A 63,138-nucleotide genomic window follows, 5' to 3' on the forward strand; every position below is an offset into this window, starting at 1 on the left:
TTATCTTGAGAATATATTTAGAGAATTTCAAATAGTTATTTCAATATCTCATTTATTAGATTTATTTGAGAAATTCTAATAGTTTTTTTAATTTTATTAAAAAGAACTTATTTTAGATATTAGTAGCTTAGTACCTCTAATTTTAATTAAATAATACTAGTTAATATAAGCGAAAATTCCCTACTAAACCTAGATAACTAAGTTAACTTTAATATAAAGATTGCCCTAAAATAAAGTAAAAAGATTTATATTTATATAAGCTTTAGTAAGCCTCTTACCGCAAGGTATTAGAAAGCGAGAGATTTAAGGCTGGATTCTAGAAATAAAATAAATAAAGTATATTATTATAATTCTCGGCTAGCTAGAGAATAATAAAAAGTAATAATTAAATATAGTTTTCCTCAATTAAGTAATTCTCTTTTATTCTAGCTTAGTACTTAATTCTTACAAGTTATATAATATTAATAATTAATTATATTATAATTCTATTATAATAATACCCTATATCTTACTAAGATATAAAGTATTCTACTTATATTAAGGCTTCTTCTTCCCTATAGAACCTAAATTAAGAGGTTTGCATTTAATATATTTTATTTTACTTTATTATTTTATTTAATTTAAAATAATATAAATATAGTTTATATTATATTTTTTTTATTACTATTATCTTTCCTTTATTACTACCTCTTTACTCTCTATTAATTTTATTAGTAAATATCTAAAATCTCTTTATTATTTTATTTCTATTTCTATTTACTTTCTAAATTAAGTATAATAAGAGCCGGAACTTCTATTTAGGTATTTAGCCCTTTTAATATTAAGAATATCTCTATTAAGGCTATATCTGAAATAAATAATAGTACTATAATATCTAGTTAATTAATTCGGGATCTTATAAGACTTTATAAGATATACTAAATTATAAATATCTGGGAATTTCTTATAGAAATTATAAATTATTTTAAATAGAATATTAAATTCTATATAATTTAAATAATAAAGCACTTTAATATCTTTAAATATAATACTACTTCTTTTAGACTAGGGTTTAGTAAAGTAGTTTCTAGAATCTGAAGTAATAAAGACCAGGTTTTAGAGGCTATAAAAATCCTCTAATTTAATAAGAGCCTTATAAATACTATTTACTAGATAAAATATATTTATAGCCAAAAATCGAATATTCCGGTAATAGAAGTAGAAAAAGGCTACTATAATACGAAAGCAGAGATCTAAGAGATATTTATATATTTAAGCTAAATATAAAATATTACAAGAAAAATTAATATAAATAGCAGCTATATTATTATTATTTCCTAGCTTTATATATCTTTATAAGACCTTGGCCCGAGCTATATAGTAAACTTGCAAGATAGTTATTAGAGTCGCTCTTATTTATACTTCCTAGTTCGTCTATATATTTGAAGTATTTAGTAATATATAACTAAAATATTTTAGCTTAACTATAATTATTTTTAATATAAGGGCACTCGACTAGATTTTTGATTATATCTCAAGCGAAAGCTTTAAGAAGCTTGGGAAGAAGTCAGAGGAATTAGTATTTCCTATATTTTCGAAAGATATTTTAATATCTAGTTATTAGAGAACTAATATTTTTAAGTTAAATTTAAGACTAATAAATTTGTTTATATATTTTCTTTTCTAAAAGAAAAAGTTGCGAACTATAAAACTAGAGCTTAAAATAAATATAGTATTATAATTAGAATATTACTAATTATCTAGTTCTAAGTTTGGGCTTTAAAGCCAGAACCGGTTCCTTTAAGCCTTTATAGTAATTAACTAATTTCTAATAAAGTAAGCTAATAAAAAAACACGTAATAAATCCGCAAATAGACGCCTAAAGTTAGTAGACTATAAGAGCCGTTTATATTTATAGGCGGTCTTTAAATAATTAATACTAAAAATATTTCTAGAGTATTCCCCTAGTACTAAGTTATATACTAAAGTACTAGAAGGCCGGCAAATTTTTATAGTAATAATATCTAAAGGTAAACTTTAATTATATTATTACTAGAAATACTTTATAGTTTTATTTATTTTCCTAAATTATTTTTCGAGCTCTAGAATATAATATAAAATATTACTTTATTAGAGCTATACTCGATTAGTAAAAAGAATTATTTTTATAAGTAGTAGTATAATAAGATTATTCGGTTCTTATTATCTGTTATTCTCTATATATATTACTATTCCCGGTTTCTAGAGAAAAGCATTTTGAAGTATACTATTATATAAATTCCTGGCATTTCTAGATAAAAGATCTTTTACCTTAATTAGGCCTATAATTACTTTATAGTTATAAATAGAGATATATAAATAAACCGAAATATTTCAAGTATTATTAATAATCCGATTCTAATTAATAGAGTAGTAATCTCTAGTATATTAAATAAAGCCTTACTAAAGAATATAGGTTATTATTTTAATTATTTATCTGAGCTTAAGGAAGTAGTTTTAACTAATTAAGTATAATTTTATTTGATTTACTAGTAAATCTTTCTGAAAAGTAGTAGTTATAAAATATCTATAGATTAATTAGAACTAGTCCGTAATATTAGCTAGTTTTTTAGTAATAAAAACCGGTATATTTATATATCTAGTTACTAGTTTAATAGAAAATAAATAAGGGAGGTTAATAAAAAGAGAGTATATTAGATAAGAAGCTATAATTAGAAATAATGAGAAGATATAGAATAAGGATATAGAATAAGAGTATAAAATAAGGTATAAAATAAGGGTATAGAATAAGATATAAAATAAGATATAGAATAAGAGTATAGAGACTAATATAAAAAGAAGTTAACTATCTGGAAACAAATATATTTAATTTGCTAATTACTATATACTTAGTTCTTAATAGTTATATAAGCGAAAATTAGAGGTTAAATTAACTATTAAGTATAACTATTAATTAGGTAAATGTATTTAATTTACTAATATTAATAATATTAATCTAGTACTAGTAATATTAAAGTATAAATAAAGTAATTAATTAAATTAACTTTTCTTTAGATACTAATATTAAATTCTAGATAATACTTAGTTAAAAGATAATATATAGTTCAAGATAAAAATATAGGCTCTTACTTATATAGAGAGAAGTATATATTTTCTAATCTCTTTAGATATTTTAAATTATTTTCTAATATTAAATATAATAGTAATCTATAATTTTTATAAAGAACAAGTTATTTTCTTAACCGGAATAACTAGTAACCTAGAAAGTTGTCTCTTATATAAGCTTAGTATTATACTTAATATATAGCAGCTATATATTCTAATTTATAGATCCGAAAGTATAATAATAGAATAGTAGAAATATATTATACTTTAGTAATACTAAATTATTAAAAGTCGAATAAAAGCCGGAAATATTATTCTTATTCCGGGAAATATAATAAAGAAGTACTTTAGTATTACTATTAAAACTCTTTCTAAAATTAAGAAAGAAGTTATAATAATTATTTATATAGCTATAAATATTAGTTTTTGAATACCTCTATAAAAAGTTATTTTAAATAATTATTTATTTATACTTTAATTAGTAGCTTTAGCTATAAAGATAACTAGACTTTAATATTTTATCTAAGTTTCTAGTATATATATAAACTTCTTTTTTTCTAATAGCTTTATAAAAGAAAAGATATACTATTTATCTAACTTTAATAATATAGAGAGAGAGCTTAAGGAGATTTTATAAACCGGTATAATAAGGCATCTGTAATACTTTCTTTAGGCCTATATATACTTAAAATAGCTAATAAAGCGGCTAATAATAGTACGGTTTCCTAATTTACTAATTCTATTCTTATAACCTACTAGTATTAGACCTGCTATTACTTAGTTCTATAAAATATATAGCCCGCAAAAATTATATTTTATCTCTATACTTTATTCCCGCTTAATATAGCTAATAAGAGAAAAGAGTATCTAATATATATCAGATTATAGTAGTAATATTATTAATAAGATTCTAGTAAATCTAGTTATAAACGTTTTATTTTAATATATTTATTTAAATATATATAAAGTAGTTTATATATCTTTATTATATTATATCCCCAAAGTATTAGAGTAAATACTAGAATAGCTAACTAAGTATCTTTTAGCTTACTAGGCTATAAAAATAATAATACCGGTCTTTATTTAGGATAAGAGAGTAAAGTAATATAAAGAAGCAGAATTTTATTAGATTTATTCTCGGGCTTAGGAATTTTATACTCCCTTATTATACCGCCTAGAAAGCCTTAATAAACTCTTAAGATTTGGCTTAAATAATTATAATATTAATTATTTTACTAAACTTAGAATAAAGTCTATTTTCAAAAATATATTTAGTAGAGAAAAGTATTCTATATTAAAGGCAGAGAAAATTAGTTAGTAGGTACTAATATTCGTAAGACTATAATAATCTATTAATAGTATTTAATAAAGAATAAATATTTTAATATATTTATATAAAGTTTTTCTTAAAACTCTAAAAGTATAATTTCAAAAGAGCTAAATATAAAATATATCTAATAAGCTATTTATAATTTTTTATAAAGATTATTTACCTGGCTTTCCTTTATTAATATTATATATTTAGCTTTATAATTACTTTATAATTATCTTATTACTCCGGATACCTGTATTTTATTAGGCCTTAAAGTTAGATATAGAAGTAACTAGATATTTATTCTCTTTCTTATTATTAAAACTTTATAGAATAATTATATAAATAGTAGCTTGCTATTTATTTATAGCCCCGAACTAATTACTAGTATTATTACTAAATGTAATTAGCTTTCCCTTAATATTACCTAGTTTAAGAGTATTATTTAGTATATTAATAAACAGATTATAATTAGGTAAATAGATATAAAAAATTAAGATAAATTACTTATTAAATCTAGTATAATTACTTATTTAAAGAATATTATAATTAGTTTCTCTAATAACCCCGAACTTTAGAACAAGTATCTTATTAATCTCTTTATAATATAGATAGATATTTATAGAGATTAGAAAAGTAAAAACTATAATAAGATTTATAGTTATAACTCGAGTTCTAAGTTATATATAGAAGTAGCTTAAATTGAAATAAATATAAATAAGATATTAGGTAAGGTATTACTAAAGATAAACCCGGATATTTTATATTATTAATATATTTATTTTTATCTAGTATAATTCTATTTTTAATAATATTATATTTTATAAATAGTAGTAACCTTAAATAGCTCTAGAAGAGCCGTTTTCTCTTTTCGATATCCCTATATCTAAATATAATATAAATAGATTATATTTATATTATCTAATTAAGTTATTATAATATTAGATATTTTCCTCTAAGTAACTTTTCTTTAGTTTATTAACTTATAATAAAATAGTAAGTACTTTATAAGCTTAAGTTAATACTACTATTTATACTATATAAGATACTATAAATAATTTACTAGAATAGAAGAAATATCTAGATTTATTTGAAAACAGAACTAATAAACTATTTATAACTTCTTATAATACTTATAATAGAGCTAGTAAAGTATATAAGTATATATAGTAGAAGAATATTAAGGAATATATATATTTAATTAGTAGTATTATTATCTTATTACTTATAATTATTATTTTATCTATTATAAGTTTAATATTATAATATTATAATTATTAGTAATAGAAAAATAGGTTATACTAGAAGAAATAAAGAAGTAGTATTTATTAATTAAGTAAAGAAGCCAAAGAGAAATTTTATAGTAATTTCTTATATAATAGTAGTTATACTAATTTATTAAAAATATTCTTAAAAAATAATAATAGATAAATTAGATAAAAAAGCTTAAAAGTAGTAATATATAAAAAAACAATTTAGAATAAACCTCAGATTTCCTTTACTAAAATTAATTCCTTATATAGTTTCTCTATTATACTCTAAAAACTAACCTTAGCTATAGTAATTTTCAAGTCGGTCTACTTTAACTTCTCGTTATAGCCGGCTTCCTCTAGTATTAATTTGCTATTTATTAGATTCTTGAACCTATTAGTATATATATTACTAGTAGTACTAGAATATACTAGACTAATATCCTAAATACTCTTATTATTAGATTTATAGTTTCAAATTATAATATTATTATAGCGAAAAATAAATTATATAAAAACCTAAAGCTTTTTTTCTGGATAGGCAACTAGTATAGGGAGAAAAGAAGCTATATTCTCGACCTTATTTATATTAAATATATTATAATAGACGATTTAAAATATAATAAAAAACATTTTAATTCCTATATATTAGACTTTAATCTAGAATTTTAAAGAGAGCTTATATATTAAGTTAATTATTATTATACTAAATTATATCTGGTTTCTTTAAACTAGAGAAGAACTAAACTTCTCCTAAAAATCGCATACTAAACTTATATTAATACTTATATATTTCTATTATTCGAATTTATAAACTTCTAATATAATATAAAACAAAAGTATATTATATTTCTGTACTTTTATTTCTATACTCTTATTTATATTCTAATATAAGATCTGTATTATATCTGCTTTAATTATTACTTCCGATTTACTATTAATCTATTACCGAGTATTTATTTTGCTTATAGATAGTAGTAGCGGTTTATATTATTATAGGCGCCTTTAAGCGAGGCCTATAGGCTAAGGCAAATCTAGTAATAGCCTAATAAATAATATAAAAGATATAATAGAATAATACTAGATATTTCTAGCTTAAAGCTATTAATATAGCTCGGATAGATATATATATAGGAATTAATTTAATAGAAAACTTTTCTTTAGATGATTTTTTTAATTAGAAAGTAGTAATACTAAATAGAAATATAAAATAAAGAAAATTTCTAGGCCCTTATAATAATATATAAAAATTCACTTCTTTTTTTTATTTAAAGTTATTTTAAAGCTAGTATTTCTCTCAATATCTTCTAAACTAATAATCTATATTACTTTATATAAAGCTAGTACTAGCTTCTGCCTAAAGAATTTCTAGACTATTTGTTATATCTATTCTCAGCTATTTCATTATAAAATCTAGTATAGCCTCTTGAAATATTTTACTTCTTAATATAAAATAAATATCTAGATAGTATATTATTAAACTATTCTTATATCTTTCTATAAACTTTAATATATAATTCTCGGATATAACCGGATTAAGATTCCTAATAAAATATAAAACAGATATTTGAATTTGCGGATAGTAAAGAGATTTATACTAAGAATAAGATAATTTAAAGCTATTATAGTAAATAGTAAAACGAAATAATAGTAGAAGTAGCTATTATATTATATTAGTCTTTATTTATTATATTTATACTTTTGGATCTATACTAGAATTAAAATATAGAAAGAATATATATTTGAATTAATCTGGAAGTTCTATATAAGTTCGAGAAATACTTAATACTTTATAAGAGATACTAGTATATAGGCTATAGTTATACTAGTAAAGAATTTAATAATTCCTATAAAGGAACCTATAGTCTGAATTACTTCGAGTATATAATGAATTATTTATCTATAGCCTTATATTACTTCTATTATATAATCTCTAAATCCCTAAGTTCAGGTATTAAGATCTTCTTTCTTTATTATAACTCTCTTACTAGTTCTAGTAATTGAACTTATAGGCTAGATATAATATAGTATAATAAGATAAAATAACTTTACTTTACTAGAAAAAGATAAATAAGTATTCTCGAGAAAGTTTCTAATAAATCGAGTTTTATATTCGAATAATACTTCTAATTTTATATTTCCTATAAATATAAAGTAGTAAGTATACTATTATAAAGTTCCTTAATAGTATCTTAATAGAGGTATATATTATAGAGTATTAGTATTCTTGGTTTTTAAAAAGCTCTAGCTATATCTCTTCTTATATTTTTTAATCTAATAATAAAATTATTAGTACTTCTTATTTGAATTCTATTTGGAAGTTATAAGGTTATAGCTATACTTAGCTTAGAAGAAAGGCTTTAAAGGTTTATAATTATCTATTCTCCGGATTTTATTACTTATATATATAATAAGAATTATTTAGTCTAATTATTTATTTTATAATCTTAAAAGTAGTAAATTAAATATTTAAATAAAGTATTTATAAGATATAGTCTTTTATTAATTTTATCTATATAGTTTAGAATAGTCTAAGAAGTAATTCTTGCCCTATATATAGTTATATTAGAGAGTTTAAATTTTATAGCTTAAATTTATTTATAGTTTTTAGAAATAATAAAATCTTATATATATTTTAAGTATACTAAGTTATATTCTAGCTTTATATCTTATTTCTATATTCTGGCTTTATATTCTAATTCTATATTCTGGCTCTATACTTTATTTCTATATAATTTTTTTATCTTTTATAATTACTATTCTAATCTTATATATTATATTTATATTAACTAGTTAGATTATAATATATAGTAAAGTCTATAATTATACTAAGTTAGTTAAGCTATTTTAGGAAGTTAATATATAAGTATATAAAGTAAACTAATATATTGCCTCTATCTGCTCTCCGGTCTAATCTCTAATTAATAGTTATTATTAAAAAGCTTTATTATTTATTAATTAGCTAGAATATAATATAAAAAATTTTAAATATAAAAATTAATTTCTTCTAATTCTCTATATTATTTCTATTACTTCTTTTTCGAATTTATAACTTTATTAATTTCCTCTTTACCTATTTTAGTACCTTAAAAAATATCTGAGCTCAGAAAAACTTTAAAACTATATATTTTTAATATAATTAATAGTAATAGTTTATAAGAGCATTCGAAAAACTCTATAGAATATATTAAAAACATTAATAAAGATATTATATTTCTACTAGTTAATAGTAGTTAATAAGTATAGGCTTTTATATTAGAAGCCTTTATAATTAAAGGCTTAATATAGAATAAATATTACTTTCTATATTTTAATTACTTAACTAATATTAATAGATTTCCCGTTAGCCTTTAGAGTCTTCTAATTATATTATTAAAATAATAATATCTTTACTAATAGTTAATATTTTTTATTAATTAGAACTTTAATTACTATATATTACTATTCTTTCTTCTTTATAATATATAGATCTTTTTATAAAGTAGCTAATATTTTGCTTTATAAGTAATATTATATCTTAATATACTATTAATTATATTCTTTACTATTAGGTATCCTATATACTAATAATATATAATATAGAAGAGATAATTAGTTTATATTCTTATATTAGTTAATAGTAGCTTTATTATAGAGATATAGTATTTAATAGTTATATAAGAATTTCTCTATAGCCTCGGCTTTTTAACTATATACTATTTACTTTTAAATATATTAAATAAATAGTTTATTAAATAGCGGGAACTAGCTTATAGTATTTTATAAGTTTTATTTTAGTCTTTCTAATTTTATCTAATTTATATATAGATTTGGTTTTACTAGAATTTATAGCCTTGGGATACTATTTTTAATAAAGAAAATACTAAAATAATATAGGTATACTATAATATTAAAAGTATATATAATTATTATTATATATATTTTAACTCGTTAATTAGAGAGAAATATTAATAGTATTCTTTATTTAGTTTATACTTATTAGACTAATACTTCCTCTCTTTTATAATTGTCTTTTATATTAAGCTAGAACTAATCCTAAAAATAAACTTAATTTTATTATCTTTAAAGAACTTATTTTCTTTATAATTATATAATTAAATATATTTTAAAAGCTAGTATTCTTTTTACTAGATATTTACCTTCTATATAAGTTATATTAGAATAATCTTATATTAGAAATACTAATATAGTATAGCCTATATATTTGTAATTAGTTTCTTGTCTAGCTAAGGAACTCTAATACTTTTTCTTCTTAATATTTCCCAAATAATTAGCCAAATTAGTATAGGTTACCTCTCGAACTATTTTAAGCCAATTACTTTTATAATTGGCTTAATACTCTATTCCTATACTATTATTCTCTATATCTAGTACTCTAGCTAAAGTTTTACTTCTTTACTTATATTTTACTTATTATATAGACTTTTTACTAGTAATTATAGTATATTATATTACCGTTTTATTATAGTATTAACTAATAAGCCTACTATAGGGCTATAGCTATATAGTATATTTGAATTTTAGCGGGAAATAGGGAACCTTATTAGAGGGCCTATAAGTAGTATTTTAGTAAAGAATATTTATATAGTAATAAAATACGAAAACCTTATTCTTTTTATTAGTATTATATTTTTAGTTAACTCTTTTAGTAAATTAAGTTACTAGGGTTTTAGATATTATTACTCTAATTTTTAGGGCTAATATATAGACTCTCTTTAATAGAAATCTAGTAAAGCTTTATAATAAATATTCTATATATAGCTCTCTCTATTTTTATTTTACTTATCTAGTTTAGTATATTACTATAATAACCCTCTTCTTTCTTAAATACCGTATTATTTATAAGATTATATAATACTTACTAACTGAAATATAATATTAATTAAAGCTATATAATACTTAAATAGTACTAGTTCTTTTAGAGGAAAGATTAAATATAGTTTATTAAGAGAAAAAAATACTTTTCTGAAACTAATTCTGGCTCCGGAAAAGAAAGCCCGTTCTAATATTATTATAGAAGTTCTATTTCGAGATAAGATTATTTATAATTATTATAAATTTTATAAAACAGGATCTAATAGTTAGATATTAAATCTATTATATTTGCTATTATTCTTATAGCTATTTTAGACTAACTTCTATTAAAATAATATAAATAAATAATTAGCTAGATCTATAACCTATAACTAGAAAAGACAGATATCTTATTAACTAACTATAAAATATACTTTTGAAATATTATTAATATTATTATTATTCTTACTACTATTATACTAGTATAACTATAAATACTAGATTAAGTTTATTAATTCCTTATTCTAGAAAGTTAATAAGATATTTAGGGGCCTTTATTATATAATAACTTTAGTAATAACTAGAATTGTCTAGAATAGCTATCTCTATATTATATAGTTAGTAGTCTTTACTTACTAGATATTAACTTATAAGGCCAAGCCAAATTCCGGTATTTCTAGATAAAAGCCTTTAATATTTAAGAATTTATAAGTATTTATATAGAGGTATTAAAACTAATAATAGAGTATACTAGTTATAGAAATAAGAAGAAGTAAGTAGAGCTATAGGAAATTGAAATATATTATATTCTATTAGCTTATTTATAATAAACTATTAATTATATATAAAATAAACCAAATATAAATACTTTATCTTATTTCCGGTTTAGAAAATAGATCTTATCTAAGTCTTCTAATATAGTTTATTTATAATTTTTATAAAGATAGCTATATAATAGAAAGATTAGTATTATATATATTAGCTAATAGATATACTAAACGTTCTAGCTCTATAGTATAGGATATAGAATATAGTATAATAGGGCTCTACCTATCTTACTTCTATATTCTATTTCTATATTTTTATTTTTATATCTTATTTCTTTATTCTATTTCTATATCTCGTTTCTATATCCTGTTTTTATATTCTATTTATATATACTAGAATAAAGAAATTAATTCCTAAGATCTATATCTAATATATATTTTAGGCCTATAATTATTTAGGAAGAATTATTAAGAAAAATAAATTAAGAAGCTTAGTAACTTTTAATTCTTATAATACTATTTAATTTATAAAGCTAGAAAAATTATAGATCTAGTATTATTTTTAAATTCTTTATTAGGTTATTTATTAATAATTTGCTGTCTTTTTGCCTTTATTAAGTTTCTTCTATTTCTATATTTCATTATACTAATAGTATATATAATGAATTAAATATAAAACTTAGAGAAAGTAGTAAAAGCATTATTTTTTTACTATAATAAGAATATAAAAGATATTAAGATTAAAAACTATATTAGCTTTATATAAATCTCTTTTAGTCTAGCTAGTTCGCTAACTATTTATAGAAAGTTTAAAAGAATAATATATAGTTCTTTAGTAATAGTAAAGCTAATATTTATTATAAGCTATTCTCGAGAATATAAAGTATTTCAAGCTATAAGTAATATTAAAATTAAAGCCTTAAGTAAAGGCTTATTATAGGCTCTTATCTTTATCTTTTATATAATTAATAATACTTTCCGGTTTTATTACTATATACTAATATTCTAGTTTTTATTTAATATTAGTACTAAAAAAACTAGTTAATATACTTAACTTATTAAGATTACTTTATATATTATTAGCAGAACTATTTATATTAAGTTTTACTATATTTATAGTATTATAGCCGGGCAGAATATAGTAATTATTACTATATATTATATTTATTAGAACTTCCTTACTTTTATTACTAGTAATAACTTAAGAATTATTAACTTTTAGATTAAGAATTAATTTTTATCTAATAAGAAATTATTATAGGGAAATATTAAAGACCTATATAGTATTGAAGTTATAGCCTAGAATAGTCTCTCTAATTCTGTCTGCCGGGTAATTCTCGGATATAGTATAATTAGATTATACTCTATTATTTCCAAATTTAAAGATAGTAGTACTCGAAATAGTTAGATAAAACAGAATATTAATACTACTAATATTATAGCTACTATATTTATCTCCTATAGTCAAGATATAGCTAATATAATTGAGTCGGGCTGGCTTTATTTAGCTATTAACTTAAATAAAGAAATAAAGATACTAACTTTAAGCCTATATATCTTATTTCTACTAGTTGGAATAATAGGTAGAGGCATATATTACTTAAGTTAACGAGAGTCTCTAGAGCTTATTAGATATTATAGAGACAGAAAGAAATAGGCTTTAGTAGAAATAATTATAGTATTTGCCTTAGTACTAGATACTAGTACTATTAGTACTATTATAAATAACATATTTATATTAAGCTATTAGAACCTGATATAAGATCCGAAATAAAGCAAAATATAATATAAACTTTTTAGTTATAACTCTTTTATATTAATAACTTAATTTGCCTAAAGATTTGGCCTATTTATTTATTTAAGTCTTTAATTTAAATATATATTTAATAACTTGAGTTTAGAATACTTATAATTATTTAGTTTTATAATATAAACCTAGCTAATTTGAGAACTAAAATAGGCTTGCAAGATATATTTAATCTATTCTAGATAAGTATAAGTAACTAGAGCCTATTCTAGCAGATTTTATTACCCGTATTATCTTAGTCTCTAATTTATTTAGATATAGATATATAAAGTTTACTAGAATTCTTCTATTCTAGCCTTATTTATTTTATCTTTATATAAGAAAATTTGCTTCCTTTATTATTATATTTGCCTTCTCTATTTCTTAGTATATATAGATTTATATTAGAAGTAGTAATTAATATATTAAGAGCTATTAATATAATCTCTACCTCTTTTAATAATAAGTAAGAGAATATTACTAATAGTAGATATTACTTTCTCTGAAATCCAAGTTAGGCTAATTTCTAGATTTATAATTAATATATATCCTAAGCTAAATACCTTTTCTATTACTTATTCCGAACTTTCTACTAATTATAGTTTCCGGGTTATTATACCATATCTATACTAAGTAATAGTATAGTTCTTAACTCCTATATTATTTTCCAAGTAAGTCTCCTAGTTCCTTACTATAGCTAGATACTTATATACTAATTAAGCTTACTAAGATAAACTTTATAGAACTACTTACTATACTAGAATTTATTTCAGGAAATATAACTTAATATTTAATATTTAAAATTATTTAAAATTACTTAATTCCTAGACTTTTAAACTTTAATCTAATATTTTATTTAGTAAAGTATTCTATAGTTAAATTTGAATATATAATTAAGCCCTTATTAATTATATTTTAGTATTTCAGATATAGAGCGGATTACTATAATAGGCTTATATCTCGAACTTAATTTCCCAGAGATAGTTAACTAATATTCGGACCTATATTTATATTAACTATTACTATAATTAGAATATATAAATATTAGTAATGAAATCTTAGAAGAGAGTAGAATAGTTATTTTTAGCCTTAGGAAATAGGGGGCAAACTTACTCTTTTAATAGAAGCCGTATCTAGTACCTTACTTTTAGTAATACTCATATCCTAACTTTTATTTACTTTATATAATACTCTTAATTTACTACTAAATAATCTTAAAGAATTTTCTCTTTGAATTTAATAACTCAAAATACTGCAATTATAAAACTGGATAAAGATAGAAGTTTTATTAGCCTTCTTCTTTATTACTTTCTATTATATAATATTAGAAATCTATATACTAGCTTAGGATAATATTATAAAAGCGGGAATTGTAACTTTAATAATATAATTCAATTTAACTAATATCTATTTACTAAATTCCTTAGTTAGGCTATATACTATTTTATTAAAAGGTTATCTCTAACTATTTCAAAGCAAAGCTTAAAGTATGGCAAACCTCCTTAATATAGCTATTTCCGCTACTTCTAGTAAGGTTCAGGAAGCTATAGGCGCTATTATTATAGCTATTTCTAATATTATAAATATTACTACTATTAATATAATAATTCTAAGAAATTATTTACTCGATACCAAGCAATTTTATATAGGGTTTAATACTAATATAATATACTATAACTTGCTACTAAATATCTCTAATATAGTACTAGAAGCTGTTATAAAATTCGTTAGTAATAAAGTCAAGTCTCTTTAGCCTCTTAAAGGAATTTTGGCAAAAGTTATACTTGCGAGTATTTAAGGCTAGGTAATTCTAGATCTAATATTTATTCTTTTTATAATACCTATACTTGCCTGTTTATATTTCTTTTCTTTTATTATATATTTACTAAAACTGGAAGTCTATTTAGTATCTGTATTTTGTTTTATTTTTTTTATTTTTTCTTATCTTACTATATACTATATCTAATTAAGGATCCCGGATTTTAAGTCTATTATTAGAGTAGAGAAAGGACTTCTAGATTATCTGAGTATAGGGGCTCTTATTTATACCGGGGCCATAATATTATTAATAATTATTATATCTATCTTTATATAAAAGAGTATAGCAAATAGATTTGCTATTATATAATTAGCTATAAATAAACCCTATTATAGAACTAATTCTAATCCTTTAGTATTCTGGAGTTTGGATATATAATTTGGAGCCGTTTTCGGACCCCTAATTTAGAGAATATATTTTTAGAGGATCCCCTTCCGGCTTCTTTGCTTAGCAGAAATTTAAGGCGGTATAACAAATATTAGGGTCTGTCTGCACCTGTATATAGTCGCTTGCAAAACTGGCTTCCCCTCTACACTCACTTGGAATTTTTTATTTCTCCCTATTAAGCAAGGGTTCTTGAATCTCGCTAGCTAAAAACAGTTAGCGTGGTATAGGGATTCTGGAAATAGATCTTCTGCAAACTTCTAGAGTATAATCCTTAGCAGACGTTTTTTTATTATATTTGTTTCTATTTATTCTGACTACAAGCAATAAACTTAACCGTATTATTATAGCCCGGATCTTTATTAGTTGAGCCACTAATCTCCAATTTCTATCTGCCATCTCTGCAATATTATAAGGGAAGGCAAGATATAGAGATAATTAGTACCTGAAATCTGATCGTTCCGCCTTGAAATATCTCAAGTCTGTATATGTAAAAACAATACTATATTTATAAAGTTAAAGACTGTTCCACTTTTTTTATTAGATATCACGTGGCATTACTTCACGTAACTGTATATTACGTAATGGGACACAATCTTATATAATTAAACGAGTGCCCGGCCTCGAGCTCCGCATCTGGTTATATAGTTCCTGGCTTTAAAGTTATATTCGAGCTCAACTCTTGGCCCTTATATATTAAAGGATCAAATGGATTTTGCCTAATTAAAATTCTGGAGATATCCCAGACTATTGCATTATTTGTCGCAGATTACTTGTACTCGAACTGCCCAGAGAACCTTAAATCGACTACTCTTTAAATTGCATATAGTATAAGAGTACGCTGAAGTAAGTATTAGAGAGTATAGCATTACATGGCCAGAAGAGTAAAAGCGAAGCTGCTATAAAGCATTTTAATATTAAGTATAATATATAAAGATTAGGTCCCCCAAGCCCCTCTCTATTAAGGTTATGAAAATATATATAATACGATTTAAATACTACTTTACAAAAACAGCTTCTGAAGCCTATAAAGTCATCTGGCTCAGGCGCTCCATGTATCACCAAGAGCTGCTCTATACTTTCATATGTATTGAGTGCCGCTAGTTGTAGGGCAGTCCAGCCACTTCTGTTCTCTATACTGATATCAGCGCCATTATCGAGTAGCAGCTTGACCATAGCCTCATGCCCGTTCTCAGCCGCCCACGATAGCGGCGTCTGATTGTAGCTATCCTTTAAGTCGACATCGGCTCTGCCTGTCTCGAGCAGCAGCTTGACCATAGCCTCGCGACCGTGGCTGGCAGCCCACCACAGCGGCGTCCGACCGGACTCATCTTTTGAGTTAATATCAACCTTGCCTGTATCGAGCAGCAGCTGGATGAAAGTCTCGTGCCCCTTCCCAGCAGCCCACGACAGCGGCGTACGACCGGACTCATCTTTCGAGTCAATATCGACCTTGCCTATCTCGAGTAGCAGCTGGACGATAGCCTTGTGCCCTGCCTTAGCAGCTAATAATAGCGACGTCTGCTTATCGTATTTCTCGAGTAGTAGTTTCATAGCGGCCTCGTGCCCTCCTTGAGCAGCCCACCATAGCGGCGTCCGATCGTATCTATCCTTTGACTCGATAATGGCCTTGCCTATATCGAGCAGCAGTTTTATAACGGCCTTGTGCCCTCTCTTAGCAGCTATTAATAGCGGTGTCTGACCATTATTATCTGACTCAATATCGACCTTGCCTGTGTCGAGCAGTAGCTTTACGACGGCCTCGTGCCCTTCCTGAGCAGCTAACTATAGCGGCGTCCGATCGTATATATCCTTTGACTCGATATTAGCCTTGCCTGTATTAAGCAGAAGCTTTATAATGGCCTTGTGCCCTCTCTCAGTAGCCCACCATAGCGGCGTCCGATTGTATCTATCCTTTGACTCGGTATTGGCCTTGCCTATATCGAGCAGCAGCTTTATAATAGCCTCGTGCCCTCTCTTAGTAGCTAATAATAGCGGCGTCTGCTTATCGTATTTATCCTTCGCGTCAACGTTAGCCTTGCCTGTATCGAGTAGCAATTTCATAACGGCCTCGTGCCCTCCCTCGGCAGCTAACTATAGCGGCGTCCGATTATCGTATTTATCCTTTGCGCCGACGTCGGCCTTGCCTGTGTCGAGCAGCAGTTTCATAACGGCCTCGTGCCCTCCCTGAGTAGCCTACCATAATGGCGTCTGACTATATTCATCCTTTGCGTTGACGTCGGCCTTGCTTATGTCAAGCAGCAGCTTAACTATAGCCTCAACCCCGAAGTATGCCGTCAAATGTAGTCCCGTTATCCATCTGGGAACTTTCTGGCTATATTTTGATTTCCGTAAGTAGTGCTTAATAGCCAATAACCCTTGGCTAGATGCATTGACCTTAGCTTCACTCTTAAGAAACTCTACGACTACTAGGCTTAATACTTGGCTTAACGCTTGGCTTAGAGTTGAAATCTTGCGAGCATGATACCCCCAGTTTCGTGCGGCGTACTCAAAAAACCGATTTGACCGTAATCGCTCCTCGAATTCGTCGTCCGTTTGATAATACCCATGCTCAAAAATATCAAATGAGAGGTAGGTAATACAGATTATCGTAATATTAGCCTCTGCATTTGGAAACCACCGTTTTTGTATTCGCTCGAAGTATTCCTGCGTCGTGTAGTAGACTAACCGAATGATTTTGCTTTCTTTATCAACGGTAACTAATCCAGTATACACTGAGGCCATGGCTTCAATCTGTGGCAGATTCTCTTGGTCGAGTTCCACCTCGCCAACTTCCACCGCAAGCGCGTGCTGAAGTTCCGTTGTTTTGAGCGGCCTCTTTGCGCAAGCGATCCAAGACAAAACCTTCATACCAAGCTCTTTCGCGTCTATAACCTGTCCCTTAATTCTCTCTACAGTATCCTCATATACATAGTCATACGCACCGGATCCTGTCGGCAGCTTCTTTAAAGCGGCTCGGACTGTCTTTGGTGCTATCTTTCCGATTAAGGAATCAAGATAAAGCTGTATAAGCAAGAACCTGCAGATGTTAGCGACTTTTGTATAGGATAAAAACAACCCTATACATTCCATCAACGGCTCTAATAATTTCAGTCTTTATTTCCTCCTGCAGCTCCGGGCTACCAACCACAAACCCTGGTAGCCGGAACATCTGACTATCAAGATATCTCCGTACATCTTCATCACTGGTACGGATTTCTATTAATAAACTCCTTTCGAACTTTTCTGTGATCTCTGGAATGAATCTTGAAGTCGCAAAGATATTTGCTCCGTACTTAGCCTGAAGGCTGAAAATCTCTGATAGGAATCTCGTTCGACAGCCATCAAATGCTTGGTATTCATCGAGTACATCGATGACGATAAAGGCTCTCGAATACTCAGCGGCTATAGAGTGGAGGGCTTTCGAGATTTTATCGAATAATGGCCGTATCCGTTTATCTTTGTATCGTTCGTAGAGTTCTTTTACGGTGCGTAATAGAGACGATTGACACTGGGTAAGCTGTTTCAGTAGGCTCCCTAGTAAGTTGTCGGCCTTCTGTTCGTCTTGCCGCCGGAAGTCGCAATAAAGGTATGCAATGCCAATCCTCTCGTCAGACTGGAAGTGAGTAGTAAGCTCTTCAACTACGATGGATGTAATAATTGTCTTTCCCGCTCCGGGAATGCCAGGGCAGAACAACGTCTGCTTCTGGCTCTTTAGCCACGTCTGGTACTCTGCCGATCCCAGAAGCCATTGGCCAGTTCCAGGCTGTCGCCTCCCAATATAGTCGCTTTGCTGTGAACCGTAGTCAAACGGCGTTAACCAATCTATAACCACTTGACACTCTTCATTGGCAGCTTTCTGTTGTTTATATACTGGAGAAAGGTTAATAATAGCTTATATCTGCAGATTATATATTAATATTAGTAAGATGGATATATGAGCATTAACGGCGTGTTATTAATATGCGAGACAGATAGAATAAGAATACGTCTTCCTAACAGGAGTAGCTTTTTCTGGGAAGAGGTTATACTTCGACTTTAAAAGCTCAACTCTACTGTCCTAACCTTGCCAGTCTCATTTGGAGCTCTCGCTCTGAACTTTGTTCCTTATTGATATTAGTGAGACTAACGCTTAACTCACCGATCTTAAGTGCCTCTTCGTAGAGATCTTGGATATTGCCTCGAACCAACTTTAAGTTATCCTGATCCGCCGTTGAGTGACCGAACTTGCATATACTGCTATGGTCTGCCTGTAATATTACGATATTCTCGTCCTTTCCAGATATATTGAACCGTACGCTCTCCTTTGGTATGTACTAATTCGAACTTGCCATTAGCTGTATATAACTTTTACGTTATATTACAAGGCGACTTATACTATTATACGCTCCCCAAAACGATATAATACTATAGTCGGGTAGCCGGTGCCTCTACTATTCACGTATAATGCCTGAGAAAGTACCCTCATTCTTTAGCGTCTCTAGTATATTATCACCTTACTGGATTCCGAGACCAGTTATAATCTTGGCCAGAATATCTCCGAATATTACTATTATTAAGCTCGCGCCGTGGTATGGTGTGGCGAAGAATGCCAGCCCTGTAGTAGCATCTTTGATTGAGTTATACCCGGGATTAGTGCTATTGTGTGCATTAATTAAGGCTTATTTAATCAAGAGCCCGCCCATGCTATGGCCCAGGAACAGGATCGGTCTCTTGCCGGCGTTATGTCTCTCGAGTCGTATCTCTTCAAGTAGCATATTCGCCTTCTCAATAAACGTGCTTTTATTCTTCCCGTATACTGCTATTGAGTTATATTCGTAAAGAAAGATTCGCGATTCCGGAATATATTAACGAAGCTCGTTGCGTAGCCAGAGGCGTCCTTGAGATCCGGCAGGCGTACGCTATGTGTCCCATGCGTGGTCGGCATCATTCTTGCTTCGAGGATTCAGGCCATGGACAGCAATAATACTAGATATTATTAGCGTAGTCAAGTAAATATATATATAATATACTCGACTCTTGCTGCATTGCTTGCTATATTGCTTGCTATAGTCTTGGCATTAGGGTATAATAGTTTCAGAGGCTTTGTAGCCCACGATGTTAGTAAGAGGTGAGTACAGAGTTTATGTACTGACTATTATAGCGCCGCTTTGATCGAACTTGATAATGACCAGGAATATTTATAGGTCTGTGTCGAGAGGTTAGGCTTCCGTATTAACGATTATCGAAGCGTATTCCTAATTATTATCTCAGTATCGTCTCGGTTACAGAAGAGCTCTATAGCGTATAGTTCCTAACGCTAAAGAACTTTTCAAAACGCATAAACAGGATATCGAAGTTCTGCGGTTTACAGAGCAGTACGGATAATATTTAGAGAAGGGAAATGAGGTTGAAATGGCAGATGGCCTTGTAATGCGCTTGCCAGCGAATACGCGTTAAATAATACTAAAAATAGCATTTACGCCTACCTATCAGATTCAATTGAAGATAAAAAAGACACAGCAAGAGATCGTAGCACGGCTATTGCTTAAACAGATAGAGGTACCTCTGTATATACGAGAACTTCGTGCCTCCAAGTGAGGCAATACGGTACTATACAATACTGTAAGGCCGACGAACCAGCCGAGGATGACCCCTTTACGAGTGCGGGAATGTCTATAGCACGTGATTTTTCACTGTAGCTTGAGATTGATCAAGCCACAACTGAGGAAACTTCGAAGGCGAGCCAGCAAATAAACTTTATTTGAGTAATACAGACATATTGCCACATAAAGATACTATAGGAATACCAAGAAAGTCACAGTAATCAAATCAAGCTACTATTTTACTTTCGAGTACATAACTTTAATAATTGTTTCCATCACTGTCCATCTGTAATCGACAAATTGCTGTCACCACTTGCCTTATATTATACATATATAAAACTGCGAGGCATATACAGGTCGCTATCCAGTAGAACCTAAGTTAGGGAGGACGAATAAGCTCGTCAAATGGCATGATGTCCCTCGTAGCTATAACTAAAACTCTCCAATATTGACAGAAGGACTTCTCACCTTTCACCTCGTTCACTCCCTCCCACGCAAGACAGACGTTCGTCTTCTCACCAGGCTTTGCTACCTTCATCCGATTAAGATTTCCTGGTATTTCCGAATAGTCTAGCCAAAGACCCGGAACAGGGCCCTTAATAGTTTTTAACGGCTTCGAATCTATATATCGAAGCTTCCCAGAAAAGATGCCAAGGAAATCTCCAGGAGCGACGGAGACCGACGGAGAAATAGAAAGGAGTTTTGTCGAGGCAGGCTTGTTACCAATAACCCTTTTTCGGATTCGCCTTCGTAAGGCACCATATTAACGAATATGGACTTATTGCTATCAAGTTTACCCTTGACGCTATGGCGAAGGACATATTTGTTTGATTTTCCAGAAGTGGCAATTACTCTGTAATTGGCCAGGAAATTCTTATACTCTGTTTGGTCTTTGTCCCAAACGCTAAGATTATTTCCCCAGGCGCCTGGTCGCATAATACAAAGTCTCTCCAAGATCCGATCGTCTTCAATGTCACACTTTCCAGAAAAATCGTCTCTTTCTTTAGCTATGACCCTTAACCGGAGCTGTTGGAGAGGGAAGTTATAGACTTGATTCCATGAAAGCAACAGATCGAGCTTCTTTGTGTGGCGAAAGAAATGTGCCTTGAACGTAATGAATGTTTGTGCGTATTGCTTTGATCGAACGCTCACTGCACTCAGCAACGTTAGCCATTTGACATGTCTTGAGCTTCTTATCAACTATCATGTCATGAATTAGGTCGTGCTGGGAGGAAGCGAGGTTCGGAGCCATGGCGCTGAAGACGAGACACTATAGTGCGAGTGTGGTCAAGAGGCTAATTCTCGCACGTATTTGAAGTTTGTAAAAAGGACATCTTGATGAGGCATCATTTAAGTGACATGGCTGAGTTCATACGCTTAACCATATTTGGTTAGATCGGGCCGGGGATCCTGGTCAAGAACGAGGTAAAAGTTCCAGCAGCTGCACACGAAGGGGAAGCCGGTTTTGCAAGCGACTGTACCAGCGTAGCGCGGGGAACCGGACGCTGCATCCGATGACGCTAATCGGCGCCCGTTGCTCACCGCGCCAGCAGTAAGGCGCACCTTTCCAAAAACGAAAAAAATCAGCTGTTATTAGCATGTTGCCCGCCCATCTAATATTTTGCCTCGCCTGCCTCGTTCGCTTCGGTTCGCCCTTGGCTCTCAGCCTCATCTAGCTATTAAAGGCATACATCCCATCTCCCCATTAACCTTAACTCATTAACGGGGACTTTCTTGAATTACACCTACCCTTTTCTTTCGTGCGGCATAACGTCCTTTCTTAAGGCCTTTCTGGTACTAGAAACTCTATATAGAGATAAATACCGTATTAATGTCCCGATTGGCACGTCCACCTTCAAGGGAATCAAAATGACTTTGGGCGAAGAGGGCGAAGATGGCGAAGAGGTTGCTATCAAGTTTGAGTCTATTAATCACGAAAACCCTCGACTCGAATATGAGGCCAGGGTCTACGAAACCCTCACCGGTAGTCTCGGTATCCCATTTGTCCACCACTTCGGGACCTTCGAAAGCTACAGGTATATGGTTATGGATCTCCTGGGACCTAGCTTAGAAGACTTATTCAATTTTTGCGACCGCAAGTTCACCTTGAAGACCATCCTCCTCCTTACCGATCAACTCATTCGCCGTATAGAAGAGGCTCATAGCCAGCCCTGCTTCCTCCGCCATATTACGCCTAATAGCTTGGCCATAGGCCATATAAAGCGTTTCAATCAGATTTACCTCCTCAAACTTGGTTACGCACACGTGCCTGGGACGGATGGCCCGTCAATCGATGGACCTTTAGAAGTCGGTACGTACTACATACAAATCCTTGTTATCACTCAGCGCTGACTCTTCAGAACCATCCTATCGTCATGACTTAGAGTTACTCGGATGCTTGCTGCTCTACTTCTCTGGTAGTTGAACTCTAATCCCTCAATCTTCGTTCCACATTCCGTTAGTAAGCATAGCCGCTTCTACTCAGGCCTAATCACCCTCGACTCACCCTCGGCTCAGCCAGCTCACCTGAGCAGTCCCTGGGCAACCTGAGTAGTACCCACTTAACTAATAAGCTAGAGGTTGGCTTAGGGCGCATATTATATTATTTTAGTCAAGTTGTATTTGCTCAGTGCGATTCTATTAGGTTGGCATTGATCAGGTAATCAAAAATTGATGAATTATTACGTAAATCGATGGTTGGGTTGCAACAACTCCAGTAGCATCGGTGGATATGCGTTGTTAACAACACCGAACCGCAAAGCTGCTGCTGCTACTGCATGTCTGCTAGGAAGCATGAGCTGTTCATGTCAGTGGAGGCCTGGATTTTTAGGAGCCTTGGATCTGAAAAGATGTATGCTTCTCAAAATACTAATGCTGAAATGGAAGAAGCTCGTGATATTCAAGGCGGGAATATAGGCGTACATAAGATGTGCTGTTGCGAATATGGCGATCCCGGTCTCAACTTAGCTTGGTGATAGTTGGTAAATATTGCACCGTGGGCAAAAAGAGTGTTAATTCTGCAGATTTATCTATGAGTTTTACAGAGGTTATATACTTGAGAAAGTGAGGATCGGAACTATAGAAAGATCTCTATATCTTCCGGCGGAGTACATTTCGGGATATTTGGATATTATACCTTCTGTGATGTCGGCATACGGTCCTATCCGCAACAGTCAATAACACGAAGAGGACTGAAAAGTGAATCAGAGGGTGCATGAAGAAGTAACGAACTACCGAATGAGAAGTTTAACTTTAATACCACGAGACTCCTCTTGCCGTACTCAAATATCCAAACTAGACAACCTCGAAAGCTGATTTAGGACTTTGGATTGAAAATGAAGCTGGGACTGTGGGCTGGCTTCGTCTGCTTCTTCATCCTCAGCGGATGTGAATGTGTCTCCCAAACACGCTTCAACGATGGACTGATAATTACTTCCCATACTATGCCCCAATACTGGAAGTCTTTTGCTCAGGACCTTTTGGCGGATCTCCTCAGCACTGAGACTTTGATCTTCAACAATAGCTGTCAGTGGAAGCCAAAGACCAATCTCCAAGAGCACAATTCCCAAGCTATAATAATCGTAGTTGACCGAGTATCGCAAATCTTTTTTTAGGTACTGTGGGTGCTGGTATCCTTTAATATCCTGGTCTGACGGCGGACCCTCAGTGAAGGTAGTTGTCTCGTTTGGCCGACTGTGCCGGAACCCGACAAGGTATGGACGAGTTTGATGCATAGACTGTGGATACATAATTATATTTGATGAGGTAAGGGCCTTGTGAAACCATCCAATTTTGTGCACTTCGTTGAGGGAAGTAGCGACGTTGAGCGCGAGCTGGAAGCGATACCCCAGTGGTGGCTTTAAAATGTGAGGCTGTTTACCGCTGATATAATGATAGAGTGTGATCGGATTGTTTTCGAGTCCTGTCAAGCCGTCTTTGGCCTCTGGAAGGTCATAGACTAGACCAAACGATCGTCGATCCTGATCGTGAAAATACCCACGGCACTTGAGTAACCCCACGTCTTCATAGTTTTGAACCGACAGGCAAAGCTTACTGATCTCTTCCATCCGCATGTACAGCTTGCTGCGGAGAAGGGGATCGTCATAATCTTTGAAATCGATTATCACCTTTATTCTCTGCCCCTGGCTACTTTCGACCTGACCTGTAAAGTGTTGGCCAAGTTTGGTTTTCCCGATCTTGGGCCGAGCGATCTCCTGATCGTGGGACCAAGCTTTCAATTGCAGCCCCACCTTTTGACTGTCGTGCTTACTCTGTGCGAGCATTGATACCTTTGAAAGATTGGCCGTTGTATCCCCATCAAAAACTCCTCTCATTTTCGCCAGTTGGCCACTTTCAAGAAGAAGGATTTCCGATATTTGCTGCGCTTTTTCTTTCTCTGCTTGGGGAAGTGAATCATACAGCGCCGTATTCAAACGACGCAAAGGAAGAAAAACCCTCAGGTGTTTCTCTCTTTTCTTACTGATTATTGCTATTAACTCGCCTATTAGGGTTTTGAGATGGATTGACAGTATCTCAAACTGTCCAAGGCCAAAGGGCAGGCTCCCGGGTAATTTGCAGGTATCAGATGGCAGAGTTGCAAATCCCAGAGATCTCATCCAGCTCTCAAACCTCTTCTTCTCCACCCAGGACTCTATGGATATCTCGTGGATATTGCCATTATTAGGGAGTTCGTCGAATAGATTTAACGCGACTTGTGAGAGCGAAAAAAGTGCAATCCAGATCATTGATGCCTCGACAATACCCGCGCCTGGGCGGAGCTGGGGGTCAAGTTGTAGGCATTGAGCAATCAATTCCAGTAGAAGTTGTTCAACGGCTCCCTGTTGTCTGCCTAATTCCTCAATCCATGCAGTCACTACTGGATTAGGTTTGCTTCCTTTGTGATAGTAGGCATATTCGAATTGCCCAATCTGGAACTCTCTTTTCGATTCAAAGCTGGCAACTCCGTCTGGCCCTTTCAGCATGTAGGTGACGACGTCAAGCATTATGCAACCAAGAGACCAGATATCGCTGGAGCGATGGACCAAATGCAGCTCGAAGGTGTTATCAAGTGTTTGGCACTCAGGTGCGATTGAGAATCCATGGCGCACCTTGGCTGGTGTGGCAGAGCTTTCGAATGGGGGTTTGAACCTGGCAAGCCCGAAGTCGGCGAGAATGAACCGGTTCCCGTCTACTAGAATATTGGCGGCTTTTAGGTCATGATGACATCCTATATAAGCAAGAGGAAGCTCTTCAGCAACAAAGTTGTGCACACTGGCTACAGCAGAAGCTAGCCCTGCGAGTGCCAAAAGAAATGAACTATTGTCGATAAATGCATCCGGTAGGGGAGAACGCAGAAACTTATGCAAATCTCCCCCCTTTGCCCTCGGAAATATAAAGCTGTGAATGCCGCGATAGGTGTAGCATCCAAGGAGTTCGCTAATGTTTGGATGTCGAAGTAATTTTAAAGTTGACAGGTTTTGTAACTCAACCTCATAATCCTGCGAATGCGGTTGCAGGTCTTTTCGTACGAGCTGGCATTCATTAGTGATTATTCCAATTCTCATACTGAGCGTCCTCACCTGGTGAATCGAATCATCGAAGCTTTGGTGTGCAGTATTAATAGTGATGTGATAGACATCGCCAAATCCGCCACTTCCGATTTTATTCTCACTATGGAACGGAAGTATGGTGTCGTCTGTAAGATGCCTTCGAAGCATGAAGGGCGTGAATACTGGCGCTGTAAATTCCCATTGTTTCTCGTAGAATCGCGAGGCAGGAACCGCCTCCATCATTGTTTCGAGTGTTTGCTGGTCAAATGGGAGCCTGTGATCCAACCAATTCGGTTGCAGCTGGTCGCTCTCAATAAATTTTGCGATGTATTCCAAGTGATCTATTAGCACGAGGATAGCGAAGATAAGTTGGCCTTTACGAAAGATTGTCTGGACGATTTCGGGTAGTTGATGCAGAGGAACTATTCCCCGCAACTCGCTCTGTATTATATCTGTCTGTAACAACTTGACCAGTGATTGCCTTGGAACAAAGTACCGGCTTTGATAGTTCTTGCAGCGGAGCCCATCGATTGAATCTCTCAATTTCTTCATTTTTATCGGCAATTTTGTCGTCATCTCCTTCAAGCTAAATCCAACAGAGCTATCCCTGAATCACTGTGGTCGTGTAATCCCAGCTATCTCTGTCTGCGAGTGCTGTCAGCCCTTCTTTATTTTGTCTGAACCGACGAACACACGTCACTCAGCTCTCTAGGAATTATTAGCCCGTAGCTGTCCTCTAAGACCTAAGCTTTGTCAGTTTTTCAAAGGTTTAGCTAGAAACGTGCGATGCTCAGCTTACCTTGACTGCGAAATTGCTACCGAATAAGCTGGTCAACAGAGCCGAAAGGTCGGCCCTATTGATGTATCTGCTAGGAATTGTCTGCTTCACTGGCATCTTGTTGGGTTCCGGATTGCGATTCTAGCGGTGCTGTGCGCTGATTTTAGTGTCGAGATCTGATGGAGTGGTCGGATTTGCTTCTGTTGGAGGGAGGTGGTTGGAGATGTTTCAAAGAAAAAGGGTCTCAACGGCTCAGCCTCAAACATGATATTCCACCCCCTTCTGTTGCCGGGCGAAACCGCGGTTGGCCGGCGACTGGGCTCCCGGAATGCGAGCTGATTACGAAGTACGCCGCTGCTCTGCCGGGATCTACTCTGCTACGTGGCAACAAAACCTGCAATCATCCGATTTCGTAATCCAATTGGTCCCACTTGACTTCGAAGCCCTCCTTTCTACAGAGAATGATGCAGGGGTTGAATGAATTTCTCTGTGAGTGTGGTGAGATAAGGCGAAATGGTGGTCGCCGAGTACAAAACGTGGCCCTGTAAGATCTGGCGTCGTCATGTCTTCCGCTCGTCACGTTTCATGCGACAAACGAATGAGGTAAATGGACTCCAGGTTGAAGAAATATTCGTTCCATAGCCTGCACGTAACCTACAACTTTTACGATATTTGAAACAAGAATGTCAGATTCAGTACTCACTATGATTGGGTCACGTGACGCGAGACGTCATGTGACCTGAGGTAAGCGCAGCTAGATAAAAGCACGCTTCACTACGCAGCTCCGACTTAGCTCTTCAGTCAAAAACACCGCTTTGCACTCCCTCTATTTCTATGGTTGTGACGCCTTGCCAGCCTGTCCCACAACGCTACCCTACTTCTCCACTGATCTAGCACGCCTACTGTATTGATCCAGCCTGGAAGGAAAAATGCATCCCCAAATGTCGAATGATGATGCCCACAAACTCTTTGGCGATAAAGTCCAGGTTGAGATCTTGTCCATTTCAAACGATGTTATAGGATATAGTAAGGCTATCCTCCAGCTATCTGTCGCCAGCTCCGTACGAGAGAATTATTAAATTAATACATTAGACTCCAAGTGGCAGAATATTCAGGAAGCCAACACTCTCGAACAACAATTAGCAGTTAAATGCATCCACCTCCAAAATCCCTATAGACGAACTAACTTAGCTAGCAGGAGCTGAGCACCAACAATCACCACATCTAGTCTGCCGAGGGCCCTGTGGTATTTTCAACACTGACTGATTACAGCTTGATATCCAAAGTTTTCTCTTGGGGTTATCTCAACATCACCCAAGATGCTTTCAACAAATTACTAGTATCAGAGCAGGTCTTTGAGCACTACAATAAGTTAGTGAAGACCTTTGGGCAGAGGATCAGGGAGAACAACAATGCTCATCTGATCCTTCGTACGTCACACTTTCCGGCGCTGACTTATCACGTGTCGACTTATTGTGAGCTGGTCCGACCCGACACACTTTGCGTCGCTCACCTTCCCTAGACGAAATCTGCTACAATGTCTATCATGTGGAGAAGAATCACCGCCAAGAAGGAGACCCATGGTCTATGCGGGAGACCGCCGTCTACCACAAACTGAATATTCCAAATAGACGATCCAACTGGATCTTCGTGCAGATTCCTCAAGCTGCGCGTACAGTCTTGGAACAACTTGAAGTTAGTCCCAAGCTATGCATCGATGTGATGCAATCAAAATGCCTTGAGCTGCATATTATACTTATCAGTGCGATTTCCACCCACTGGTCAGAGTACATTGATTTTCTCGGAGGTAAAGTCGACGTACTGGTGATTATACTCGAAATCTGTGACTTGGTTCTATGTTCTGAGCTGTGCCCAGGACGTGAAAGCCTCCTATTCGAACGTCGAGGACATAAGCGAAGTCGACTATTCGGTCACTTTCACCGATTGTCAGTCTCTTTATATCCTGCAAAGGAAATTGCGAAAGGCACGCCGCGCATTAGAATGCTGTCAAGATCTTGCGCGAGGGCTCGAGGACAGCTGGCTCGGTATCAGGATCAGAGATGACGATTCCCAGAATCAAAGTAGTAATCCTGTCAGAGTGAGTGTCGAAAGCGCAGCCGGTCTCCATTTGTATGCTGCTGAAATAGCCTCGCATATCAAGAACATTATAGCAATTTTGGAGAGATCGTATAGCATTGGAAACCTGGTGAGATACTCTGCATTTCGCCACATATAGCGGATCTCCACTCACTTTACCAAGCTCTCTAAGATCCTCGAGCTTAGACAGGTCGAAAAGTCACACAAAACGAGTCAATCAATTGAGAAGAACATTGTAGCATTAGAACATATCTCAACTAGGAGCAACGAAACCAGCCAGACTCTCGCCAAACTTGCTAGAGAAAATAACAAAGGTTCTCTTACTCTCAAAACCTTGACATTGATTGCGACTATCTATCTTCCTGCTACCCTGAGCGCGGTATGTAACTCAGCAGATATAAATGTCTGCCTTGAACCAAAAATTTGTGCTAATTCTCATATTCCTAGACAATATTCAGCTCGGACGCGGTTCAAACTACCTCAGATGCTGGCTCCGATCTGAAAAACTCACATTTTGTACTTGCTCCAGATTTCTGGGTATTCATGGTTGTAACATTGGGTTTTACGCTTCTCACGTTATTGGCGTTCCTGATTCTTCGTTACGCGGCAGGGAGATCGCAGAAACAACGCAACAAGGATGTCATCTAATTTCTTCGGGGTTGTTGAACACTAAGACCCTTCTGGATTTTATGAACTTCAAGCAATACGTAGTGCCTTTCCCTGTGTATCCAACGAAATATACACTTGCAAATTCTCTATTCTTCGTGTTCTTCATGGTTTCGATACCCTTGAAATCTCAATGCTACCAGCACATGGGTTATGTGCGTCCCTGTCCTCACACTCCATATATTGCTGGTTCGACTACTATTTTCAGCAGGTGCGAAAACACAACTCCTCATTCACCAAACATGCACCCATCGGGAGTCACGCGTACCAGAAAGAAATGTATTAGGCTTCCCAGGTGCCATTTCAGGAGAACAACGTGACAAGCTCACCCAAGGAATATGTTCTTCTTAGCCTACAAGAACTACAAAAATACCATATTGCTGACTATATCTAATGAACCTCAAACTTTTCGATACTCTTCGGTGGTCGAAGAATGCTATGGGATCCCTATTCCTCCATTGGAAATGCCATAAGTTGCGCTTCGAGCTCTGTTGCCTTGGCCAACTTCGCAGAATTCCTGTACGTCATAACGAGATTACCCATTGCGGCTAAGGTTTGTGGATGGCCCTCACCTAACACCTTTCGCTTTGTTTCTAACAGTCGTATCTCCAGCTCCTCTGCGTCCTCCCAACGTCCCTGGCTCTCATAAATGAATGCCAAGTTGTCTATACCCATCATTGCTAAAGAATGTTCCTCGCCAAGCACCCGCAGACTTCTCGTCATCACTTTCATGCCCAGCTCTTCTGCTTCCTCAAAACGGTTCAAAGCCAGGTATGTTAGTGACAAATTAGACATCGCAGTAAGGGTGTCTCGATGGCCTGTTCCCAAGTTCTTCTCCTGAATTTCAACCACACGTGCTTCTAAAGCTACTGCCTCGTTCAGCTGGCCTAAGTCTCGGTATATTAATGCCAAATTACCCATGCTAACAAGAGTGCTGGGATGCTCCTCGCCAAGCACTTTCTTGCATTTCTCCGTCACCTCTGTTGCTAACTCTTTTGCCTCTTGCCAGCGCCCGAGGTGCCGATAGCCCGTTGCCTGGTTGCCGATGCTGATGAGCGTGTCAGGGTGTTCTGGCCCAAGCGTTTTCAAGCTTATCGCAAGGACCTCCGCCTCTAGCTTTTCTGCCTTATCCCAACGACCCTGAGACCGATATATTGATGCCATATTTGCCTTGCTATTTTGCGTGAACTGATGCTCCTCACCTAGAATCTTCAGACTGCCCTGCATTACTTGCGTACCCAAATTTTCGGCAATCTCCCATTGCCCCTGTTCTCGATATGTTGCTACCAAGCTGCTCATGACGATTAAGGTGACAAAGTGCTCTTCACCTAGCACATTAAGACAGATATTTTTGGCCCGTGTGCCCAATTCTTCTGCCTCTTTGAATTGTCCCTCGCCGTGGTACGCTGACACCAAATTGCCCATTCCAATCATAACCGAAGGGTCCTTCTCCCCAAGTACTCTCAAACCTATATCCATAACTCTCTTTCCCAGTTGTATTGCTTCCTTCCACCGACCCTGTTTACGGTAGATCGATGACAGGTTATCCATATCACTCATCGTGTTCGGGGATTCCTCCCCTACAACTTTTGACTTTGTCTGTAATACCCGCAACTGCAGTTCTTCTGCATCTGCCCACCTCCCCTGGTCTCGGTAGATAGATGAAAGAAGACTTGTAGCGCTCAGCGTAGACAAGTGTTCCGGGCCTACCAACCTCTCTCTGATTTGAACTAGTCGTATTGCCAATTCTTCTGCATCCTTCCAGTGCCCCAAAACATGGTGGGATGATGCCAAAGCTTGTAAGCTGGTCAGCGTTGCGGAATCCTCCTCCCCAAATAGTCTTTCAGCTCTCTCCAATAATTTCTTCTTTAGCTTTTGTGCCTCTACCAAGCGCCCTTGGTTCGACATGATCATATACAGTGCTTGCATAAGGTCATGCAAACAGTAGCAATTATCTCCCAGCACCTGTTCCAGTTGTACTATTTCCTGTTGTATCACCCGTTCAGCACTTTGCTGCTGATCGTGTTCCAGATAATAAACCGCAATATCCAATTCAGTAATATGTCCAAGTCGAAATAAATCTGCATAGGTGGTACCAGTTTTTCCGTTAGATGCCGGGTTCGAAAAGCGTTCCAATTCTTGGTGCAGCGCTCCTTCTTTCTTTCCGCTTAGTTCAAGCATCATTCTTGACCTCTCTTCATTTCTCTCAATGCCAAAACCAACCCAATGGCAAACGCTCAATTGGAAAGCACTGTCCGTGCAGTCGGCCTCGATACAAGGGAGTAACACTCCATCCAGCCTATTCTCCAAGCAGGCAGTAATGTAAGTACGCACTCGATAGTCACCTTTGTAGGCTGGTCTTATTGAGTCTATTATCTACATTGCTTAGCGCGGTACCTTTGCTGTCAGACTTCGTATATATTACCTTAAATCCACAGTCTGAAGGTGACATAATCTCTTCCACAGGTTTCTCGATATTAAGTGCACACTGGACTCTATTGACAAAAGTGAGTATGTATTTCGGTCTGTAACTAATTTCTCAGCATACTTATCTGGATTTAGTAGGGTGAGTAAATGTTGGAGGTCAGATGCTCGCAGGTCTGCATTGTTGACAATAGATAATCGGAAAAATTCTTTGAGTTGTTCTCTTCTCTCCTTATCCAGGTCGTCTTTCTCACCTAACAGTCGGTCCGCTAACAACACAAGCTTGTTGGCGCTTTTCAGCGCCTCCAGACGTGACAATTGTCCTCCCAATTCGTACTGGAAAGGTTCTTGCGTCCAAAACTCATCTCTGGATGACAGCTTCCGTTCAAAAAGCATCCAAAGGCAGAGCATACCGAATGAAAACACGTCCGTCTTGCGCGCTTGGGCTGGCTTAAATTCAGTGTACTCGCGATGCTCTGGGGCGTCCCATGGAGGCGTCCGTGCAAGTCTTAGATGATGATCCTCATGGGTGTACCAAGTTGAAAAACCAAAGTCGATGACTTTTGCTGTGAATGTACTGGTGGTTTTATCCTTGAAAACGAGAACGTTCTGGGGCTTGATGTCTCCATGAATGATCCCTAAATGTGTAAGCACTGCTGTTCGTTTACTCCCGCGTGAGATTTACCATTGCAATGCATGTCTGCGACCGCAATGCCGATACCCATACAAAGCTCTAGTCGGTCCTTAAAGCCAAGTTCTCTGCAGATGGGCATTATTGCAAAGTGCCCCAAGTCTCCAAATTCAGACTTCTCAAACACTAAAGCCGGCCATACACGCTCTACCATCTCATTATCGTCAATATCTTCCTTCACAGGAATATCCCAGCATATACCCTGCAACTCCACGATATTTGGATGGTTTCGGATGGATGGATGGCATAATGCAGTGATCTCATTTATCACGGATTGAAAAATTTGACCCTCAGGCTCATATCTTTTGTCCTTCTTTGCAACACGCTTGAACGCAAGGCTAGTCTGCAAATTGATCGATGACTGACTGATCTCACTTGTCTTTCCCCTTCCCGCAAGCTCTCTTGTTGATTGCCACGTTATGGGTAAGATTTCGACCTGGAGTTTCTGAGCCACGGCAAGGACGGTGATGAAGTCGTATGCTGCCGTCTCCTTTGGCACTGTGTCGTTGCTGCCAAATGTATTGCGGAACTCGAAGGTATGGGCCATCTCGACTTGGACTGCAGGCTTCACAGAGATGTTAGCCTCAGAATTCCGAGTATTTGCAACGTTCTAGGGTGAACTATCATCAGTTAAGGAAAGACCTACTACAGTCAGGCTTGTGATTGAAAAGGGTAAAGAGGACGTGAGGTTTCTATTCTCACTCGATCGGGTCATTATATTTAGTGCCCGACCGAGCTTACGTAGTTTCACGTGTATTAATTACATACAAAAGTGTGATCTGAAATCACAGGCTGCCAGATAGATATCACGTGCTCTCGTTTTGATCTTCGCGTTTGTTGAAAGGAGTACCTGATGCCTAAAGGCACCAAATAACGCCTGGCACTTGTTTCAAGCACGTCTCACGAAGAAAAGCATTTGGGGGGAGAGGGGGTTATTCAAAGGGAACCTTTTTGGAAATAGTTCAACATCCAACCATCAGAACACCTCCCAAATAGCGCCAATCGATCCAGCGCCTCCGATTCCAGCCGGGTAAAATTTGGTAAGAAAACTATAGTCAGCCCACGAGGAGGCCAAAATGGGTCCCGTATTATGGTGCGTAGACTAACTCAGGATACTTAGGATCTATTCAGGCTCTGCTCGGGTGTGCTCAGGCTCTGATCAGGCACGCTCACCTTCGGCTCAGGTATGCTCACTTCAACTCAGTGAAAAGCAGCAGCTGCTCAAGTCCGGAGACTAAAACGGAACCAGCAAGGATGAGATTAGAGTCCGACTTTCCTAGTAGTTGAACTCTAATCCTTCAATCTTTATTCCAAGATTAGTTAGTAAAGCCTGGCCACTTTAACTTAGGCGCTAATCGCTCTTAGCTCACCTTCAGCTTACCCAACTCACCTGAGCCGCTTGAGTAGTCCTAGAGTAGTCTTAGAACAGTCCTAAAGTAGTCCCTAAGCGACTCTTAAGTAACCTGAATAGTACTTACTTAATTAATTAGGCTAGATATTAAATAGAAAAATTTCTCTCGATTTTATATTAATATTCTTTTCCTTTTAAAGGTATAACTAAATAAGACAGTATATAAGAGAATTAACTTTACTTTATATTAACTTCTTAGTTACTTTATTTAAGATAATATAATTAAAGACACTTTAAGGAATATATTACTTATTAGAGAATAAATTAAACTAGGCTAGAGTATAAATAATATAAAACGAGTAAATTAAATAAGCTTTCGAAATATTTTTAATATATTATAAATATTGATTTTTTCCCGATTATTATAATTAAATTAGTTATAACCCTTATAATTAATTATTAATAAAAACGTATTCTTATATTAAGTTTATAAAACTCTTTTATTAATCTCCTTTATAATATTAACTTAGAACTCGTTATAAATAGTATTAAAATAAAATTTACTTTATAAAAATTTTATTAAAAAAAGAATAAGCCTATTTATTTTTATAATTCTTATTACGTAATATAATTCCGCGAGTAGCTTAATAAACTATATATAATTTTCTAACTCTATACTAGTTATTCTATTAATTATAATTATTTAAAGTATTATTTAAATTATATAATTTAAAAAGTTAATATATTAATCTTTTTAAAATAGCCTTTATTTATATTAATATTAAAATAAGACCTTATATTAATAAGAATAAAGAATTTTTTTAATATTATATATAAATATTAAGATATACCTAAATCTTATATATTTAAATAACTAATAAATTAAAGTATTTTAATTTAATATTTCGGGGAATTTATATTAAATAAGGGCAATTAGTTAATACTTAAAGTAAAAGTAATATAATTATAGTATTTATAATTCCTATTTCTTATAAGCTTATAATTCGTTCTTTATTAATAATTAAGTATTATAAAATATAATAGACTCTTATTATTTCTTAATTAATATTTTATAAACTTATAAAGTTAAATATCTTATTTTAATATTATATACTTATATACTTATATAATTACTAAACTTAAAATATTTAAGATTAAGATAAAGGAGACTAAGGCTATTAAGTTTAAAGCGTAATTATAAGCTTAATTTAAAATCGCATTAAATATTAACTTTATTTATAAGTAATATAAGTAATATTTTCTCTTAATAATACCAGAATTTACTTATTAATAAATCTACTTTATTATAAATAAATCTCTAATTAAAAGAGTTATTATACCTCGTTTATTATTTATTAAAGCTTTTAGCTTATTAAAATAAGTTTTAATACTTACTATAAAACTTAGTTTACTAAATCTAAATTAATAAGAAAGTTATTTTAATTATTATATATTTAAAGTAAATATATAATAAAGATAATATATATACTTTTAAGTAAATTAAAATAGTAATAATATTATTAATATTATTAATAATAGTTTAAGAATAGAAATTTGTAATTCTTTTATTTATAATAATAATTACTTAATTAATATAATAAAATGCTTTAAGCTTTAATTTAATACTTATAAAGTTATTTAGAAAAGTTAATATATATATATAAGCGAGATATATAAGAGTATTAAATTGAATATTACGGCCTTAAGAAACTCTATATTATAAATACTATAAGGCCTGAGGACTTTAGGCTCAGTATAATACTAGTTATATTATAGAATTTCAGGTAGGAATTACGGGTATTAGATTACGTAATAGATCTAAAGAATCCTGGAATTAAATTCTCGATTCCTCGGATTCCTTAATCTATAAATATATAAAGGTCTATATAAGTAGAATAGTTTCTATTAGTTTAGGAGCTTTATACTTAACTTAAATAGTATTCTTATACTTATAACTATATAATACTTTATAATATTATTCGGTAATACTATTCGGCTTACTAGAACCCTTACCTAAAACTTCCTAACTAAATATATAAAGCTTACTTCTATTACTAGGTAATATAAGTATTATATTTTAAGTACCCTATTATTATAATACCGGTTTGATATAAGTTAATAATAATATCTAGTAAAAATAAATATAGAATAAGTTATATAGGTAATAAGATAGGGTAATTATAAGCTCCGGACCTTTCTATTAGGGAACTACAAGTTGAGCTACCCGATAAGTTTAATAGAACCTATTTCAAACTTTAATACTTCCTTATATAGTATAAACTCTATATAGTATTTAATTAAAAGAAGTTTTATTTAGAAACGGAATAAGTTTTATTTATTATTACTATACTAAGAAGAGCCACTTTTAACTAGATTAGTCCGTTCTTAATTAACTTTATAAAAAATAAGACGGCTAAAGGTAAGGTCTCTATAGGATATAAGTAGTATAGGCTCCAATAAGCTCAATAAGTAATAATTAGATAATTGTACTAATTTGTTAATAATTATCGGGTCCAGGGCTTTAGTAATACTATAGGGCTACTATAGGGCCAATATACTATATTTATAGGCCTTCTATTACCTTTACTAAATCGGAATTCTGCCGTATTAAAGAAAAGGCAGTATAAGACCTATAAATATAGTATATTAGCCCTATAGTAGCCCTGTAATATTACTCCTATAGCTATTACTAAGCCTGAATCCACTTTTATTAATAGTATTATTAATATAAGAGGGCTCGCTTAATGGGCCCACTTTTATTAATGGAATTATTAATATAATAGGGCTCGCTTAATAGCTAGCTGGGCCCACTTTTATTAATGGAATTATTAATATAATAGGGCTCGCTTAATAGCTAGCTGGGCCCACTTTTATTAATAGTATTATTAATAACTATATTAAATACTAGCTAGTTTATATTATATAATAGACTATTAAATAAAAAGTTAAAAAGTATAATAGTATAGTAATAATAGTCTACTTTTATACTAATCTTTATACTAATCGGTTTATAATTAAACTAGAAAGTAAGATATTTATATAATGGGGCTTGCTTAATAGCTAGACCTACTTTTATTAATAATAATTATTAATATTAATTAACTATTAATTACTTAGCCAATAATAATTACTAATTAATAATTATAATTAATAATTTATCGGAGCTTATAATATAAGAAAGAAATCAAGAAATATCTATATATTATATTAGAATTTAGAGAAGGAATTAATCAGGTCTTTAGAGATATTAAGGAGGAATATATAGCTAAAAGGGAACTATAGTACCTCCGTTAGAGAGGCTCGGCTTTAAGCTATACTATAGAGTTCTAATAGTTAGCTATATATATAAAGTGAAATAAAGCTATTCTCTAAGTATAGTACTATTATAGCCTTAAGGATTTAGTTAAGAACGAGATTTTTTAGTCAGAGAAATCAGATAATCTAACTAAAATAATAATACTAGTAATAAAGATTAATAACTATCTATTTAAGTATATCTTAGAAAAGAGGGAGATATATTCTAATAATATTAAGAAAAAGTTATATAGGAATTAGTACTATTTATCTATAGAATTAGATACTACCTTTAAATAGAAGTATAAGATATTTAAGAGAAAGATAGATAAATACTAAAAGAATAAATTATACTTTAAATACGGATTACTAGAATATATAGTAAGCTCTTACTAGAAAGATAGAGCTCTATAGAAAAAGAAATAACTTAATACTATAAGAAAGAAAGAATATAATAATTATAACTTTCCTAAGGAAGAAGTATATATTATAGAAAGAGAAAATATAACTATATAGGCTAATTTAAGGAGAGGATAATAACTAGTATAATTTAGTAAAGAGAAGTTAGAAAAATAGAAGATTAGCTTATAACTGAAATAATTCTCTATAAGTTAGAACTAGAAGAATAATAGATTATTAGATAGTAACTATACTATATCTATTTCTAGCTACTTTAATAGGGAGTAGTTATTTAGTAAAATTAAGGTAGAATAGCTAATTATATAGCCCTAGAAAGATTAGATATAGAAGGTTATTAATAGAGAAATTTTTCTTAATATAATAGAAATATAAGAATAGCTTAATTAGAAATTATAGAACTATATAGAAGAAGCCAGAAGAAGCGCCTATAGGAGGTCTCAAATAGAGAACTAAATAAAAAGTTATCTATTAGAATTATTAAAGAATTAGGTAAAAAGAAGTAAAAGAAAAAGAGATATATATATTATATATATCCCAGCCCGAGCCTACCTTTAATAATAACCTCTTATAATAAGAGGAAACTTGGGAGCTAATATACTAAAGATAAAAGAAGTATTTATAGATAAATATAAAAGATAGTATAAAGTACTTTTATAAAAGCCACGTCCCAGGAAATAGAAAAGGGTTTATAGTTAGATAAATATACTAACTTATATATAATTCAGAATATAGAGTTTATAGATCCCGATAATAGCTTAATATATTATAGAAATATAAGGATAATAAACCCAAGTATAAACTAGTAGTAGGAGGAGGTACCGAATAGTTAATACTAGAAGCCGACCTTAAAAGATATCAAGTTAGAATAATAATAGACTCGGGAATAATAGGAAATTTTATCTTACCTAAAATAGTATTTTTATTTAATTTTGGAACTAAAACCAAGAAATAGCTTTATAGCTTAATAGTAGTAAATAGAGAACTAATTAATAATAATAGAGGAATAATAAGAATTAAAACTTATTAAATATTCTTTAAAATCGGAGAATACTATAAATAAATAACTTTTAATATAGTTCTAATTATTAACTAGTTAAAGGAATTAATAACCTTTAATAAATGCCTAAAAGAACTTTATATTGGAATATAAGATAAAAATAAAATAGAAGAAAGTCGGAAAGACTAGAAAGACTAAAAGAAAATATATATTATTTCCTAAAAAGAGTTAGAATATTTTATAATAGAGGATCTACTTCTAAAGTAAATACTAGAAGTATACTATAAATATTTGAACTTATTTAGAGAAGAAAAAGATATTAAGGCCTTACCTTAATATAGTCTATAGAACTATAAAATACTATTAGAGAAAAATAAAGAACTACCTTTCTTACTTATTTATTAAATATTAGAAACCGACCTTAGAATACTAAAAGAGTATCTTAACGAGAATTTGAAAAAAGAATTTATAAAACTATTAATTTTACTAGTAGGAAGTCCGGTATTATTTATACTAAAAAAGAATAATAAGAAAAGGCTATATATTAACTATTAAAAACTAAATATAATTATAATTAAAAATTACTATATATTATTCTTAGTAAATAAATTTAGAGATAAGCTATATAGAGCTAAAGTATATAACCTGATTTATATAAAGGAAAGTAAGAAATGGAAAATAGTCTTCTAATATAAATATAGGTATTATAAATATCTAGTAATACCGTTTAAAGCTATAAATATACTAGTAATTTATATAAGAATAATAAATAATATCCTCTAACTATATCTGGATAAAATATATATAGTATATCTAGATAATATTTTAGTTTATTTAAAAATAGCGGAATAATATATTAAGGATATAGAAGCTATATTTAATATATTATAATAGGTGAAACTACTATATAAACTAGAGAAGTACGAGTTTTATAAAGGAAAGATTAAATTTCTAGAATATATAATAACTTCGAGTAAATTATTAATAGATCCGACTAAGGTTAATATAATTCTTAAATAAGCTATATCTTTATCTATTAAAGAAACTTAATTCTTTCTCGGATTTACTAACTTCTATATAAGATTTATTAAAGGATATTTAGTAATTACTATATCCTTAATAGAACTTATAAAAAAGAATAAGGAATTTATATAGAAAGAAAAATTATAAAAGATATTTAATATCTTAAAAAAAGCTTTTATATAAGTTCTAATACTTCTAATATTCAATTCCGAAAAAGAGATTATTATAGAAATAGATTTCTTAGACTATATATTAGGAGCTATATTTAGCTAAAAGAGTAAGTAAAGTAAATAGTAACTAATTATATATTATTTATAGAAACTATTACTAGTAGAGCTTAATTATAAAATCTATAATAAAGAACTACTAGTAATTATAGATGCCTTCTATAAATAGAAAGTATATTTAGAAAAATTGAAATACTAAATATAAGTCTATATAGACTATAAGAATCTTATTTACTTTACTACTATAAAAGAACTTAATTAATAATAAATATAATAAATAGAAATACTTACTATATATAACTTCTAAATTTTATATATTAAAGAAACGGAAAATATAAGAACAGATACTCTAAATAGAAAACCCGAATACCTTAGTAATAAGATAAATTAATCTCATATTATTCTTAGAAATAATAGAGATATACTAGTATTTAATATTTAATAACTTACTACTATAACTAAACTATAAGGAAATAAGTAAATATCTTAAATTAAATAATAATATTAATAAGATATTATAGTAAGAAACTAGCTAGAATAGCTAACTAGAGAATTCTCTAAAATAAAAGAAGGGATTTTACTCTTTAATAAATAAGTATATATTCCTATAGAACTATAGAAAAAACTCATAAAAAACGAATATAGGCTACTAGTTTATAGGTATTAGGAAATAAGGAAAACTCTAAAACGGATTTCCAGAAATTACTACTTTCCTGAGATTAGGAAAATAGTAAAAGAAATAGTTATAAGCTATAATACCTATATATAGAATAAGGCTATAAGATATACTCTATATAAATAGATAAGATTACTTTTAATATTATTCAAACTATAGAAATCTATAGCCCTGGATTTTATAGTTAAACTATTAAAAAGTCAGGTTAAATTTCTGAGCCTAGTTCGGAAAAGGTATATATAACTCGGCTACTATATATAATAGCTTATATATTACTTCCTGAACCTTTCCTTCTTAGTTAAATATACCCTAATTATCTACTATCTCTTGCTTCTACTATATACTATTCCTATAAGGTTATATCCTATAGGCTCCTTTATTTAATAGATTATAAGCCCGGATTACGAAAGTAAGAAGGGAATTAGACCTTAACTTCAACTAGTTATATTATTAAAAGTGCTAGTTATATATAGTACTAGTTAAGTACCTAATTACTAGTTAAGTAACTAATATAAATAGCTCTAGCTATAGGATTTAAATACTAAAAGCTGTATTTAGTTATTAGTATATAAATTTTCGACTAGTATAAAAGGGAAACTATAATAAGACAAAAACCTATATAAAGTATACTAGAGTACAAAACGTAATTTAATAGCAAAATAATAAATTAAAAGCATAAATAGTAAAGTATAAATAGTATATAGTATATAAAAGCTCAATTAATTAAATACTTATAAAGGATTATTCTCTAAGTCTATAGAAAAACCAGCTTTCTTATATGATTTCCGCAAGTTATATATAAAAGGCTATAGCCTTTACTATATAACCTAAATCTTAAAACCGCCAAAATAATATAATTTTTAATAAATACGGCCTGCCGTATTATATCCGACTTCCCATTTATTTATACTTGTTCCCTAAGTACCAAAAAATAATAGAAAATCCTATTTAGAGTCCAAAATAATAAAATATTCAGGATCTTCTTCTATTAGTTAATCTAATTTCTCTTCTATATACCTAAAATAAGACTTATTACCCTTAAATAGTCTTATTTCATATTCCCGAACTTACTTAAAGGCAATCCAAATCCGCTTAGCTATATTCTTATACTAAATCCGATATAGTTTTCTATATTAATTAGTATCTGCCTTTAACTATTACTCAATTTCCGCCTTTATTACTAGGTATTAAGAAGGCTTATTATAGCGAATTATATTATAAATTATACTAATATACTCTAAACGAATAGCTTCTTTGAATTTCGTATTATCTATAGTATTCTTGAATTAACCTTTAATAAAAGGGGAAAGCTCTAGATAAGAGGCTTTAATAACCTTATAGGAGACCCCATTTTCATATATTCTATCCTTAATAGTAACTAGACTTATTAGAACTATAGTAAAAGGCCTATTAAATAGTAAATTATTATTAAGCTATTCTTTAACTTATATATTATCCGAGAATTAATGCTTTCCTATAATTCCAGACTTATAGATTACCTAGCTAAAGGCATTTATTTGTCTAGTTATATAGACTATACTCGGAGTCTTTCCTTCTACTGCCTTTAGTAAATACTCGCTTAATTCCTTAACTACTTCTGGCTCAAATTTATTAGAAATAAAGAAGTAATTAATATCTTTAAAGAACTTCTTATTAAAGGTAGTGGCCTTTTTATAGTCCGTAAGGAAAATATAGCCGATATTCCAATACTCTTTACTAAAATAGAATTCGCTACTCAAAGCTTTAGTAGTAGCCAGATCTTTAGTATTGCCTTTATACTAACTATAATTAATATTTCCAGAAGCAAAGTATTAGGCTAGCTAAGGGTAAGTAGCTAGGTAAATAGGATACTTATTTAATGCCTTATAGAATCCGAGCTATATTAATAGATCTGCTATTAAAAGTTAAGAGGCTAAGGTAAAGTAGCTATTACCTAGATCTCTATATATTAATATATTATCTTTTCGGAGATAGAACTATAGTATCTCTATCTCTTCTATTAAGAGCTCTCGAATACTAAGCTTCTTAATTTACTTCAGGTAATTCTTTTTATAAATATAGCTATTTATATCCAGATTAGTAATACCAGACTCAGGAATAGGAACTATAGTATTAAATTAGAATTATAGATTAGAGCGGAATTAATCGGAAATATAGTACTTATATCTATACTATTTAATTTCCTAGGTTTCAAAAAAGAAATCCCGTATTTTCTTATTTACCCAAGTAATAGAAATATACTTCTTGCCTTTAGTAACTTTATAGATCTTAGTAACTAGCTTTAGAGTATCTTTAATATCTTATATATTAATAGAAAGAATATTAGTAAGTTACTAAATATGTTTTATATAAGGAGCTTTAAGGAATCCATTATTAATTCTATAGTATTCTCGTTTATAAATAGGTTCTAAAATACTATTATATACTTCTTTAAAGATATACTTATTCTATTAAGTAAATATTAATTTCTATTTAGCTAGCATTTTATAGATATACTTAATACTATTATTAAGCTCTCCGGACTCAATATTCTTAGTCTTCCGCTTCTTAGTTCTGGATATAATTAAGGGAGTCTTTCTAGATAGTGTCTTTTCTTTTAAAGTAAAGGATTCCTCTTTACTTTCCTCTATTTTACTAACCTTATACTTAGTCTAGTACTTAGATCTCTATTATTTATTAGAAGTCTTAGGCTTAGCTTGCTCTCTATTCTTATTAGATTCTTCTTATCTAGTTATACTAGTTCTACTAGTCTTACTAGTTCTACTAGCTTTACTAGTAGCTTTCTTACCAGGCTTTATTAAATTAGCTCTATTTTTCTTAGCTAAATCCGATTAAGTTAAAGCTGAAATTATAATAGGGGCCTATTCTTTAGGCTTATTTCAGAAAGCAGGAAAAGGCTTATTACTATAAGCTCTCTTAATTAGAATTCCGGAAGTATTAAAGATATACTATCTAGCCTTGAGATTATTAGCTAATAGTAGTTTAAACTCTAATTTTCCAGATTCCGAAATAGCTTTAATATACTTAAATACCTTAGTAATATCTGATTTAGTAAATATACTAGTATTCTAATATTTCTTATTCTTAATATACTTTAAAGTAGCTTTATTAATTAACTAAATAGCTTTATATACTAAAGCTTTTATTTTAAAAAGAAAGTATAACTTCTTATAGACGTTTTTACTAAGGTTATTACAGATATTATTAATATATTAGCTAAAGGCTTTACTATATAATATAATTCTATTCTGACTCTTGGTTTCCAGACTATTTATTATAGTCTTAATCTTATTAAGCTTTTCTTATCTGCCTTTGGAAATGCCTTTAATAATATTCTCGAATTCTCTATTATTAGCTTAGTAGTTCTTTAGCTCTTCCTTAGTTAATTCCAGTCCAGTTCCGTCTCTAATAAAGGTTTTCTATTTTAAAAGCTTATTATATATATTACTTAGCTTATCTAGAATATTTATATTAAATTCGGTAATTACAGCTATCTTTTCTAGTATTAGCAGGCCTTCTATAACTGCCCAAGCTTCTTTAATACTCTAAACTTTAATACTATTAATCTATAGGCTTTTAATAATATTGCGGCTTATAAGAACTAGCTATTATACTTTACTAGCTTGAGGAATCTATACTTTAGCTATTTTATTATTTTTAATAGGTTATAAAGGTATTATTAGTATAATAGTTATAGGTTATAGAGTTAAAAGTTCTCGAAGTTATAAGGATTTCTTTTAAGTATATTCCAAAATAAAAAGTAAATTGAAATAGTCTTGAATTATATAAAGGTATTATATATATTCGAGTTTTTCTTTCTTTCTAGTAAGAAAATAAAGCTGAAATAGTAGTATATATAATAGAGAAAGTAGATATAATAATTAGATATATTTAAGGTAATATAGTTATAAATTAGAAATAATTATAGAAAGTAAAATATAGAATTAGGCTTCTATTATAAAAAAGAATATAAATATATATATTTAAGTAAATATAATTAAGGAAATAATTAAGGCAGATTAAACTAAATAGTAATAATAGAGAAATAAAAAGATAATATAATAGAAATATAAATATAATAGTAATATCTAAAGTATTAGAATATAAAAGAAAATAATAAAAATTTTATAATATAAGTATATCCCGACTTCCTATTTATTTAGAGACGTCTTTATTAACTTAAAAAAAATAGTATAAAAAAAGAGAAATAATATAGGAAATATATAAAAGATAAGGTATATAAGTATACTAAAGATATTTAGAAAGTATAAAGTAAATATTAATAGAAAAGAAGCTAGAATAATAGAATTAAGAAATAATTTAGAATAAGGTATTACTTCTTCCGAAATTAATTCATATCTCTTCCGAAAGCTAATTATATTTATTTAGTATTCGTTAAAGTTGACTTTATATAATATAAAACTATTTAGTTATTTAGGACTTTAAAGTAATATCTATATTAATAAAGGTAATACTAAAGATATTAGAGTATATAGAAAGAAAAACTATAAGATAATATAAATAGAGTTTATAGTACTATTATTAAGTTTAAAATAATTAATATTAAAGTTAATATAGAATATAAAAAGATTAGATATCCTAAATTAATATTAAGGATATAATATTAAAGGTATTTTCTTAATTACTTAGATAATATTTAATAGTAGAAAATAGATTAATAATAAGAAATAGTAAATTATACTAGCTTTTTAAAGAAGTAATTAGTTTCTAGTAATAAAATAGTATTATAGTTAGAAAATGGGTTCTATATAAGAGAAGTTTTCTTATATAGAAATAGAAATATATAATATACTAATTAAGCCTTAGTATGGGTTTTAAAAGTAACTATAATTATATTAAAGAGAAAGTGGGTTTTCTAGTTTAACTATTTCGTTTATATATAATTCCTAATTAGGAAGTTTATTTAGATATTATAAGGAAACTTATAATAGTAGTTCAAGTTAAAGTCGAGATCTATAGATATTATAGTCGAGCTTTAGACCGGTATAAGCCATAAGAATAGCTAGTTAAAAAGGCAAATAGAGCTTTTAAAAGGCTTCTAGTTTAGTAAGATATATATAAAAGGCCCTCTTTCTTCTTCTTTTCTCTTTCTATTTCTAAATATAGTTATTATTTATTACTATAGTTCGGAATTAAGAGTCCGTAAAGTAATCTCTTAACTCCCTATTTATTTTTATACTAAAAGAAATACTTTATATTTGATTCCCAAGATCTAGTAATAGAATTTTATATATTAAGAATACTATCTAGTAATAATAATTAGATAATAATATAAAATAAGTAATAGTAAAGCTTATTTGATTTCCGGAATAATAGTCTAATAATAATATTCTCCAAAAGTTATAAATAATAATTAGAAGGAAAAATTAAAAGATATATAAAGAATTAAAAATAATAAGCTTTATTTCAGATTAAGAAGAGTTCTTATTATTAGATACTTCTTTCTAGTCCTCTATAAAAGAAATATATTTTGCTCTCTCTAATTCCAGTAACTCTAGAATATATATAATAATACTAGTAGCTTTCTTAATCTCCTAAGTACTATTTTACTTATAGTATTCTATAACTATTTCCTTTTTTAGTTCTATATCTATTTTAAAATACTTATTTATAAATATATATTTATTATTAATTTCGTTTTTAGAGAAATACCAGAATTTATTTCTTTTAATAAACTACTTGAGTTAATTTCCGGTATATATTCTTTGAAATATAGTACTATTAAGCTCTTTTAGTATATAGTATTCTTTTAGTTAATTCGTATACCTCACTCTATATAGGCTAAGCTAGTAGTATAGTAGCTTTATATTTCTTAACTTATCTTAATCTATTAATTTAATATTATATATAAGAACTAGATTCTTCTCGGAAATAGGCTTTAAATAAATCTAGTAAATAGTATTAAATTACTTCTTTCTCTCTTAATATTATTTATTCTTCTTTATTCTGGCTTCTTTAATATCTTTATCTCTTATCTATATTTGCTTTATATATATTTTCAGAAGTATTTCTCTATTATAGACTTTATTTTATTTAAGTATTCTTTAGATTAGAAAGTATATTTCTATAGGTAGTATTACTTCCCTGCTATAGACTATATAAAAGAAGGTAAATCCAGTTAGTTTATATATAGTAATTCGGTTAGTAAATAGAATATATAGTAGTAAATCTATCTAAGGCTTCTTTTTATCTATTATAAGTATAATAAGTACCTAAATAATTAGTTAATACTCTTTTTTAATTATATTATTTCTTTTAAAATTATAGGCCGAAATAATAATTCTATTAATTCTTAGCTTATTAAGTTCCTGAATTACTACTTCTTTAAATTCCAATCCGCTATCTATCTTAAGCTATTTAAATAAACTATACCTATAAATGATTTCTTCCTAAATAAACTTAATAATCTTCTTACTAGTTAGGTTCTTTAAAGATCTAGCCTTAATCTATTCTAAGAAGTTATCTCTAGTAATAACTAATAAGTTATATTCTTTATAATCTAGTAATTTAACTATATTAATCCTAAAGTAATAGAAAAGAGATATAGCTTTTATTAGATATAAAGCTTCTTTTTATCTTCTTTTACTCTTATATTAATAGACTTTATAGGTACTAATATACTTTTATATATAGTTATAGTAACCTTTCTAGTAATAATAGCTAGCTACTAGATAAAAAGTACTTTTCTTTCCGGTATATCTAATCTTATTATATAGCTTTTTAATAATGATTTCCCTTTATTCTTAATTATTAATAATAAGTTAAGGCGAATATATTTTAAATATTACTCTCTATAGTAATTAATCTCTTATACTATAATTTAAAGCTTCTTTACTTAATTTTCGAAACTCGGCTCTAGATATTTCTTCTAGTCTAGAAAGTATTATAAGATATTATATAATATTCTAGTATTATTCGAAATAGCTATTATCTAAGGAATCTAGTAAAATAGTTAGGTTATTAAGTAAAGCATGGAAGTTAGTATTATTATTTACTATTTTACTAGAGGTTATATATAAAAGACTATAGCCTTTATTATATAACTTCCGGATTTTATTATTTTTTAATATTACTAATTCCCTTCCAGATATAATAAGGCTTTAATTATTAATCTCTAGTAACTGGATACTATTATCCAAATATCTAATAAAGGGCTTAGAAGTCGGATTCCTTAAAATAATATTATATAACTAAACCGGAACTGCTTTCTTTAATTAAACTTTCCGTCTAATAGATATTATTCTAATAGTATTAAGCTCTATTACTAACTATTTATTAATATTCTTATTATCTTCGGTATTGCCTTCTTACTATAGATATCTTAATAATCCGTTAGTAGTAGTATACTTAATTCCCTTAATATACTTGATTTCAAAGTCGAATAGTTAAATTTATACTAGTTAGTAAGTAACTAGAGTTCCAGAAAGATCTATAGCTGCTTTACTTAGCTATATAATAAGTATATTAGTATCTAGTTTAAGAATAAAGTAAATTCTATATAGCTAGAATTATACTTTCTATAAATACTTTACTAGCCCTTAGTATTCTCTTTTAGTAGTATTATACTTCTATTTAATATTATTCCAGATTCCAGACTTATACTATATAACTTTCTTTTTCCCTTTATTATTATATTAACTAAGAGTTCTGCCCTATTTATTCAGGCTAGTATCTATTACTAATATAATTATTCCCTAATCTTCTAATAAATTATAGTATAACTTATAGAATATCGGAGTAGTAATAAGCTTTTCTTAAAGAATTTATATAGCTTACTTTTATTTATTATTCCAGTTCTATATTATATCTTTCCTTATTAAATAATAAATGGATTCAATAATAATTATAAAGCCTTTAATCCAAATATAGTAGTAAATAATAATTCTAATAAATGCCTTACCTTTAGTTATACTATTATAATATTCCTATTTTAAGATCTTAGTAATTCCTGAACTTAAAGGGCTTCTTCCAAATACTTTATAAATAAAGCTAATAATAACTATACTATTATAATAGAACTGCGATTTTTCTTTAATACTAGCTCTAGCTTATTTAATTCTATTTAGGATTATATTCAGGTTTTAAAGGTATTCGAATATAAAACGCCGAATTTCAGATAAAATAAGCTATCTATTATAGTTTATATAAGGTCTCTTAACTCTAATATTATTAATAAATAGTATAGTAATTTTAGGAAATAGATTTTCTAGAATAGTTATAATAACCTATATAAACTATATAACGGAATTAGTAGCTCCCTAAGGTAATATAGTTATTTTTAATAGCTCTAGAGGTATTATAAATATAGTTAAATCTCTATTATAAGTATCTAGTATAAATTAATTATATCCGGAAAAGAAATTAATTAGAGAGATATAAGTATATCTAGTAAATTTCTCTAAGATTTTATTAGTAGATAGAAATAAATTAGTATCTTATAGGGTTACTAAATTCATTTTTATAGTTGTATTAATTAGTCTATAAGTTCTAGTAATCTTCTTTATAACTAAGAACTATAGATTTTAGTAAGGTTTATTATATTTCTTAAAAACTCTATAATCTAGATATTCTAATAGTATTTTTACTATTACTAGTACTAGAGCTTTGGGATATAGGAAATTCTTCTCTTACTAGGCTTTATACTTAATAGTCTTAATTAGAATAAGTAGGCTAATATCCTTATAGACTTTTCTTACTTCTTTTTAATTAAATATAATTATATTTTTTTAATTAATTATTAATTCTTGAAATATAGCTAGTTTCTCTTTCTAGAGCCAGTTACTAATATCTAATTATTTCAGGCATTCCGGAATAAGTCGTAAACCTCTTAAAATAGCTAATATCCTTAGTAAAAGGTAGTTCTTATATTTCCTAGTATATTTCTATAGGTATTTTCTAGCTTTAGATCTCTTAAACTAGTCCGAATATTTACTAGAGCCTTTTCTAGTTCTATTATTAGTATTTACTAGTTAAATCTTCTTATTCTTTATTTTATATATTCCCGTAACTAGAAATAGACTATAATTATTATCTTTTTCTTTAAGAGCTATAGCTATTTTCTCTAGTACTTTTTTTATCTAATTTTTCGAATTTATAACCTTTCTACTTAGCTTCTTTCTAGTTAGATATAAAGAGTACCTTTTTGTCCGGTATTTTAATATACCTTTCTTAAGTTTCTATATATTCCAGAATTCTCTCTAGTTTTGGGTTCTATATTCCTTAGCTTTAGGAATACATTTCTTTACTATTAAGAGATATTACTTTATCTCTTTTTTAGAAATATCTTTACTTAATATCCTTTTTACTTCTTTTTCTATTAATTCCGGAACTATTCTTAATAATATTCTAATTAGAGCCTTTTCTGCTTTAGTTTCTCTAAAAATATTATTAATTTCCTAAACTCCTAAACCCAAAATAAAAGAATTTATAGGAAATCCCGGTATTTTTCTATTTCCCCTAATATTACTACTAGTTATAATACCAGGCTCTATTTTTCCTCTTTATCTTTAGTTTCCTGCTCTGTATTACTTAATTCCTTAATTCTGGGAGCTTAGTACTCTTAAACTATTACTTTTTTCTATTTCCCGGTATTCTTTAAAGATAAAATAATTATAATAGTATAGGTATTCTAGTTATTTTTAGGGTTAGTAAACCTTCTATTCTATAAATTATTACTTCTATATATAATATTTATCTTTATTTTTACTAAGAATAGTTAATTAAAGATGATTTTTAAAGCTTTTTTAACTAGGAAAAATATATCTTTATATTCTATTCTATTTATAATCTTAGCTCTAAGCTTTACTATTTCTATAAATCCAAATTCAGCTCTAGTAGTAATAAATATTTAATAATCTATAGTATTATATACTATTTTACTAATACTTCTAGAGATCTTTTTAGAGAAAATATTAACTTTAGCTTTAGTATTAATTATTTCTTTATATTTAATATTCTCTTAAGGTTCTCGAAGTATAAATCGAAAATATAATAATTATATAATATATTTATAAGCTAGTAATATCCGAATATTAATATTATTATCTTTAAATTAAATAATTCTATTAGTATCGGGTATCTAAGCTAGTATTTCTAATTCCTTAAATATTCTATCTATTATATAAGCTATAACTGCTAGTTCTATAGATCTCCTAGTATATCTAACTATACTTAATATAATAATATTTCCCATTTGCAAAATAGTAAGATAAGAAGTATTATCCTTAATCTATTAGTTCTGAAATATAGTAGCTAGATCCGGTATCTTTAAGATATTAATAAGTATTCTTGTTCTTTTCTAAGTCTTTAGAAATAGAATAGTTACTTTCTTTAGTAGCCTTATTAGAATATTATTAACTTCAGGAATCCTATATTTATTATAGTTAAAAGTATACTAAGTTCCTAATTTATCTAGTTTATTTCCGGAAATATTAATATTTATATCCTTAGCTAGGCTATTTCCTTATTTATTATTTCTTAAAGTAGTATTCTTCTGGCCTCTTATATAAAGTAGCTTTTCTTCTACTCTAGCTCGTTTTTGGAAAACCTCTTTAGCTATTTCTATCTCTTTTCTCTTTCTCCTTAATAAGGAACCTATTATAGTATTAATAGAAATACTATTTATAGCTAAATCTTAGTACTATTTATTAATTCCAGAACCTGAAATATTAGTAATTCTAATATAATTTCCTCTAAAGCAAAGCGGCTATTTAGATTCCCTAGATATAACTTGCTTGCTTTTATATATAGATTCCGGTTAGCTAATTCCCTTTTCCCTTTCTTATCTAGTAAACTAGATATCCCCTATTAATCTCTAGATATTTTTGGGTTAAGTATTTAAGTTATAGTTAAATTCTTCTCTTTAGATTTGGGAAACGATTTAGTTAAACTACTAGTATTTACTAGTAAGAAAAAAGGAAATGCTTTTTTATCCAGACTTAAATAGCCCTTTATACTATCTTCTATTAAATTAGTAAGTATATCTATAATTTATAAGTTCTTCTATTAGTAGGTAATAGAACCAAGAGATATAGATATATTCTAGATTAATATTATTATTCTTATTTCTATTATAGTACTTATAGCAAATTCGTTCTTTTAGTTCTAGATCTATACTATAGGCTATATTAACTTGAGTAGTATTTTCTAATTATATTTAAGACTAACTTCTTCTAGAATATAGTTATCTAGATTTTCTATTTATTCTAGTTTAATTACTATAGCTACTATAGTATTCTCTATATCCTCTATTATAACTTCTAGTATATTTTCCCTAAAGACCCGAATTATATCTACTAGGCTATTAATACTATTATACTTACTATAGTTAGCTAGATTATATAAGCAAGCTATAAATATTCTCTCAAATTATAATAGTAGCTATATTAAGTTATTTCTATAGGTTCTCTTAAGTTATAGTAATAATAAATAGTTTTTCCAGATTCTTTACTAGCTAGTTAATATTATTTCCCTTAGGTTTACTACTTTTAGTAGGTTTTATATAATTAGCTATAGGCTAGGTTCTTTTCTTACTTATACTTATAATAGCTTTAGGAAGTATAATAGGAGGAACTAGTAAAGAATAATTATTTTCTGGTTTAGGAACTATATTATAGACTATTATATCTAAGTATTCTTATTTAAGTCTAAATATATCTGGATTATTAGTAATATTAAAATAGTATTTCTTTTCTTTATACTAATAGAATATTACTGCCTTTTTATATATCTTACTATATTTATAGGTAGAAATATCTATAGGCTCGAAATTCGTATTTTTAAGAATATAATTCCTTACTAAAATAGATAATCCTCTTATAAATTCTCGGTACTAAGTAATTTTATCTATTTCTTTCCTTTTTAATAACTCTTTTAATACTTTATTAAATATATTAATATAAGACTTAGAAGAGATTTCTCTATTCTGGGCTTATATAATAATCTAATTAAGAAAGTTATAACTAATTTTAAGTATTTCCTAGTTATATTTTCGGAATTCTTTTAGTAAGGCTTTAAAAAACTTAGTCTTCTAATAATCTTCTGGGTTATTAATATAGTACTCCGGTATAGCCTTAATCTAATTCTTATAAATAGGAGAGATATAACGAATAATTCTCTCTCTTTTAGTATTATTAGAAATATAATAATTCTTATATATATTTATATATTACTTTAAGAATATAGAAATATTGCTTTCCTGAAATTATAGTACTTCAGAAGCTTCTATAAGTAGCAGGTTTAAACCTAGTACTAGTATATACTTATTCTTAGCTATATTAATCTTAATAATTTCTTTTATAATTAATTATAGAGTTTTTATACCTGAGATTTCTGCTAATAAGATTCCTAAAGAGCTAACTTCCCGTTTAAATATATCTTTTGATTTAGGAACCGGAATTTGAGAGAAACCGGTTAATAATAATAGATATAGTTTAGGTTTAAGTTTTAGTATTAGTAGTAATATAGTAGTAGTCTTTCTAGTCTTATTTCTATTACTTATACTCTCTTTTCTATTCTATTAGCTTAATACCTATAGTATTTTCCCTTAATTTCGCCGAACTAAATATACTTTATAATACTATTAATAAATATAATAAAAATAATAATAATAAAAATAATTTCTCTAATTCTGCTATTTTCTCTAATTTCCCTAAATTCTCCTTATTATTTCTATTTAGTAATCTCTCTTTTCTCTAGAGGCTTCTCTAATTTATCTATATAATTTCTTATTTCCGATTTCTTTTTAATTCTTTCTGATTTCTGTTTACTATCTTATTTAAAATTAAGGGCATTTCCCATTTTAAGTATTCTCTTTGAACTTAGAAATAAGCTTTATTACTAATATTAAAGCTACTTTAATTCCGACTTTTACTATAACTAAAAACAATATATAAATTAATAGTATAATCTTATTTCTATATACTAAAGTCTATTTCTAACTAAGGTCTAATTTATATTATCTTAATATAATATTTCCCATTCTATTTCCTCTATTTCTTTTTCTTCTATAATTAGCCTCTATTCTTACTATCCTTATATATTATACTAGTAACTATATCTTATAGCTAACTTATATTCAAGTTACTAGATATATCGGAAATTAATATAAGATACTAAGATTAATACTTATATATCCTTAATATTTTAGCCTTAGGCTTAAGGTATTATAATAGCTCTTTTTCTCTCCTAACTTACTAAGCTAATAATCTGCCTTATAGATACCTCTTAGAACTTTATAAAAGTATTACCTTAATTATAAATTTCTATCCTCCCTATATTACTTATTATAAAATATATAGGAAGGAAACTATAATAAGATAAAAACCCATATAAAGTATACCAGAGTATAAAACGTAACTTAATAGTAAAATAATAAATTAAAAGTATAAATAGTAAAGTATAAATAGTATATAGTATATAAAAGCTTAATTAATTAAATACTTATAAAGGATTATTCTCTAAGTCTATAGAAAAACTAGCTTTTTTATATAATTTCCGCAAGTTATATATAAAAGGCTATAGCCTTTACTATATAACCTAAACCTCAAAACCGCCAAAACAATATAATTTTCGACGAGTATAGCCTGCCGTACTATACTAGTTATATATAGTACTAGTTAAGTACTAAATTACTAGTTAAGTACTAATTACTAGTTAAGTAACTAATATAAATAGCCCCAGCCGTGGAATTTAAATACTAAAAGCTATACTTAGTTATTAGTATATAAATTTTCTAATAATAATCTATTTAAGTATTATATAATAATAATTAAATATTTATTACTTTAAATACCTCAAATTATTCTCCTTATCTCCGAAAACCCTATAATAGATAATTATAAAATATATATAAAGCTACTAATCTTAGTAAGGGAAAACTATAAGAGCTAGTTCTATAAAACCAAGCTATAGTATTAATTAAAAGATATTTGATATACTATTAAGATTATAGTCGAGAAATATACTTGAATTAGTAATATAAAGAAAGCTATAAGAATACTATTATTAAGTAAAGTTAATATATTATAAGATAATAATATCTCTAAGCTAAATATAAAATTCGAGTAATTTAGGGAAGTATTTAATAGTAAGAAATAAACGAAGTATATAAAGAATCAGGCTACTATACTACTAATCTTTAGTAATAAACTTAAAGAAGATAATAAACCCCTTATAAAGGAATATAAAATAGCTAAAAATATCTGAATCTAGCTAAGACTAAAATATAAGAAGATAAATAAATCTATAGTAAACTATTACCTTAGGAAGCTTTAGAACTTCTTATTTAATAAGAATACTAGAATTAATATATTATAGACTAAGCTAAAAGAATACCGTTATAAGCTAGTCTTAGTAAATAAGTTAATAAAGGCTGCCTTTCCAGATTCCGTATTACTTCTCTTCTTTACTAGGAAACTTCCGGAAATCTACCAGGCTACTAAGAATAGCTTCCGAGTTAACTAGTCCTATATAGTTAAAGAAAAGATCTATATCCTTAGGGAAGTTAAAATAGAGTATCGAGAACTTAAGAAAGCCTATACTATATTTAAAAGCCGGACTTATACTTCCTTATAGTATTATAATAGTTTTTAATCTACTTACTATAATAACTTTAACTTCTAATAAGATAACTCGTCTTATTTCTGCTATTAATATTATTTCTGCTCCGACTTAGAAGAGTCTCAGAAATTTAATTACTATATCTATAATAAAGAATATATAGCTTATAACTACTTTAACCTTTCTCTTACTAAGAAACTTCTCTGCTAATATAAGAGAGAGAAGAGTAATAATAGTATATTAAAGAAGAAGTTATTAATACGGACTACCTTAACTCTTTTCTCTAAATCCTATAATAAGAAGACTATTAGTTTTATAGCTAATATAAGTAATTCGGATAAATTAATTATATAAGATTCCAATTCCGATATTAAGACCGATTTAGAAGTTAAAGAATACTACTTATCTAAAAAAGATATTAGTAAGGCCTTTCCGTTTCTATAAATAGAAAATACTACTATATTATTATATATATCTAACTAATCCGACCTCTTTAGATTTCTAACTCCGACTAGATATTAAAAGATTCAGGTTAGTAGGGAAGTAATTTACTTATACTATAAGAATATAGTAGTTCTCAAATATAGTAATAATTTATAGACTCTACTATCTAATATTCTCTTTATTTCTGGTCTGGGTATTAATCTTCTCTCTACTTATTAATTATATAAAAAGGAATTATATGAATTATTTAATATAAAGAAATTATATTTTAAGCTCGGAAAAGTAATAATTATTAAAGCTATAATATAAAGCAGTCTCTATATTATAATATATATAGCTGAAAGTTAAGTAGAAAAGGCTTATATATCTAATACTCTAACTAATTCTCTAAGATTAACTCAGAAAATTAAGAAGAGTAATTCTAAGATTATTAAGAAGCTACCTAAGAATAACTTAAGAAACTAACTATTAATACAAACCGAGAAAGACAGATACCTTCTTTTCTATTAATAATTTATATATCTTAGCCCTAATAAAATCCGTAATCTATATAAAGTAATAATACTTAAAAAGTATATTAAAGTACTAAAAAATATTAAGATATATAAAGTCTATACTCTAACTAAAATAGGAAATAGAATTCCAAAGATAATTAGCCCCTAGAAGATAGCTATTCTATTATTAATTCAGTTTAATATTATAAGACTATTTTAGTAAAATATAAAGATAAAGTAATTAAGGAACTATAAATATAGAAAGTTAGAATAGAAAAATAAGTTAATATATAAATTAAAGTAGTATACTCAGATAATGCCCCTAAATTATTAAAGCTTATCTAAAGATAGAAAGTTAAAAAAGAAGTATAATATAAATCTATAACTATTATATTATTTTACTAGAATAGCCTAGCTAAATATAATATTCAAACGACTAATATAGATATAAGAGTAATACTTAAAGAGATATAATTACTATTTGAGTTCTGGGATAAAGCTTTATAGGCTAATACTTATATACGGAATCGGACTACTACTAGTTCTATTATTACTAGTAAGAAGATATATCCGGAGTTTATATTTATAGGAGAAGTCTCATTAATTAACTATATTCAAGTCTAGAGAAGTAAATACTACTACTATAAAAACAGAAAAGCTATTCCGGTAGACTAGAGATATAATAAACTAGTTAACCCTAGTAGAATAGGTGTCTTTATAGGCTATAGTAGTAATACTACTAAGTACTTTAGAATATACTTACTAGAGTATAAATATATAATTCTAAGAAGTATTATCCGAGTTAATAAATTAGTTAAGGGAGAAATAATAGATCTATAGCTATATATAAAGGCCAGACTATAAGAAATACTAAATATAGTCTCTAATTAAAAGGCTAAAGAATAACCGAGAAAGGATTACCTACTAGAAGAGCTAATCTTAAAAGTAATTCTATAAGTAGTAATACCGTTCTTTAAACTACTAGAGAATGTCTCTGCCTATATAGAGAAGAATATTATAGACGGAGGTAATACTAAACTAACTTAAGATAAGATACTAGATACTTAGATACTAGGTACTAAGTATTAGATACTAGATATTAGATATTAAGTACCAGATACTAGTATAATACCAGATCTTATTATAGATCCTCTAGTATTATTACTAATAGAAGCGCTACTAAATACAACTGCCTCTTGGTACTTTACTTGGTCGAGCTTAAAGTACTACCGAGAAGATAATATAGAAGTAAATAAAAGGCTAACTAAGATAGCTCGAATAATAGTTATATAAATTCTTAATAAAAATAGTAACCTCGAAAGTATCTATAATAGAATACTCGAGTATACTTTCCCGGTAAAGGAAATTAACGGTATTAAGATACCCGGTAACCGGAAAGAGGTAATAAAAAGTAAATAAGCTAATATCTAAAGATCTGCAGAAATAGAAGAAATACTAAGCTTATTTGAGAATAGTATATAGAAAGAAGTTCTACTCCCGAATAGTATAAATCTTATCTCTTATAAATGGGTCTATATAATTAAACTAAATAATAATAGAACTATTAATTAATATAAGGCAAGACTCGTTACCCGTAAATTTAGTTAAGTCTATAGAGAAGACTATATTGAAATATATACCCTAACTATTTAAATAGATATTCTATATTTATTTCTTACTATTACTATAGCTAAAGACCTATAATATAAATATTATAATATTAAGAATATATTTATAGAGTTATATCTAAAGAAAGAGATCTATTTTATTCCGCCTGCCGGTCTGCTATATAAGAAAGGCTATATACTAAAAGCTTTATATAGCCTTTATAGCTTAAAGTAAGTAGCCAGAAACTGGAACTTATTAATTAAAAAGGAACTTATTATATGGGGTTTTATATATAGTTTTATAGACTCCTATCTTTTTATATATATAGAATATAATATTAATATTCCGGTTTATATTAATAATATCTATATAGCTACTCGGCTCTAAGAGAACCTTAATTAGTTCTATATTAAACTGTCTTAGCGGTTTAAAGCCAAGAACCTAGAAGAGATTAGTAAGATTCTTAGTATAAGAGTTACCCGTAATAGGCTAAAATAAACCATTTACCTTAACCAAAAATAATACCTTATAATAGTTCTCGAGAAATTCGGAATTATCTAGGAATTATATAAGAAGAAAGCCGTTCTAGTTAATAACTATAATAACCTTTAATCTATAACGGGAAATAATAAGCTAATTAATATTATAGAGTTCTAATAAGGTATTAGAAGTATTATATTTATAATAGTACTTATAAGACCTAATATTACATTTATTATTAGGAAACTAAGTCAGTTTATAAGTAAACCAGTCAGGTACTACAGATATATCCTGAAATTTCTTATAAGATACCTTTAATTAACTATTAAATAGAAGCTATACTATAGTTCTAGGAAAGTAAATAAGTATCTTAGAGTCTATTTCAATACAGATTGGGTAAGTAATAAGACCGACTAGAAGAATATCTCTAGAAGTATAACTATACTATATAGCAGGCTAATATTATAGTCAAGTAAGAAGCAGAAGTCTATTACTATATCGAGCTATAAATTAGAGTATATAGCTCTAGCCGCCTATATAAAGTAAGGCTAATGGCTTATATAAACTCTTTGGAACCTCGGGCTAGATAAGTATATTAGGAAGAACTTAGCTAAAGTCTAGATATATAGGGATAACCAGGAAGTAATTACTCTTATAAATAATCTATATCTCTATAAATAATCCAAATATATTAATATTAGCTACTATTTTATTCGTAACCTAGTAAAGAAGGAAAGGATTAGTATTAAATATATTCTAATAGAAGATATAATTACTAACGAAATAACTAAACCGCTCTAATAGATAAAGTTTGAGAGATTTAGAGAGTAACTCGGAATTATTAATAACTAGATATTAGTGCCTTTTATATAATACAGTTTTATATAATAAAATAAATAGATAATTCTATTACTATTAGAATTAGTAAACTAATTATCGGGATATGCCCTGAGAGAAAGTATTAAAAAGTCAGGTTGAATTCCTGAGCCTGGCTCGAAAAGAGTATATATAACTCGGCTACTATATATAATAGCCTATATATTACTTTCTGAACCTTTCCTCCTTAGTTAAATATACTCTAATTATCTACTACTTCTTACTTCTACTATATACTATTCCTATAAGGTTATACCTTATAGGTTCCTTTATTTAATATAAACTACTATTATTTAAGAAATAATAGATAGAATAAGAATATAACTCTATTCTTATTATTATAGATAGACTTACTAAATATATATATATATATATAGTATTATACTAAGAAGCTAATATAGTAGAAGATTTATTACAGGTCTTTTTATAAACTATTATTACTAATTATAGAATACCTAATTAAATTTTATTAAATAAAAATAAACTATTTATATTCAAGTTCTAAATAACTCTTATAGCTCTTATAGAAATAAAACGGAAACTATATATAGTATTTTATTTATAAATAGATAGATATATAGAAAGAGTTAATTAAATAATAGAAGTATATTTTTACTATTATATTAATTATAAATAAAATAATTAAATAAATCTATTACTATTAGTATAGTATATATATAGTAATATAGAATTAGAAGATATTAGAATTATATTATTTTTTATAAACTATAGATATATTTCTAATATATATAAAATTCTACTAAGTAAAATAGTATATATTTAAAAAACTAAAGTTAAGGTAAAGGAACTTAAGACCTTATATCAGAAATTAGCTACTAATATTAAATTTATTATATAAAGAGCTATAATCTACTATAATTAAAAATATAGTATAGAACCTAAACTGAAAAAAGAAGAGAAAGTTTACTTATTATAAAAAAATATTTAGACTAAAAGACTTAGTAATAAACTAAATTATAAAAAACTAGAACTATTTAAAATAGATAAAAAAAATCAGATTAGTAAATTATTAATTATAACTACTAAAAACTATAGAAATATATCCTATATTTTATATATTTCTCTTTAAACTAATACTATTAGAATTCCTACTAATACTAAAAACAGAAGTCTAATAGCTAGATCCGTAAAAGAAATATAAAGTTAAGACTATTTTTAACTATTAGTATATTCGAGGAAAGATTAAATATTTAATTAAATAGAAAGAATACTTATATTCTAAAGATATTTAAAAGCTAAAGAGTAATTTTAATTACCCTGAAAAACTTATAGAATTCTACTATTAAAATCCAGGCTTATTTAGAAAGAAGAATTAGAGTTAAACTAGTTTAGATAAAGGATTTCGGAAAAGTCTATAGTATTAGTAAGGAAGAGGCTATAGGGAAAAGAGACTTTAAGATTTCTTTATTTCTACTCTTTTTATTTTTAACCCTTAAGCTTATCTAACTTATTAAGGATCTTTATATTCTAATAAAATATATTATAAGTATAAATATAAAGGGATTTCTTTTATTATTAAAAACGGGCTAATTTAGCTATTATCTTAGCTAGAACTACTATTATCTTAGCCTCCTTATTATTTAGATATTCTTCCTTAGTATTAAGTTATTTCTAGTTAATAGTAGAGGAGCCTAGTATATTATAATAAATATTTATATATATATATATATTTTTTATATAATAAAAAGAGTTATTAGAAATATAATATAAGGTATTTTATTTTTTATATCTATTATAGAGAGCTATTTTAATACTAGAGAATTGGATTTTATTAGAAAAAGTAAGATATTTTTTAATTTTATTATATTTGAAAGATAATATAATATTTACTTAGGTATAATACTAAATTAGATAAGGCTCTATTTAAATAGTTATAATAAAAGCAGCCTAATAATAGGCTATAGAATATAACCCTTATAAAGGGAGCTAGTATTATAAATATTATAAGGCCTAAAGACTTTAGGCTTAGTATAATACTAGTTATACTATAGAATATCAGATAGGAATTATAGGTATTAAATTATATAATAGATCTAAAGAATTCTGGAATTGAATTCTTAATTCTTCGGATTCCTTAATCTATAAATATATAAAGGTCTATATAAATGAAATAGTTTCTATTAGTTTAGGAACTTTATATTTAACTTAAATAGTATTTTTATATTTATAACTATATAATACTTTATAGTATTACTTAGTAATACTACTTAGCTTACTAGAATTCCTATCTAAGACTTCCTAACTAAATATATAAAGTTTACTTCTATTATTAGGTAATATAAGTATTATACTCTATTTCTTTAATTACTAGTTTAATTAATAAGTATTAATAATTTATAAAGTAAAAAAGGTATTAAACTACTTAGTATATTAATAAAAGTAAAAAAAAAAGTTCTAGTACTAGTAGTTTATAGTTATTAATTAAATAGTAAGAATACTCTTCCTCTTTTATTAATAAAGTATTAAACTAGTTAAACTTATTATTTATATAACTTTTATAAAGGTTAGTTTTTATATTAGTTTAAATGAGTTAATTTTTAAAAATAAATGAATTTAAGAATTCTTTACTTCTATTTAATTTATTATTAAGACGAAGTTAGTAAGTTAATTATTTTAATTATAAAGTCTATTTTCAATTTTATTTTTAAATAAATATATCTTATCTTATTTAAAAGTAAACTAATTATTGAATTATTTCTTTTAATTATAAATATTTAGTCTTATTAATAAATAGAAACTATTAAAGGTACTTAAATATTAATAAGCGAGTAATACTATTAAGTTTACTAAGAAAAAGGGCTAACTAGTCGAGTTAGTTTAAGTTTTATAAAAGTAATAATATTAGTTCTTAATTTTCTTAAAGAGTTTCTTATATATTTCTTATTAATATAGTTTTATTTTATCTTTTATTATTATAATATCTCTAATTTACTACTTTTAAGAGTCTGCTACTAGCCTAGATTATATAGGAATTAAAGCCTTTATAAGTAAAAAAAAGCTCTATTAAATCAGATTCCTTTAATTATAATAAAGAGTTAATATTAAAACCCGAAGGGAACTATATTATTTCTTAATTAAAAGTCTTTAATAATATTAAGAATAAGTATATATAATTCCTTTTTAATATACTAGCTTAGTTAAGAGCTTAGTTATAAAGGAGTTATAATACCTCTTAATTAATTATCTTTAATTATAAATAAACTTAGCTTTAAAGTAACTAAAGTTATCTCTTAATATATAAGAATAAAGAGATATTAAGCTAGAAAATAAGAATAAAAGAACTTATTAAAATTAATTTTATTAATATATTTAATAATCTAGTTATATAAAGACTAATTATTTAATACTATATATATTTAAAGTACGGGTTTAATATTATTTATATATAAAGTCGTTTATTTAGAGCTAGACTTATTAATTACTAAATTATTTATATATATATATATTATTATTTTTAAAAAACTTAAGTATTTTATTTATATATTATTTACTCTATTAATATCTAGCTTATAAATTAGGAATTGATTTATATATTAATAAATCTAATTAACTAGAAATACTAGCTTAGAATTAATAAATACTATAATTTAAGAGTTAATAACTGTCTTTTAAAGTCTAGAGATCGAGATCGAGTTCTCTAAATAATACTAGATATAAATTA

General features: G+C 28.9%; 9 protein-coding genes across 9 annotated transcripts; 2 read left to right on the forward strand and 7 right to left on the reverse strand.

Moving 5' to 3' along the window:
• Positions 1 to 16,003: 16,003 nt before the first annotated feature.
• K444DRAFT_548252 (uncharacterized protein) lies at positions 16,004 to 19,025 on the reverse strand (the record flags this gene model as incomplete). Its single annotated transcript, XM_024876363.1, has 3 exons — positions 16,004 to 16,732; positions 17,435 to 18,236; positions 18,283 to 19,025. Coding segments are annotated over 3 exons (2,274 nt in total), but the record flags the coding sequence as incomplete, so codon positions are not given.
• A 2,135-nt stretch (positions 19,026 to 21,160) lies between these two features.
• K444DRAFT_548579 (uncharacterized protein) lies at positions 21,161 to 21,496 on the reverse strand (the record flags this gene model as incomplete). Its single annotated transcript, XM_024876383.1, has 1 exon — positions 21,161 to 21,496. A coding segment is annotated over one exon (336 nt), but the record flags the coding sequence as incomplete, so codon positions are not given.
• A 161-nt stretch (positions 21,497 to 21,657) lies between these two features.
• Positions 21,658 to 21,957, reverse strand: K444DRAFT_485540 (uncharacterized protein; the record flags this gene model as incomplete). Its single annotated transcript, XM_024873097.1, has 1 exon — positions 21,658 to 21,957. A coding segment is annotated over one exon (300 nt), but the record flags the coding sequence as incomplete, so codon positions are not given.
• A 693-nt stretch (positions 21,958 to 22,650) lies between these two features.
• Positions 22,651 to 23,165, forward strand: K444DRAFT_638398 (uncharacterized protein; the record flags this gene model as incomplete). The annotated part of the gene is made up of 2 exons (XM_024884246.1): positions 22,651 to 23,092; positions 23,128 to 23,165. 2 exons carry the CDS (start codon positions 22,651 to 22,653, stop codon positions 23,163 to 23,165), a joined length of 480 nt encoding a protein of 159 aa, XP_024726699.1.
• An 897-nt stretch (positions 23,166 to 24,062) lies between these two features.
• Positions 24,063 to 26,882, reverse strand: K444DRAFT_548671 (kinase-like protein; the record flags this gene model as incomplete). The annotated part of the gene is made up of 2 exons (XM_024876390.1): positions 24,063 to 26,312; positions 26,361 to 26,882. 2 exons carry the CDS (start codon positions 26,880 to 26,882, stop codon positions 24,063 to 24,065), a joined length of 2,772 nt encoding a protein of 923 aa, XP_024726700.1.
• On the reverse strand, positions 26,722 to 27,477 carry K444DRAFT_622415 (uncharacterized protein). The gene is made up of 4 exons (XM_024882093.1): positions 27,362 to 27,477; positions 27,130 to 27,265; positions 27,026 to 27,073; positions 26,722 to 26,975 (listed from the first exon to the last, which is right to left on the reverse strand). The coding sequence occupies exons 2-4, from the start codon at positions 27,223 to 27,225 to the stop codon at positions 26,943 to 26,945; spliced, it is 177 nt and encodes a 58-aa protein (XP_024726701.1). The 5' UTR covers positions 27,226 to 27,265; positions 27,362 to 27,477; the 3' UTR covers positions 26,722 to 26,942.
• Positions 27,478 to 28,049: 572 nt separating this feature from the next.
• On the forward strand, positions 28,050 to 29,953 carry K444DRAFT_670634 (uncharacterized protein; the record flags this gene model as incomplete). Its single annotated transcript, XM_024887651.1, has 6 exons — positions 28,050 to 28,134; positions 28,395 to 28,538; positions 28,631 to 28,932; positions 28,985 to 29,314; positions 29,369 to 29,584; positions 29,653 to 29,953. 6 exons carry the CDS (start codon positions 28,050 to 28,052, stop codon positions 29,851 to 29,853), a joined length of 1,278 nt encoding a protein of 425 aa, XP_024726702.1. The 3' UTR covers positions 29,854 to 29,953.
• K444DRAFT_622417 (putative kinesin light chain) lies at positions 29,856 to 32,363 on the reverse strand. The gene is made up of 2 exons (XM_024882094.1): positions 32,297 to 32,363; positions 29,856 to 32,240 (listed from the first exon to the last, which is right to left on the reverse strand). Exon 2 carries the CDS (start codon positions 32,053 to 32,055, stop codon positions 30,319 to 30,321), a length of 1,737 nt encoding a protein of 578 aa, XP_024726703.1. The 5' UTR covers positions 32,056 to 32,240; positions 32,297 to 32,363; the 3' UTR covers positions 29,856 to 30,318.
• K444DRAFT_283362 (kinase-like protein) lies at positions 32,144 to 33,655 on the reverse strand. The gene is made up of 5 exons (XM_024871591.1): positions 33,633 to 33,655; positions 32,981 to 33,551; positions 32,420 to 32,933; positions 32,297 to 32,366; positions 32,144 to 32,240 (listed from the first exon to the last, which is right to left on the reverse strand). Exons 2-5 carry the CDS (start codon positions 33,531 to 33,533, stop codon positions 32,232 to 32,234), a joined length of 1,146 nt encoding a protein of 381 aa, XP_024726704.1. The 5' UTR covers positions 33,534 to 33,551; positions 33,633 to 33,655; the 3' UTR covers positions 32,144 to 32,231.
• Between the last annotated feature and the right edge of the window lie 29,483 nt (positions 33,656 to 63,138).

This window comes from Hyaloscypha bicolor (assembly GCF_002865645.1).
Source record: "Hyaloscypha bicolor E unplaced genomic scaffold K444scaffold_189, whole genome shotgun sequence".
NCBI classification, from domain to species: Eukaryota; Fungi; Ascomycota; class Leotiomycetes; order Helotiales; family Hyaloscyphaceae; genus Hyaloscypha; species Hyaloscypha bicolor.

Excerpts from the sequence above, each read along its gene's own strand:
- K444DRAFT_622415 (XM_024882093.1), bottom strand. The coding sequence starts at position 27,225 with ATGCCAGTGAAGCAGACAATTCCTAGCAGATACATCAATAGGGCCGAC. Across the intron at positions 27,074-27,129 it reads GTAGCAATTTCGCAGTCAAG|GTCTTAGAGGACAGCTACGG; the intron begins GTAAGCTGAGCA and ends GACAAAGCTTAG. Across the intron at positions 26,976-27,025 it reads TTCCTAGAGAGCTGAGTGAC|ACAGAGATAGCTGGGATTAC; the intron begins GTGTGTTCGTCG and ends CAGCACTCGCAG.
- K444DRAFT_622417 (XM_024882094.1), bottom strand. The coding sequence starts at position 32,055 with ATGATGCTTGAACTAAGCGGAAAGAAAGAAGGAGCGCTGCACCAAGAA.
- K444DRAFT_283362 (XM_024871591.1), bottom strand. The coding sequence starts at position 33,533 with ATGGCCCATACCTTCGAGTTCCGCAATACATTTGGCAGCAACGACACA. Across the intron at positions 32,934-32,980 it reads CGCAGACATGCATTGCAATG|GGATCATTCATGGAGACATC; the intron begins GTAAATCTCACG and ends TTACACATTTAG. Across the intron at positions 32,367-32,419 it reads ACCCTACTAAATCCAGATAA|AGTCCAGTGTGCACTTAATA; the intron begins GTATGCTGAGAA and ends TTTTGTCAATAG.